The sequence below is a fragment of the Aythya marila genome (assembly GCF_965140915.1).
Source record: "Aythya marila genome assembly, chromosome: 21".
Lineage (NCBI taxonomy): Eukaryota > Metazoa > Chordata > Aves > Anseriformes > Anatidae > Aythya > Aythya marila.
Window position 1 is genome coordinate 3296271 of NC_139062.1, and position 57954 is coordinate 3354224.

Below are 57954 nucleotides of genomic sequence, written 5' to 3' on the forward strand. Positions count from 1 at the left end.
ACAGCAGAGAACAAGCTCACACACCCCTTCTTTGTCACAATTAGCACAATTAGGGAATTCCTCTCATTGGCAGTCTCAGGAAAGGTCAGGGTCCATGGGCTCAGGCTACTCCCACTGCAGTCAGTGGCTATGATGGTGCAACAGCAGAATGTAAATAAGTTTAATTAGCAATTAATAGAGGACACTCCACCATGCTTGTAAAATGACAAGATGTCACGCCAGGTCAGGATGAACAGAGTAGTCTAAAAGGCCCCCACATGACTTTAACAAAAAAACGAGAAGTTAAAGTCTTCAGAAGGTCCCTGACAATAGAAATAATTTTTTAAGGGTCAAATGCTCCAGCACAGGAACCTTCTGAAAAGTCAATGCCCATCTTAAGCTCCCACGCTGGAGTAATACCATTGGTTTCTTTGTACTCCCCAAATCATACGCAAACACGCACATCTAGCCACTACTACAATTTATTTGAAAAACTCAGTACTATACTTCATATATAATACAAATATTTATATACATTGTATATGCACTTCAAAATAGGAAGCCACTAAGTACACCATATGTATAACATATAATGAAACATATGTTTAAAAACATGTTTTTAGATAACCAGCTGTATTCTTGAATACATTTCCGTGCTGCATATTTTGCCATATGCTTTGGCACTATGTATATAAAATATGAGTTATATACTAAGGAGTATTTGAAGTGAAAACACTTCTGAATGATATAACTTTCAAGTTAAATCAAACTTTTTTTCTCAAACTTTTACACAGAGATATTTAAATTACATCACAAGCTATTCAAAATAACTCTTGCCTCTCAGACTTTGGGCTTTGAATTTGTTATCTAAAATTTGAACATTCTTTAAAAAGACACATCAATTAACTCATAAAAAAAAACATTACAGAAGTAAAATTAATTTCATACAGCATGCAGGCAAACAACCAGGTGTATTTTAACTGTGAACAGATCACACGAAGAAAACTTCTTCAGTTCTGAAGGCAGATTCAAGTGACAGTACACAGAAGTGAGCATCCATGTGAACGGTATCTATCCACTGTTTCATGATCTTCACACATCTTTGCCAAAATACAACACTTGAAGGCCCATATGGTCACACGGTGTTAAAAGTTCAGCTTGCCTCTTATCAACAGAAAACATCTAGGGAGTTGTCACCACAAATTATCATTCATCAGCAGAAAAAAAACCTCTAAATGTCCATTTACATGCTACTAAACCTAGGACATAAAAAGGTTTTCCCCAAATCCAGACCACCTGGAAACAAACTTGCTTGTGTGTTTCTTCCTTTATCCACAGCATTACTTTGAAGCAAGCAATCAACTCCCACAGAAGTGGTTTAAACTACACTATTTTACTCTTCAAGCTTGACTGAAGCAGCCTTGCTGGGGATAGACACACCAGGATATTCAGCACAACAGAACATCCACCAAGAAGCAGCACAGAGCTTGTATGTACAAAGCTTACAGATCAAACAGTTTTATACAGCAACTAAGTCTACAGTGCAGACAAGTTGTACTGTACTTCCCCCCTGCTCTGAATTACAGTTTTCACTAATCACGTTCTAATCAGAAATTACCATTCCCTTTGCAGTGAGTACACGGATTCTACTTTCCACACAGATGAAGATCTCACAGAGATTTCCAAACACTTGGAGATCTGGAGCTACTCAGTGACGGTGAATCATTCCATTTGTTGGCCTGTGGGGATCCTGCTCAATGTTAACATGACATTTTCTCAGTGGGTCTGCCCGAAAGAAAGGCAGAAAGGAAAAGAGTGGCACTGAATAGCCATCTCTTAATCATTGCTTAAAAGCCAGCACCAGAATTAGCAGCTGTGACAACTGTCTCTGGAGGCACAGTTGATGTATGCCACTTATTTTGACTAATTAAAAAAAAAAAAAAAAAAGGAAAAACAAAATGGAAGCACAAAGGAAACTGGCTAGGTCCATGCATGGAGATTCTCCACCTAAAAGGAACAGAGCTCCTTTGGGAGCTCAACTGAAACCCTGTACATGGCTCCACTGAGAGAAGAGACGTGTCCTGCTCAGCACCTCAAAATTGTAGGGCAAGATATAAACCTAGTTATAAATCAGGTCTTTTATTTTTTCCCTGTACGTCAGTTTGCTCAACAATTAGCTCTTACAGCTTTGTAAACGCTTTCTGCAGCCCAAAGGCAAGTGGCTAGGAATGCAGAGGACTGTATCAACTCAGGTCCAGTACCAGGGATGCTGTGCACAAGATCTGCCTAATAGGAAGAGTCACAATTTGAGAGCAGCTACTCCCATGGGTCCTAATGCCAAAGGGATGACTCAATGAGTCCCAAAGGACTGGAAGTGCAATTAAACAATTACAGACATCCACACAGATAGCCGCTGAAAGTTGTGTCACATTAGTCATTAGGATTGATCGGCTCAGAAACGCAGGAAACAGTAACACAACGTGAAGTCAGTTTTTGATGAGACTGGAATTGGAGTCAATTTGTTCTTCCTGGACGGGAACTCGACAGCTCGTTTCTTCTGAAAGACACACGCACACACAATAATGTACAGAGCAGAAGGCAAAGGAAACCAAGGGATTTTCCTAGGTTCATGGACAACTAGGCACCTATGAGTGACTTTTGGTCACTGCTTGACCTTCCAGCCAAGTACTAGGATAGACCAAGCATCAGAAACAGTGAAAATAGACTATACCACTGCTCCCTGAGTGGAACAGGAGGCAGCTGTTGCCTGAATCAGAGCCAAGCTACCACTTAATTCCAAACAGAGAGCACAGTTCTTCTCAGTCAGGCGTTTCCTGTGTTTGCAGAAGACACTTCAAGACATTTCACTTCTATGTGGGCAAAAAAGTTCACACAATATACTCTTAAAGATTCTTGCTTTTAGATCCTCTCTGTACTGAATAGAATTCTATGCACAAATTCATTGCCTTTTTTTTTTTCAGGGATTAAGGGGGGAAAGAAGATAAGAGAGAAAAATGAGAGCAAAAGAAGAATACAAACCAAGTCAATTAGTTAATGATACACTGGTATATGCTCTAATGATTCAAATCAAGAGCTGCACAGGAATAATTTCACATCATTTCCAGCAGCACATTCTAGAAACTCAATCCTTCTACACAGCAACAGGCAGGGGAATCTCTGCTCTATAACACTGCAACCCTGACATACTATGACCTCCAGTGCACCAGGAATAAGAAGAGGAGTGAACGTGAGCTGAGTAGCACAACGTCATCTGTGGTTAATACCAGGTAGATTTCATTATAATGGAAACGAAGTGCAACTAAGTGGCCAAGTGACCCTGACTAATTCTCTTTCCTATATATTTTTCTCCCTAATGAGATACTCACTCTGATGGTTGCTCCTATAAGGCCTCTTCTTGGTCGTTTTTTTGGCTGCTTGGATAATCAACAGGAAGATGGACATTCCAGACACCATAAGCAGTATTAGACAAATAAGGATAAGTGATAGAGATCCTGGTAAAAAAAAAAAAAAGTAGAAAAAGAATATACTAACAAAGATTTATGATTCTAGCTGGAATTTCCATGGGAAAGACTCATTACATTTGTTTCAAATGAAAATTACCAACTAGCTCTCAAATAGAGAGACTAGACTTGGTCATTCTCCCTCCTTACCCCAGTTAGTCTCTGCGGGGCTGTTTGCATCTGAGCAAATAATGGAAGGGATCACACTGGATTTGGAGGGTGAGAGCACTGTAGGTGATGTATTATTCCTGTGGCTGGTAGTAGAAAGATCCAAAGCAGATGTTGCACTCGGAGGAAGAGTTGGCTGTGTCACATGGCTGCTGCAAACAGCATCATTTGTTTTTGTTCCTGCGCGAAGAGTCGTTTTCCCAACAGTGCTGCAGCTACGGATGTAAAATAAGTTCGTGTAATTCTTCAAATAGTTGCAGTAATGACTTTATTAGCCACCTCCATGGAACAAGAGAGTGAACACTGATCCCTCTGTTCTATCAATACAGACTCAGGCTTCACCTTTCCTAGGTTCTACAGATACATAAAGAACAATTAAGCTAATCCAAGTTATTACCAGAAAAACTGAAGCTCTATTTTTGTTAGCATCTGTGCATATAGTAGCCTTGAAGCACAGATGCATTTGGCAAGGGAACTTTTTGCCACAGACATCTCCAGACCTTTTAAAAAAAAAAAAAAAAAAAAGCTGAGAATACTGCTGTTGCCATATGTGAAGCTAGAAAGGACAGAAAGCAGACAGATGTCTCAAATCAGTGCACAGAAACTGTGCTGGTGACTTGGGAGTCATCAGCAATGTGGTTTCACTGAATTTACTGCTCGTTTATTCTAAACATCGTAACTTGGGCATCAGTGGCTACAAAGGTAAACCCAAAACATTGCTCTGAATGCGTTGGGCTCAGTGATACATACTTGGTCCAAGGTTGACAGTTCCCATTTCCCCCTGTGGAATAAAACCCTTCAGGACATGGTAAACACACTGGAAAAAAAAAAGCAGAAATTGAGTTCAATTAGCAACGTAACTGTATAGTAGCTCAGCAGTAGTTATGCCAACAGCTTCTAAAACAGACCCAACAAAATGCACACAGCCTACAGAAACCATAGGCTTTGTCGAGTCAGAAGTAGCATGGCATGCCCAGTGGTTCATTTTAGTCTGCAGCTAGCAAGGTTTCCTGTCTTCTCTACAGGCTAATTATGCATATTAATGAGAGCATTAAGAGTTCTGACAGCTCAAATTATGCAATAGATGTTTGCACAACTGCTATAAACACTTGCTTGGAAATACCAACGAGATAAACGACAACAGCTTTTGTACTAGAAATAGCAACTGGCTCATCTGAACCAGAAGCAATAGATTGGAAAATAATGTGGCCCTAACTTACCACTCCCCAAGGGATATCTGACATCTGGCATGTAACCGGCTATACACCTGCAAATTCTGTCAGAAGTCTTCTCACACTTCTTCACTTCCATGCTCCCCTTTGCTAGGGACGATAAAGGGAGACAAGAAATTAGACAAGGGAGAGAAAAGAGATTAGAAAGCACAGATTAATCTCTCAGTGCCTATCAACTGTGCGTAGAAACACACTGCAAAGTTTAGCAGTAATTCTTGAAACACCAATTTTCGGGCAGCGTAAGCCCACTTCCCTTTGAAGGCTCTATCGTTGGTATCAACCAGGAGATACCAGCTATGGAAACGATAACCCAGAAAGTCTTTGGGCTCAGTTTTCTCAGGAGATAGGCTGCATGACATCAGCGTTTGAGGAAAACACACACAGACCAGTTCCCTCCCAGCTTCCTATCGAGGACTGACTGTTGTACAACCAACTTACTCGTTTTGCAGATGGTACAGCTCTTGCAGAAGTTGTGGCTGTAGTCAGTACTGAAGTATTCGTTTTGACAGGGGGCACAGACCGTGTCTGTTGTTGCTGTGCAGCGACTTCTCATCCTTTCACCTAAAAAAGGCCACGCAGGAGGAGCAATTGATCGTTATCAGAAGGAAATCCTCTTCACTTTTACACACTAGAACAAGTGCCCAGAAAAATCTCAGTTCCACTTACAACTCTGCAACATTCAGCAGCTTTAGATATTTCAGAATTCCTAAGAAATTTGTCCCATAGCATCCCTGCAAATTAAGCAGGCCATAAAGGCCTGCTGGCTTGCTAAGAGTCGAGGTCCCTGATGCATTCCCAGTATCCCGGTGTGTTCCATGCATCACTTCTCCAGGCTGCTACTTCACATGGTTTAGATACCAGGGTTTGCAGCCAATGTCAATAAGGAAAAAAAATCAGTTTTTATCATGGTAGTAGGTCTGTTATCTATGTAACACAGTGGCTTTGTGACAGATCTTGCCTTCCCGTATGAGATATGTCATGCAGTTCAAGTCAAAGTAATCCGGAACAGAGAATATGATGACAGACTGGTTAGGTTTCAAGGCAATTCACTAGTGAAGCATTCGAGAACATACATTTGTAGTATCTTCCTGTTGGTATCCTCAAAGCCCATAAGGCATGAATGAATGAGTTAGAATGAATGAATCAGTTAGAGCCAGGCTCTGAGTGTCTGCATCCAGATACCAACCTGTATGACACACAGCATGCTCACGGAAGAACTGACGTATGCACTGGGACCTGTGAGCAAAACTACTTGTCCAAATTGAAACAGCAAACTAACAACCAGCCTCTGAAAAGGAGTCGGAGACGTTCCTTCCATCTCACTGGCTTCTTTCCATACAGCACAGGCTGCAGGAACAGCTTTAATGACTAGGGTTTTACAGCTGAAGCTAAATATTATCCTTAATTAGTCCTTATTCTCCCATAATGCTTTCATTTTAGTCCTGCACTCTCCATTTCATAGGTGAACAACAAGCACCAAGCCTCTTGCTCACTCTGATTTTTCCTCTGTATTTTACTGAGTGCTGTCAGTGGCAAGATCAGGAGATTCTGAGCTACCACAATATATATAATTCGTTTCTCCATTTTCACTACCTACACGATGAGGAAGAAATGCAGGAATTTCCCCACGATCAGTGGATTAGCTAACAAAGCAAAAAAACTGGTAAGAGCTCTTTCAGAATAAGTAGTAACCAAATTTAAATATATAGGATTATCTGTGTCTGCATACAAGCATGCGTTTCCTTAACCTGAGTTGAGAAATATTCAAATTTCAACAGTTTTGAGAATAAAACTCTTAGATTTCAGGTTGAATGGGGATGATTTCTTCCAATCAGCATCTTTGAAGATAATTATGCTATGTTCAATTTCTTCGGCATCAATTTTATGTAGTAGAGAATTATGAAAAGAGAAAGCAACCATTGTGGAAGAAACACACAGAGCCTCATGCGAGATTTAAAGTTGAAACTGCACTTACAGATGGGATCTGAACACCTTCTAGGGGTGTGAACGCACACTTTGAATTCAGTTAATATTGATTGCCCCTTGAACAGCAAAATTATCTATTCATTGTGGTTACACTGCATCACAACCTTTATTTTAATGAAACCCAACTATTGCGGTGTTTGAGGCTTGCTAGTTTGCATTTGTGCTTCTCAGCATCGTTTTCAGTGATACTTGGATGTGGAAAAAATGCACGAAATCTAAAATCTATACTCTTTTTATAAAAAGGAGAAAAATACAGTTCTCGTCAAGTCATGCTTTGCTAATCTAGATCTGTGAATCAGACTTGCTTCCCTTCACAGGGGAAAAATAAGTAAATGTGGAATTTCTTCACAGCCCAACAGAAGTTGTGTGCATAGTATCTGTAACTCAAATTTTAATTATTTCTCTCTTAAAAACATCCTAAAAACTTAAGACACCAAGTCTTAAGTAGTGTAAGCCTTGCTAAAAAAAAAAAAAAAAAAAAAAGGCTTACAAAATATCTATAGCAATTACTTGAAATTTTCTGTTATTACACAAGATTTCTGGGTTGAATGTCTTTTTAATAGGTAAAAAGTAACACAAATGATACCCTCTTTTCTCAGATACCGCTCCCACAATACAAGTGTACCAGGCTGACACAGTAGGAAACTCAGCCACGCAAAAGAATTGTCTCTCAAAGAAGAGAATCCCTAAATTTAGTATGTTACAGAAATAATCTGTCAGTCTAGAATGATAACAAGTGCTCACCAAATGCTTTTTTTTTTTTTTCCCCCATGTTATGCTTCCTAATCAGAATACTTTCATCAAGCTCTTTCCCACCCCTTCTGGATTATTAACTGATAGATATTATAACACACAAGTACAACAAATATATAGGGAAAAAATCACTTACCAGGAGCACAGTACTTGCAGCATTTTTTGCCAAAGGGATATTGATGCTCTTTGCACTGCAACCCCAAGCAAGGGGGAAAAACGACTGCCAGCAGCAAGAACAAAACGCTAGAATAACGCAAGGAAAAAGCTACAGCCACCATAATGCAGCCCCACTGTCCCCACCAAATTCTGACTGCAGCAAACTCTTGGAAGAGATGACAGCAAACTGCTGGTGACCAGAACAAATTCATATGTCGGTTGCTGGGAATTTCCCAGCAAGTGTTCCACGCCCCCAGACTTCTTCCCACCCCTTGGCAAGCTTTTTTTTTTTTTTTTTTTTTTGCAGTTTGTAATCGAAATACTCAGAAAGGCAGCATGCTGAATAGGATTATGAAAAGACTTAGCCTTAAAAGAGAGCACACCTCTGGCTTGGTACGTACCTCTCAGCGGTGTCACGTACGTGGCTTGGATGTCAGGAGAACTGGGTGATCCTCGTTCTCCTAAGGAGGAAAATTAAAGCAATGCCGAGGTAACAGCTGAAAACCCTTACAGATCTGAGCCATATGTGAAATGAAACATAGCCCACACAGCCTTACTCCCTAAAAGGTGAGGTGCTGATAGATTCTGGTCCCTTGGTCTCACTGGGATGGTAAAGCTGTGATTTTTATTGCTGCATAAAAACAACCAGCTAGTTTTGATGCCCGTTTTATTGCACAGAAGCAAAATCCCTGAATGCAACTCCCTCCTGCTGTACAAACCAGCAGTAACACAGCAGGGTTGGGGCGCAGCACAGCAGTCCAACCCTCACCTGACCCAAGCACGTGGAATAGACCAAAATAGACCAGAATAGACCAAAAATAGACCACGCTAGAATTAATAGGTTTAGCTATCCAGATTCGCTACTGGAATTTTACTAATCTGACGTTATTGACCCAGGATCCAAACTGAAAAATCTTCCAGTGCCAAGAAATTTCAGCGATCTTTATTGTAGAAGCCCAAATAAAAGACGCCCTACAGTAATCAGATGGTTTATTCAAATTAAACACATCCAGACTTACCAGGCAAAGTGGATCTGCTGGCAATTTACATGTAAACGTAAAGATTTCATTGGAACAGAAGCACACTTGGACGCCCGATTAGCCTGCAGTACCTGGAAGGACTGCACAGCAATACAGCTGGCATGTTTTAGCCAGACTGCTGCTTTTCATTTCTTTCTTCAGTTCCTCTGAGACTGTTTATGAGTGGGAGAGAAGATCGAAAAGTAAGGCAGAACACTAACTGGTTTTCTACTTCTCCTATTTTCCAAGTATTTTGGAAAACAATCACTACGGGGAAGAAATCAAACCTTAAAGCCATTCCTTCCAAAAGGGAGCAGAGCCGACAGCACACAAACCAGACCAGATAAACTTCACCACCTTCACGCTCAGAATCTGCATGCAGGAAATATCCAAATCTCTTCCAAGTGCAGGATCACACTCAATGAGATTTAAGTGGCTTTATGCTTCATGACTCCGTTATTCCCTCAACAGCATCGAGCCAGACTTTTAAAAAATATTCTTTCACAAACAGCAGCAGACTTTACTTGTTCAGTAAGTCAATTATTATTCAGTAGGAAACTGAAAACAAACCCTCATTATATTCAGAAGCAAGGTATAGTTTAAAATTTGCTACATACATTTAAACTGAAAACTCTCCAAATGCTAGAGCAGCAATGACGAAGCACTGAGATTCTTTTTAAGGATGTTTTTTTTTTTTTTTTTTTTTTAAGGATGCTTTAATACAAATGAAATACTCGTTAATGAAAGCAGTCAGTGCACAAACTTTCAGTTCAACTTTTACGTAGAGCATCCTCAAGCATTACCAGGCTTGGTTTTGCCAGTCCTTTATGTGGCCAGTATTATGCAAGTAAATAAAACATGGCATAACCACAGTGCTCTCTCCCTGGCATTTACTACAGCCCTCGGCTGGGTTTTTGGCAATGCCAGTTAGCCTCTCCCAGGCAGTTTGACATTGCCACGGGGACTCAGTGGCAGCAGGAAAAGTTTCAGAGTGGTGAGCTGAGCCATGCTATGGGTCTAAAATAAGACCTTGTCCTGCTTTTATTGAACATTTTTGGACAGATTTGGTTCTGAACTTCCCCAGACTCTGCAATCAAGTACATGTGGAAGACAGCGGGGACTGACCAACGTGTCCGACTTCCTAGGTCAGTCTCCGTAAGCTCCTTTCAACACAAGATTATCACCTGAATTTAGCCATTTCTTACACTTCTTTCAAATCATATTTTGATGTCTTTCATCTGAAGAGTTCGATTTCTTTCCCCATTCACTAAGAAACCTAAAATCAGCAACATTTCCAAAGCACAAAGAAAATTATTTATATGTATATCAAAAGACTCTGATACAAGCCATTTAACAACAAAAAAGTAAAAAGTCAAAGTGAATACTGGAACCGAAAGACAGCCATACTTATATTTACATTATATTAAGAGAATAAATTTAATCAAACATAATATCTATCTTGGATTTTTCAGGCAAGCCCTCAAAAAGAGGGGTTATTACAGTAAAGACAGAACTAGAGAAAAAAAGTTTTTTTTTTTTTCTGTTTAGACAGTGAATATGACCTTTGCGTTGCTTGATGCTTTCAGATACTACCCAAAAATAGACTGATCAAAAAGCTTCTCAAATGCTGACTGCACGTTGCTCTAACAAAGGCAATTCAAAAAGCGAAGCCTGTATTTCCCCCTGCCTTACCATTCAGCATCAATGAAGAATTTTTTGAAAGAAAATCTGCACAGAAACAAGTAACTATACCAGTTTCAACAGTAAACTGTAGTTAAGTAGGAATCATACATCTAGGTGAACCCCATTGTTCTGTGCAGCATCTGAAGTCTACAGAGAAACCTTCCCCATTGTCTCATTGTGAAATCTTATTTTTTTTTTTTTTTTCCTTTTTTAAGACCTAAGCAGTCTCAAGTCTTCCACATTCACAGTGCAGTTACAAATCCTGTCACCAGCTTTCTTTTTAAAGTAGATGTGGACGAGTTTCTCTGTAGTATTTAAAATAAGTTCTTCCCCACAGCTCTTAAAAAACGTTCAATGATGGAAGGAGAACTTGTATTATTTTCCCAGCAACGCATAGCTGGGTTGAGATGCCTTACGAATAAAAATGAAAGATTAGCCAAATTATCACAGCTGAATTAGGAATCTCAGGAACATGACTATCATCTTTTTTCTCCTGACTCTTAAATACATGTAACAGTTACTGGAGATAGGTAAGAGAACAGCACTTATTGGATATAGCAAGTTAATTACAGTGTTAAGCGAAGTAAAATCCAGTAAGAACTGAATTCCTGAGACAAACAATGACAAAAACCAAGGAACCCACTGATACTGAACACAAGCCATTAAATGTATATTGACTACACAAAGCAGTGGGACAGTAGAAGAACTAAGCATGACTGGAAAAAACAACACACACAGCAAGAACAGTCCAGGCAGCAGCAACCTGATCCAATTTACTGATTTTCGTAACTAAAACATTCTGAAATGAATATGACCATAAACAAAATACAAATGTAAAATTTGTTGAGCAAAACAAAAGTATTTCCAATCAGTCTATGTATGGATATCCTCATGGGGCCAGAACACACGTATCTGAACCTCAATCCCCTTTACAAAAGCCAACATCTTTCAGTGTTACTTGTGATTTCCATGGATCAGCAGCTATGAGGGCAACAAGAAAAGTTAAATATTTAAGATACCTCCACCAAATACAATTAGCAAAAAGCAGCTGAAACTTCAGCTGGATTAACTGTACAAAACAGGGTGAACCAACATAGTCCAGTACCTGCCTCATTATTTAATCAACTTTTTTTCTTTTGAAACATACTGAAGGCAAAGCTGTAGATCTTCTATATGGACGGAAGTTTTTTTTTTTAGTCTAGTACAACACACTGTACGCATATAACACAGATAGCAGCAAGGAAATTTTCTGTCCGTTTGTGAGTGTTGGTTTTTGTTCCTTTATTTTTATTTTGAAAGCAGGAAAGTGCTTCAGAACTCTGGAAAAGCGAGCAGGGTCAGAACTCCTCATGGACGTTACGTGCATAGTCCATAAGTTTGCTGCCTGTGAAGTATTCACTGTATTTTAGGATCTCCTCCAGCTCTAAGTGGTGGTTTTGATTTTCATCTGCTACTGCTATCATTTGCTTTGCTTCATTTAGGGCATTGTATTCATTCATAGGATCCATATATTCCTAGGACAAGAAAATCAGTCATTTTCAGTAACCAAGAAAACATTTCCACACACCAGGATTATCAACCTTGGCTTCTTGTAAACTTCAACAAAAACTTCAACAATTGTGAGAACAACATAAAACACCCTAAAGCAAATGTAAGTCATAAAAAAGAGCATTAGAACATCTTTGTTTCAGACTTACATTCACCTCCTGGCTATTTTTCCATTCACTGCTTCCTTGTCCATTCTAAGAAATACAAATTTTCTCAGTTCATGCCAGTACCCACAAACATTTTTGACATTTTGGTTGCAAAATAAACCCACCATCAAATCCAGTAATTTGTGAAGAAATATAAATTCAGAATTAAAATCAGTACAGTGTCTTTCTGTATCTCCTACATTTATTGTTTTTGGACATAACCTTTTTGGAGGATATTCAATTGATAACTTTCTTGTTCCATTTTAAACTACCCAGGTTGAAGTCTCAAAAATTAAGCATTAAATCCTTCCTTCCGCAAACAAAAGCCTGAAAAGGGTACAATCTACAAACCACACTTAAAAAAAAGTTACAAAAAACACTCGGAAAGATAGAGCTCTCTGCTATTTTCTAAGCTACTGGGGCCCCAAGGTTTGTTCATTTTGCCTGTTTGACTTTTTTTTTTTTTAAATGAATACACAGTTTGCCAATTACTTGTTTTGTACGTGGAAGTATGACTCATTGTCCCATTCACCACAAATTTCATTAGGTGCACTGACTTGCTTTCATGCACTACATATCCATGCAAGTGTCTGTGTGACAAAAAACCCTAACAGCATACCTAAGAATAATAGCTACGCTAGGAAAACTCCCCCTTCTCCGAGAAAGAGCAGTACAACAGCCTACTCCAAGCACTGATGCACAATACTATAATCCAAAACAGTACACACATCCTGTACTGTTCATTCAAATATTTCTGAGCTTCATAATCTCTAAAGCGGTCTCAGTCTTGTATTTAAAAACCACCTATTGACTTCAAGAACTCGAACTGTTTGATGGAGACTCACCTCCAGCTCCTCCATTGTGACAATACCATCATGGTTTGCATCAATGACCTCCTCAAACTCCTTTCTTCTGTCTTTTACCCAATCATCATCAATGTCTTGAGCTTGCTGGTTCTCTACAGTACCAACAGGCAATGAAATGAACTCTGAAAGGGTAAGCTTCTTATCTCCGTCTTGATCTACAACAGAAGTACATGGAAACTGAAAAGTATTTGCTTAATGTCCATAAAAATGAGATATTCCTTCACGTCAGAGTTGTCTACTGGGCCTGAAAGATACACCAGCTGACAGGCTGGGCATTTATTTTATTGATGTTGCTGTGTTATTTTTTTCCACCCTGTATCTGCTGCAACTGAAAGTTTCTGACAGCTGTGTGCAGTCTCTTCTTATATCAGCATATCAAGTAAATTAATATTCATAAACGACCGTGCACTGGAATTGTTTTGTCTGTGCACACAACACTTAAACATCACTGGAAACTCTTCATATTTATTAAGCCAACTACTAGCAAAGTTGAAGTTCACTTTTTTCTTTTTTTTTTTTTTTTTTTTTTTTGAGGTGTTCTAGCAGTTCCAAATATGCATAACTATTCACTCACCAGGAAAAAAAAAAACATTTGTTGACAGTACTCAGGAATATTTAAAAAAATATTTTTTTCTTAGAAACCTCAACGATTTCCGTTTTCCTAAGTGTATGTCAATTCTTACATGGTTGCTACACTGCAGAAGTACAAAGCAATTAGTGCCTCATTAAACATTCATATAAATATATTTTAGAGTATTTTAATATTCAACCCTTTTCTACTATTGCTAAGAGACCCTATGATGCAGCAGCACTTGAGTGTGAAGCTGGGGCAGCTGATCAGCTCTGTAAGAAGTACTCAGAATACCTTCATAACATATAATGCTGTGCTGTTCCTTAACAGACTAAATTTAGTCTTGAACAACGCACAGACAACCTCATTGATATACCAATATTTGTGCTAACAGCATGTTTTTCTTAACACGTCATATTGGAATGTGTAAAACAGCAAACAAGACATGCCAGAATTTCAGATAGAGCCACGGCAGTACAATAATCTCACATTCACCCAACAAAACAGTTTGCAAGTAAACAACTCTGAAGAAAACATCTTTTAAAATGGCATACCCAGATCTCGGATGATTTCTTTGACCATGAACTTCAGCATTCCCCTACTATGCTCTGGGTGAAGAAAGGACAAGAATTCTTCTTCATTCAACAACATATCAGGAGGTGGGTTGTCAGCTTGGTACCACCGATCCTTCAGGTTATCTAAAACTTCCTGTGCTAGAAATTTAAGATTAAAACCGTTATGTTTAAGGTGGACAGTTTTAAAAATATACCTACCCCTAGTCAATTGTTTAAACAAGGATGACCTAAGAACCAGTTATTATACAGTTAACCTTCTAGGGAAAGAGGGTGCTAAAGGGAAACAAAACACAATTAGTTTGGAAAAGTTAGTGCTGCAACACTAGGAAAGATCCTTTAACCAAATCACTGAGCTGAAATTAGGAGATGAAAATATTTAGCTACACCTGGATCAAAATTTCAATGTAAGAAGTGACTAGGGACACTGTAAGAGGACTTCTGCACTGTCCTTGCTCCTCCTTTTTTCTTTTACCCTGTCAAAGGCTCAGAATCCAAAATAATCTCCCCCCCAGAAAGCCTATATCCTTTGGCTCAGAAGCAGCATCCAGTATTTCAGCCTGAAAAATTGAATTTTTGCAACTATGAGAGACATAAGAAGGTAGTGCTACAAAAGAAAACTCGGAAACGTTAAGTACACACCAAGAAATGTATTTTAGTTTCCAGTCACTTCAGGATATGAATACTTATTACTCCTTTTAGTTATCTTGTCTGTCCCGAAAACTGATTGCATTTCGATACAGACCTAAACCATACATGTTTTAATTGTTACTATGATAAAGAAATATTTGTGCTACAAAAAAGAAATGGAAGTCTAAGCACACGTATGAACAAACAGCAGCAGCAGAAATCACTTTACATTTCCACCTATTTCATCTTACATCATGTCAACAAGCACTTTCTAAGTGAGTTTTTTCCTAAGCTCAACCGAGAATCATAATTTGAAGATGAGTTTCCGCTAAAACTATGCCACTGACTTGTTGAAAAACCACCCTACAACACACAGCATGAACAGGACATGCAACCAGTGGTCCTGAACATAACCAAACAGGAAAAAAATACCTGTACAGAGCATTCTTTTTCTGGTGTAGGCATTTTCTAAATGACAAACTGGAAGAAAAATACAAGTCTGTGGCACACCCCATCTGCAAAATACACTACTAAACATGAATATGAAGTATTTGCATTTCACAAATTTTAAAAACGCTCTGAAAGACTACAGTCATTGCACAATGAAGTGTCTTGAATATCTCCAGCATGCTTTTGGTTGCATAAGAAAAAGCAGCAGCAATGGCTGTACCTCAATTTTTGAAATTGTAGCTGCAATTAAGATTTAAGTCTTCATTGAATGTTTTTCTTTTTTTGGTGAAGAATAAAGAAATCCTTCTGAGTCTTAATATGAACCTGAAGGTACATTTGTGAATGTTTTAATTCTTTAAAACACCAGTTAGAATAATCAAATCATGGTGTAGCCAATCCCAAATATTATAAAACAAAAGACAGCCTCCCTTTTGCTGCTTTTCTTTTTAGTCCTAAACAAAGCTCAAGTATCAGTCATCAGTTCAAAACTGGGTTATCTGCCTAAGGTAAATATAAAGTTGTGTCCCCAAGTTTTGGCTTGGCTTTCAAACTGTAGCATGCTAGAGAACATTACCTGCTTCTCCCTAAAACTCAGAACGTCTTACATTCCACACGTTCAGTTATTTTCTATTATGCAGCCAATTAAACAAAAACCAAAAAGCTTTTGCACAACAGTGGCGTATGAAAATGAGTTTTGCCTGTCATCCTCAGGAAGCGGTAGATAACTCATTTGGTTTTCCCAAACAAGGCTTGTTACCTAGGTAGAGGAGTTATGCACATGCTTTCCTTATTCAGCAAATCTTTTATCTGATGAGCATTCCTGTAAACTGTAGTTAACCACACAGCCATAAAACATGCTGCACAGGTGTTTTCCCCGCCATAAAATTCAAAAGGCCCATTTGCATTGTAGTTGCTTTTTGATGAATGGAAAATATAACATAACCCATTTTTAAATGACTAATTCCTGCAAGGAAAGACTAAGGCTTCATGTTCTACTTAACAGTAAGCCTAAGTACTTTTAGATGGGTAATGGGGGGAAGATTACTCTGTTAAGCGTTACCGTGTTCATAACAAGTCAAATTTAAATGAAAGTTTCAAAAGTAATAAGGAAGAAATGATTAATCTCACTAACCTAAAGATTCTCTCAATAGAGAACTTAGATGAAACACGAAACAATTGTTAGGCAACCTGCTATTCTCTAGCATTCTTCGCAGTGCCTGAGCACACACCTATTTAACCACAACACGGTTTGATAGTACACACACCCCTCCTCAATCTCAGAAATCAAGTACACCCAGCTTCCTCTCATTCAGAGCAACCGGGGACCTGGTACCCCAGTTAACAAGAGAATGGGCCACAGATAACATAGGTTAACACATCTTAGCAGAGCATTAAACACAAGTCAGAGTAACAAAAAGGGAATGAAGATTTTTAGTATAAATACCTCTATCCAGAGTGTTGGAACTGCAGAATTGAGTTAAAATTGAGTATTTCTGTCTTATGACTTACACGTTCTATATTTGCATAGAGGCAGCAGAACAGCTAAAACATTCATCTCGCATTAAGAACAGTTTTAATATTCAGAATTTAGGAAAGTAAAAGAAAAACATAATTCACCAACAACTGTCTCCACTTACTTTCTTCATCTATTTTCAGCTCTTCGTTGTTTCTGATCTTCTCTGCAATCTCTTTTTCATTAAATCCCTTACTTGCCAAGAATTTGATTTTGTATTCATCCCAGGACACATGGCCTGTAAGAGAGAACCTTACCTCAGACACAACATTATAGTTAAATGGTAAACTTTTGGTCTCATCTCTTAAAATGGCACGTGCTAAAGTCTTTTGGTTCAGCACTATAACCACTACACTAAGCTTTATGAACGGCAACATGACAGCTGTCACCCAATTCACTTTCATGTTTCCTTATAGCAGATAAGCCTTGTGAAAATAACCTATTTATGTCACGATCCTCACCTCATCCCTGGCAGAGCCAATTAGGATTTCCTGTGAATTCAAGAGAAATAAGATCGCAGTCAGAGAACTACGGTGTTGACAAACACATTACTTCTTTGCTCTATTGTCTTCTGTACGGATCAAAACCCTTGAGAGGTGAAGGATTACATGCAGTCCAAAGCAACTAGGATTTTAGCACAGCACATCAAACAAGCAGTCTGTCAGTTTGCCAGCTAGCAGCTGAATTGGATGTCATCAGGAGATGGAGGAAACATTCTGTCTTACCATCACCATCAGGGTCCACAGCCCGGAAATGCATTTTATTCTCCTCCACAGCTTCCTGGAAATGTTCATCCGTCTTTTCCATGATCCAGCGCTGCATCTCTTTAGCACCTATCTTTTTATCATTATTTATATCCACCCTATGGAGGAATAGAAGACAAGGATGGTTTTTTGTTTGTTTGATTTGGGGGAGCATTTGTAGATTCTAAACAAATCATTCAACAATAACAAACCTAGGTGGCTTTAAAAAGTAGTATATTTATAAGCACGTCTGAGAAGTTGTAGAGTCTTTGAACTATAAACAAGCAGCAAGTTAACAAATGGTTTCATAATTAAACACAGATGACTGTATAGACTCTGGACTTAAGCATGCATGGTAGAAAGTTTCCTTGTTTTTCACACCCATCTGTCTCAAATCAGGAACATCGAGGTAACTACCTAGTTCAAAAACATTCAGCCCTACTTCACTTTGCTGTAAGTTAACTCATTTTGGTATTCTATTCATGAACACATTTTTAAAGTAGAGAAAACTACAAAGACATTGCTCATTGCATACTAGCTCACTTCCTAATGGGTCAGAACTGTCAACGGCCAGCTGCAGCTGACTGTCACTACTTGGACAAATTTCTTCCCTAACATTCTCCCAAACCAGTAAGTCCCTCTCAATTTACGTTTTTCCCTTGATTTTTCAAGATCTCTGATGTTTACTGATAAGCTGCCTCTCTGTGTATGCCTAGCTCACATTACAATTGTTGCAAACATCAAAAACAATGAAAATATAAGGTGAATATCCTCAGCGCAAGGACTTTCAAACTACTTAATACTATTACTTGTAAGCAAGGGAGGGGAGCGGAAATCAAGCTTCCTCTACGATCCCTTGATCTCTGGTAATACACTACAGGTGATAGATTTTAATTCTTAAAAGAGCACATTTAGTTGTTCCCATTATTTTTACAGTGACTAGGCTATGTTTTATCAAAATATATGCCTGCACACAGTGCTTTTGAGCTACGCTTACATACTTGTTGGGAAACACTTTTATACTTTGTCTCACTGGCTAAATTGTCAGCAGATGTCCAATCTCCACTGCTCTCATTCACACCTACTACCAATACTGCTTTATCAAGACAGACAGACTGCCAAACAAGCATTTCCATTAATGCTTATTTCATATAAAGAATATAAAAGTCACAATTGAAAAAATACAAACAACAAAAAATAGTAATAACCTGCCACCCTAAGAGTTTTTTAACATATATTTACTAAAGATACAACAAGATTTAAAAATGAAAAGACAGCAGTAACATGTAATAGGCAAGATTATATTTAAAAACACACCACCAAGCATTCTTGTTCAATTTAAAAAAACAACCTGACTTTATCTGTTTGAATCAGTCTTAGCACTACTGAAGTGTTGTCATTGAAAGTCAAGTTATTAAATGTGATTTGCATTTAAATGTCAGCTAAATGTTAAAAGCTGAAGACAAATAACAACCCTAGCGTTTGATCGTCTAAAATACAGAACTATAAGTGCAGTGCTGGTGTTTTTAAAAAACTGTAACCACATCTTTCTACATATATATGCATGCACTGACTCAGCGTTAACAACTTCTCAGTAAACAACAGCAAGACCAGTAAAACGGTCACATTCCACTCCTGCCACCTTGCACTTAGCAGGTAAATAGATGGGGGTTTTGAAATGCAGTAGGTACTACCAAAAAGGAGAAAACAAAAGCCTTTTTCCTCCCGTCAACATTTTACATTCTAATTTCTTTAGATGTAAGCTATCAAACTGACTACTCCCAAACTGTACTTTCCATTTAAATCGCATTGTAACAAAGGAGGTAACAAACATCCCATTCATTGCTCCTCTAGGTCATGAATGTACACCTGTGTTCTGCTACCATAGTTCACAAGAAGTCTCCAGTGACTCAGATTTTCAAGAACAAACAGCCATCCCTTACGGCGAGGTAAAATCTATTCAGTGCCCACAAACAGCACTGCTGCCTTTGAGAGGAGCATTTACAGTCGTGTGAAATATGAGGTATGGTCCTGTAGCAAGCTTACATCTAAGGGAATAAAAAAAAGACTGTCCATGTTTCCTCAGGTAACCATCTCACTCAGAACAGGCTACTGAAAACATTTCCACTTATAATGAAGAGCTTAGATAATTGTGTTGCCAAACAACCAAATGCCACTAATTCATGGAGAACCAATTCAATATCAAGCTGATGGAAACCACTTCTCTGAAGCAGACATGCCTGCGCACTCCAAAGATATTAGTAAATATTAGTATGTTCTTATGGAGTCCTTAAAAAATTGCCAAAGAACAAGAACTGGCAAGAAATGATTTACGCTAAAACAATCTGAATCCAAGCAAGATTATCAGCACAGATAACTTTGCTCAAATCTTCCTCAGTAATCTGTGTCGAGAAGTTTTGTGACAACTTCAACACATCATGATACTGCAGCTCCAAAAATAATATTGATTGTACTTTTTCTAGCATTATCCAGTTCTCAGCTAGAGCGTGCCATCTCTAATTGGTAGAGACTTAGGTCTGTAGCATACTATTTCCTGACTTGACAGAAAAAGTCCCTATACAGCAGGGACTACTGTTAGCACAACTCTCAATTCAGAAATGAAGACTACATAAGGAAACTTACCTTGTTCATCTGTCTCTTCCCAAAGAAAATAACAGATAAACTGCATCCCAAATAGTTTATACAGTGTGATAACTACCATTAATCTTAATATATTTCAGTAATATGTGTATCAGAAATAACAGATTCTAATAATTCTAAATTAAAGGTTAACATATCTGTGACTATTCAAACTATTTTTTATTATTATCTATTCACAGGCTAAATGGTGACTTGTTTCTTACCCTAAGGTGTTGTGAGTATTCCACTTGATAGGATAATTGTAAAACTTTCCTTAACAAAAGCCCTGTGATAATGGCTGTATTGAAGATAGATGTTAAGCCTGGAAGAACAGCTTTTAAACATTTCAACCCTGTTTCTCAACCACAAGCCACTAAAAATCAGACTTCTGTGGCCATCTTTCAAAAGGCCTGAAAGTGTTACCAATAAACAGCTGGCCACTCGGATTTTTCAGATTCATGTTTTCAGGTACCTGAATGACAACACTGCAATGTTGCTTGATGTACTGTGCGCGCGCCTGTAAGGTGGCAGTGTTCTTACCTAAAGGACTACAGATAAAAGATTTCCTTGATCACTGAGTACTTACAACTTCAGAGTTGGTTTCTGATTCATTCAAGAAAAGCAGATACAGAAAATAATTTTTAAAACCAGAATTCAAAGCAAGGCATTACTTAAATCATAGGAGATACACAGAAGTTATCGGATGAGTTTTTGATTGTATGCATTAGGAAAATATAAATCAAAGTACTCACATTACTCTCTCTTAACTGAACAACATAAATCCAAGATCTATCCTGGAGATTCCAGAACAAGAAAGCTTAAAACATCCCTTTCTCCCCTTTTTTATTCTACCTGCTTATTGTCCAACATCAGCCGGCATTAGCACCATCTTTCCATCACAGATGGGAGGCAGACCAGTAGAAATGAGAGCTCTGTTAAGCTGTGAGATGAACCTGAAACTAAGAAAGGGGGCATGGGGAAGAGGGATATGGTTTTGGCAAGATCTGTTCTGTATGTGCGCTATGAACACAAGCAAAATGTCACAGCTGTGAATTTCAAGAGAGCTATACTTAGAGGCATTGTGGGTTTCAGAAGGAGTTTTGCTTTAGCAAAAGGATAAATCCATTAATTTTAAACAAGGAAAATTAAATTAGAAAATATCTGTGCATGGTATAGTTGACTGAAGGTGTAGCTAAGGCTCTGATCCGACAAATTCACAGTAAGGCACTTGGCTAACACAAAGATTTTTGTTCTTAAACCACAACTAGGGCTGCCTGTAAGTCACTGAAAACATCAGCAAAATGCAAATCCTAGAAGGGTACTCAACTCTCAAACTCACAAAGAGAACTCAATCACCACAAACATCCTGACAGAAAGCCACATACGTCACATTACTGAACAGAACTGATGAATCTATCAGTCTGAATTGAAGTACTTAGTACAGAAGAGACGTGACTCAATTTACCAGACAACTTTCCCTTAAACCTCACCAAGACTGAGTTCTAGTACCAGTGCCGTCGATTTAGTGAAATCAACATCACCATAACTACAGTCAATTGCTTTCAACATCCTTCCTCCTCCTTCCCTCCCATCAACACCCACCTACACATGCCAAACTACAGCACAGAAGAGAATCATCTATAGATGCACAGCTAATTTAACCCCCTCCTTTTAAAAATCCCAGTTCGGATACGGATGAAAGAGAAGCATGTCACTTCACACCTTCTCACAGATTTGCTTTGCCCGAAGGTACCTGACCACTTACCCTTGGCTAAGGCTAGAAAGATGCACCCAGGATTTCTGCACCATGCCCCAGTTTCACGGGATGAAGTGGAAATACGGACTGACTTTCAGCAGACAAGCAAGGCCAGTAAAGGGCAACGAAAGAAACTGAAATACAGAATTCTGAAACGCCACTTGCTCTTTCAGTCACACGTAAGAGCTAGAAAAACATCATTCAGGAAGCTTTTCCTCCACGTTTCACCTTTATTTTCACTAACTCCTTAGACAAGGGGTTATGCTTTGAACTGAGTACTTTATAGCATCCTGACACGCCACAGAACCTCAGCTTTCATTAACAAAAAACAGTGCAGGCTTTTTTTATGCCTTGAAAGAAAATACTTCCGTAGCATCTGGACACCTGTGAGATACTAGCTTTTGTCAGAAGCTCGTAGTATTTCTCTCTTCACTCAGCCTTTAAGAGAATGTCCAGGAAACAAGCAAGCTCCTCGGAATGCATTTAGGCTTTTCTAATGGGATCATCTAATAGAATGCAATTTTAAATATCTGACTGAAGTTGATCTCTAATCCGATTGCTTTAAGCTGCCTAAATCAACCTCTTTCATAACAAACAGGCAGCAACGAACAGTTTGTGATTGTGCACAAGATAGATTAACCACCAAATCAATGTTTCCACTGAACATGTATACAGCAATAAAGAAAATGTAATCTTCTCACCACAATCTTCATATTTACATTTAGATGGATTAACTCGCAACAAACTGCTTTGGTAGACAATTAAGGCCAGTACAGAGTGACTACAGGAACTGAAACAGAATTGTAAACTGCCACTTGTTCCTTCAGTCCCACGTAAGAGCTACTTGTGCATCCTACCAGTGAAGTCAGTGGTCTGAATATCGACGCAGTAAGTAATAGTACTCTAAATGTAGAAGGCATTCTGGTTGTCCTGTTGGCTTTAGTTGTCTTTAATCAAGAGAAATACAAAAAAAAAATTAAAAAAATCTGTGTTATTATTGGTACCTTTTCCCCTGCTAATGAAAAGTCAGCAAAAAAAAAAAAAAAAAGCTTTGCTAAGCCTTCTCACTTCATCTCACGTAAACGCACGTCCCCACACCACCAGTAACAGCACCAGTGCAAGCGAAGCTGTTCTCATCAAATTAATCCTCAATGGCAAAAATGCAAATAAAGCCAACTCCGCCATCTAGTGTCTACCAGTACACCTTGGTTTTGGTTTCTGTTACGTTTACTGACGTCCAATTAATTACCTACTGAAATTGCGTTAGCTGACACAAACCTTTCCTAACACAAGTGTTTTATAAAAGGAAAAGTTTTAATGCCTAAAATATTTTTACACCAAATAAACAGCTATATGGAGTTTTCAAAAATGCTACAAAAAATTGAACCTTTCTATTCTCACATCAACTTCTGAGTTCTTGATATACGCAGTTAGACAATTATTTTTAACCCTGTGTATTTCCAGACACTCAAATTTTAAATACTTAGCACCCAGCAGAATGTTTTATGAACAGAAAGCAATTGTTAGTTTGTTTATTGCCATCTTACACCTTTGTCTCTCTGTCTCTTTTCCCCTTTTGGCTTCCCCACTGCACCTTTTTCAGTGTTTTCTCCTCTGCAGTAATTTGCAGAAGCCACAAGAGAAATAAAAACAAAATCCAAAGGGAATATAAGCCCAAATGAGAAAAAAGAAACTTCGAATGGCAACTGACCCCAAACTTACAGCAAAACAATAAAGCTTCGTGATGGAACAAAATCCTACTTTTCCAGTTAATTGCGTAGGCATCCTACCAGTGAGGAAACCCTAATCTACTAATTCTAATCTAAACTACAAACATGATTTCACTGTTCACAGGTTCACTGAGGTGGGAACCTAGGTGTGGTGGTTTATGGTTTCACCCTGCTGGGCAGTTGAACTTCACCAGAACTGCTCTCTCACTCCCCCTCTTCTCAAAAGAAGTGGGGAGGAGAAGAAAATATGCTGGAAAAAAAAAAAAAGGCTCAGAGGTTGAGATAAGGACACATGGGGTCCCTCCCACAGGATGCCATCCTTCCCAAACTGCTCCTGTGGGGGCTCTCCATGGGCCACAGCCTCCTCCATGCCACATCCACCTCCTCCACAGGCTGCAGTGTGGAGATCTGCTCCATGGGGGACCCATGGGTGCAGGGGGACAGCCTGCTCCACCAGGGGCCTCTCCACAGGCCGCAGGGGAACTGCTGCTGCATGCCTGGAGCACCTCCTGCTGCACTCACCTTGGGGTAAATCTGCTCTCCCAGAGGCACAACAGTTGCTCATGGCTCATCTCTGGCCAGCAGCAGGTCCCTTTTGCAGCCAGCTCCTCTCTGACACGGAGCAGAGCCCAGCAGCTGCCCACAGAGACCACCCCTGCAGCCCCCCACTACCAAAAACCTTGCCACATAAACCCAATACACTAGAAAAAAAAGTAACGTTACTTTTTCTGACAATCCTGAATACTGACTGCAACTCTCAACATGTTCTTGCTTCTAAAAATACTTGAGACAGGCATGTTACGATCTTAATAAGGCAAGCACACAACCCACAGAACGATGCTTCCCCCATTACCATTTTTTTTTTAGTATGAAATAAAAAATTTACTAATTTTACTCCAAAGATCAGAAAAAGGCTGCACTTTTCTTGGCAGCGTGCACAACTTACTTTGAAAAGATGGCCATGAGCTTCTTCCTGTTTTTTCTGGGTTCTGAATCTTCCTCAAACTCTTCCATCTCTTTTCCCAGAAAAACTTCCTGATGAAATTCTTTGTTAAGATGTCCATCCATCTCCATTTTGACCCCGTTCAAGTGATCGGGGGGCAAGATCTCATTCTCATCTTTACTGTCAGCTGCCTTTTCTTTGAGGGCTGAGTTGTTTGCAGGCCTTGCATAAACATCCATTAGAAGAAACACAAACAGAAGGGACAGATACAGAGATCCCAAACTGCAGAGGAAGGCCTGTCTTGACATCATTTTTTCCTTTTTTACTCCAGATACTGGCCAATTAGATTATTGTGAATGGATTAAATGACCTACAAACAGAAAGGGAAGAGCATAAACAAATGCAGAACTGTAAAGTGTTACATCATTAATAAAGTCTCCTAAAATTCTGATGAAGCTACGTAAACACAGGTATTCACAGAGAAAGAATAAAAATTCACATTAAAATGTATACAACAAGAAATTGATCTTGTCTTTTTTTTTTTTTTTTTTTTTTACTTTGCACAGCTTTAACCTCTATTAGAAGACTTTAGAAGGTAACATCCTGTAAGCAGCCTAGCTCTGCTCTAAAAACCATTTTTAGGCGTTGGCACAGGTGGTGACCGGAGGCCTAAAACCCAAGCACTTAGCAAGGGGCCAGCTCAGAGCACGAACCACCCACCTGTCTGTGTGGGGAGCCACAGCCCGACTGTGGCAACACCCCTACCACTGTCAAGCGACAGAAACAGGCACAGCAAACCTTTAGAAAGGCTGAACGACATAAAGCCGTTTGGGGGGAGAAATGACCGAGGGGTGACAACTCCACTGCATGAAGACTGGATGATTTTAGAGGTCCTTTCTAACCCTTCTATGATTCTAAGGGTAGCTGGGAACAGGGAGCAGCTGGAAAAACACTACGGGGGCAGGAAAAGCACAACCGGGGCCCCCTTTTCACGACCTGCTTGCTGCTGGGGGGCGAACCTCCCCCACCTCCAAGCTCCCAGGCCTCAGGGGAAGGCAGAAGAACCCCGGCCCGGCGTTGGGGAGCACAAAACCCCCACAGAGCTGCGGGACAGGAGGGCGCCGAGCACCCCCCCACACCTCACGAGGTCCCCTCACGACTGGGCCGGGGCTGTAGGGAGACCCCCGGCGGCCTCACCACCCTCATCCCGCGGAGCCCAGCCCGCAGCCCCGGTACCTGTGCGGGCTGCGGTTGCTCCTCATTCCCGACCTGGCTCCCTCCGGCCCCGGCCCGGCTCCTCGGGGCCCTCCCCAGCTCCCTGCGGCCCCCCCCGGGCCCGCTCCCACCCCGCGGCCCCTGGCGGAGAGAGGCGAGCGGGCCGGACGAGCGCCGCGGCGGAAGTGCGTCATGCGCACGGCGTGCGTGGCGAAGGCGGAGCGGCCATCTTGGAGTAGGGCAGGAAGAAACCCTCGCCCCCCCCGCCGCCATTTCCCTTTAGAGCCAAGCCCCCCCCCGCTGCTGAACATTAATGTGGGGCAGCGAGCGTAGCTCCTCATTCACTTCTATTCCCCTTAATTAATAATTAGTAATTAATAATAGATTTTCCCCTCCAAGCGTGAATGATTTTTTTTTAAACACTAATTCCTTGCCAGCTGCTTTATCCTGGCCACTGCAACACCCCTAGCTTTGTTCTCGTAGTTCACCTTTTGTTCAGGAAGCGTTAAAACAATGCCTTTTGTACCGACTTCCCGGCGCCGCCTGCCCCGGCCCTGACCACCTCAGCGCCTCCTGCCTCTCCGTGCCCGCACCCAAAATGGCGGCGCCCCGGCCTCGCCTGCCCTGCTGCAAGATGGCGGCCGCAAGATGGCGTCCGCGGGAAGATGGCGGTCGCAAGATGGCGGCCGCCGGGCGCCGTGAGGCGGCGTAGGCGCGGCTCCGCCTCCCGCCCCGGCCTCCACACGGCAGGCGGCGAGCGGAGCGGAGCGGAGGGTGCTGCCCACACCGGGGGCTCAGCAGGTAGGCAGGGCCGGGGCAGCTCCTCCCCGGAGGAGAGAAGGGGAAGAAGCCAAAAAAAATAATAATAATAAAGAGGCAGGAAGGAGCCATGAAGCCACCTCCGAGGGCAGGCGAGGCGCGCTGAGGGCTCCCGGAGGAAAGCTGTCCTCTCCCAGACAAGAGACGGGGACGGAGGAGGGCTGCAGCCGGGGTCTGCTCGCCCCAGCGCCATGAAGCTGCTGCGCCTGCTGTGCCGCCACAAGACGGCCCTGGGCCTGGGCGGCCTCTCGCTCTTCGCCGTGGTCCTGCTCTACCTGGCCAAGTGCACCTCTGAGGGGCTGCGGCCGCTGCCAGCCCCCCGGGGGCTCCCCCACAACCAGCCTCCGCCGCCTCGGGGTGTGAGGGGGGCACAGCCGCCAGCAGCCCCGCCGCCACCACCGCCATCCCCTCAGGAGACGGCGTTTTTGGCCGTGCTTATCACCAGCGGGCCCAAGTACACCGAGCGCCGCAGCATCATCCGCAGCACGTGGCTGTCAGCAGCTGGCCGCCCTCCTCACGACGACGTCTGGAGCCGCTTCGTCATCGGCACTGGCGGGCTCGGGGCCGAGGAGCTTCGTAGCCTGGAGCTGGAGCAAAGCCGTCACAAGGACCTCCTGCTTCTGCCGGAGCTGCGGGATTCCTACGAGAACCTGACTGCTAAAGTCCTGGCCATGTACGTCTGGCTGGATCTGCACCTTGATTTCCAGTTTGCCCTGAAGGCCGACGACGATACCTTTGTACGCTTGGATGTACTCGTGGAAGAGCTGAGAGCCAAGGAGCCGCGCCGCCTCTACTGGGGCTTCTTTTCTGGCCGGGGTCGAGTGAAATCTGGTGGCAAGTGGAAAGAGAGCGCCTGGGTGCTCTGTGACTACTATCTACCATATGCCCTGGGTGGTGGTTATGTGCTTTCTGCAGACCTGGTGCACTATTTGCGTCTCAGTAGAGACTACCTGAACATGTGGCAGAGCGAAGATGTCTCCCTGGGGGTTTGGCTGGCTCCCATTGATGTGAAGAGAGTGCACGACCCTCGTTTTGACACTGAGTATAAGTCACGGGGTTGCAACAATAAGTACATAGTAACGCATAAGCAAAGCATCGAGGACATGCTGGAAAAGCACCAAACCCTGGCTAAAGAAGGGAAGCTCTGTAAGGAGGAGGTTAAGCTCAGGCTTTCCTACATGTATGACTGGGGAGTGCCACCTTCACAGTGTTGCCAAAGGAAGGATGGCATCCCATGAAAAGTCTGAGGAAATAAAAAGCAGATTGCTAATGGACTCTGAGCTTGGTTACCATTACGTGGGGAGAACCGGAGAACCCCAGTAACTAGGGCTTAAAAATTATTGAAAAGATTTTGCACGATTCATTATGTCACTATCAATGAAACCCTGAAATTCCGAGAGCTACTGATGTGGCATGATGTAAAAATGTTTGTAAAACAGAAATGGCAAAAACATGGAAAGGCTTGTATTACAGGATTGAAGGCAAATAATAGATTGCAAAATATGGATAATACAGAAAATTGGGGGTAACTAACTTGGATCAAAAGCTGCTGGAAGATTTTTACATTCGAACGTATATTTGCTAAAGATCATGACAGGCCTGCACATTATCTGTAAGATTGTGAAACTAACATCTGCTATTTATTTCTTGGCAAGAAACAAGTGCCAGTTTGGCAAGGTTTGAAGATTCTAATGGGGCCGCAAATCAGTTGCTGTTGCCAGTGGGAACAGGTGGCTGGTTATTGACAAGCATTGAAGTAAAGAGAACAATTTTGCATGAGATATTCACAGTAGGGGAGGGAGAAAGTCAGGTCTTTGGAGAGTGCTCTGATTTACAAGAATGGAATTGTTAGACTGTAACTTCTCTCTAAGCTTTCTGTTGCTTTAAGGACATCATGTACATAAATTATCTGGCAGCTACAGAGTAAGTCTGTATTTAAAAAGGTGGATGAGTTATGGTTTTTGGCAGATAAGAGCAAATCATTTTTGGCCAAATAGTTACACTACAAAGCTAGCCTTCAGTTGTTAGGCATAGGTGTTGTTCTTAGCTTTTTGTCCAGACACATTGTGTGTGAAGAAACATTCCTCCCAACAGTAAATAATCCTATAGACTACTACACAGTCAGATGTCATAGGCTTCAGATTTACATTTTGATTACTTTTCTAAAATGTAAATTAGCAGGATTCGATTGGTGGAGAGTATTTAAAATTCAAGCAAGATTGCCCAAAAATGTCTAGCACAGATAAGAAAGTAAACTCAATATGTGGTCAAGAGAGAAGTAGGTCACCCTGATTATCATTTAAAGGAAGGGTGATTTTACCCCCCCCATCCCTCCCCCCAAATTTAAGACAAGTCTTGTGTTCAAAGACAACCTTTTCTCCTGTTTTAAGAGCTGCATGGCACTCTAAGGAGAGTGATTTCCCAGCAGTGACATTCTCTCCTTTTCCCCAGTAGTACCTCATAGTAGAGCAAAGAATATTACAGAAGGTCTAAGTAATTGCTCAAATGATATGTCAGTAAATGGGATTATTCCCTTCAGTTCTGTCTACACTACAAGTAATTCTAGTGCTGACAGAATTGTCATCATCAGGTACGGTATTGAACAGTAAATGCAGACAGGATGTTTTTGGCTGTAGAACAGATCACTCATACAATTTCATTATCTTATTTACCCTCAAACTTTTAGGTGAGCCTGTAATTCAAACACTTGCATGGCAGATACTCTAATACACAGATTTTTTTTTCCAGTATTAGTACAGAGCTACTAAGTGCCAATACCCTTTGTCAGCTACAAATCTTTCCCAGTACAACCAGAGATTTTACTTTTATGCCTGGACGTATGTTCTTAATGATCAGTTTTACTGTTTGTTGCACACTGCACTTTCATACAACTTCTACCATTCCCTCATCTGCCTTGGCAGGAGCCTCTTCTCACCTGCAGGAAGGCACAAATGGAAAAAAAAAAATGGTGCCAGTATCTCTAGTTTTGCTTTCTAAATGAGCAAGTTAGTAGTTCATACCAAAGGAATCAAGTATGTTATTTTGTTCTTCTCTTCTTTTGATTGAATTATTGAGGATTAAGAAGAGTCTTTTGCCAAGGATGATAATTCTCCATTTTGAAAACCTGAATCCTTGACTTCATTCTAAAACAAATTACGGTACTGAAAATAAGTTATTTTAGCATGTGTCCATTCTAATGCATGTCCATGTATTGGCAGATAGGCAGATGTGCTTTTCAGCAAGGTGTATCATTCCGAAACAAGGATTTCATACTTGCAAGATTACAGGAGATTTAAATTGGTTTTTGCTTTTTAAAAATATCTACTTGTTAGTTGGGGTAAACTAGTATTGTGTGTATATATGTGATTAAATGCTTGTAATGTGAGTATTTATAAATATTGAAAATGTATTATGTATAGGAAAAGGTAGTTAAGTGTCATATTTTAAATTTGTTTAAGGAAGTACTTTAACGTCCATGAGAATTGCGTATCAAGCAGTGCTTGAATCTATTGGCATGTGAGCCATTATTTAAAGTACTGGGATCCAAAGTGCAGATGAAAAGTCTGCTGCGTGTCTCTCAGCCTAGCGAGAGTGCTGCTCATCCGTTCCTACCAGTCTCCGTGTTCACAGGAGGTGTTTACATTGCTGGCTGTGACTCCCCTTACCTGCCCCCCAACAATTTCCACAGGGGTCAATTTTTAATGAAGGAGAAGCGCTGGATCTCCATTCGATCTTTGGCCCATGGAGAACATGATGCATACAAACACTTTTGAAATTCTCCTGAGTTGTTTCTTACACAGGTGTCAGGAAGAAGCACCTGGCTCAGTGCATCTCTCAACAGCAGCACAGCCCTTTGCCTGCCGAGGTGCTCTGCCTGCACACTTGCAAGATGAAGCTGAGGAATGATGGTGACCACTCTTACATACTTGATATCACCCCTCTTATATACCTGATATCCGTGTCTAACACAACTTCATTATACCCTTTTCTCTTTAAGGTTGCTCATGTTTTGTTCTAGCTGCAAAACAAAACAACGTGGCAGACTTGGGAGATTCTTGTCTCTTTGGTGTATGGTTTTAGTTTTCTTAGTAGACACCCATACTGCAAATATATTGCATAGATGCTAATCCCAATTAACTGGAAAATTCCACAAAAATAAAATCTCAATTTAAAAACAAGGAAAACCAAACTTATAATACTATTCCTGTAGCTGAACACTTTCTTTCCTGAATGTCTCGCTTTGTTCATGTGAAGTCAGCTCAAATACAGCTCCTACATGTCCTACTTTTGACAAACAGTGGATTTTCTGTAGTTGAAATACCTCATTTTGAGCATTTGTATTCCATATCTGTTAACGGTAGTGTTCTAGGGGGCAGGGATCTCTATTCAGTGTTAGCTTTGTAGATTTTATTAAAAGCCCGGCAGCATGGGAAGGTGATTAAGATTTGCATTTCTATTAATTTCTGTTCAGCTCCAGCATCAGAGTTGAAGTATGTTCTCGGTATCGCTGTATGCTTGACAAACTGTCACCAAATACTGCTCTGTATTTAATTTAGATCACACTGCCTGCAAGACTCCGATCTGTTGCTACACGTACCTGTGCAAGAAATGCTTTTACCCTGGAACTGGACCTGCTTTATGCCAACATAATATGCCAGTTACAACTTTCTAATACAGACTATTTAGGTAATGTCTCATAAAACACAGAAATGTGTCAGTCTGTCACTTATAAGCTATGTGAAGCTGAAGGATACTACATAAGTGTGCCTTTATGAAACAGAATAAACATGGGATACTGTGCCGAGTATATTTTAAACAATTGAATGAAAATGCACTTTTTTTTTGCAGCTACATAACTTTGCCATTTGGGGGTAGGGTGTGGCACTGTTTATTTGCTCAGCATTTATATAGGGAGTAAACTGCTAGAAACCTGAAGCTGTCTGTGACAATGAAAACATTTGGTAATTGTGTAAGTATATTGTATAGGTATTTATGTCTTTCCACATATGCCATTATTGGCCAAAGGATCTGTGTGCTGATTTTTAATAAAAAAAGACTTTTTGCTGTAGAGGTGATTGCTTGTTCTGTTTAAGATAAGTGTGCTTTTATTATGCCACTGTGTGAAAGACACTAAGCAAACTTTATAAATACAATGCTCTCTTCATTCTAGTTGTACATTGGTGGTAATACACTGGACATGACAAACTGCAGTGCAGTCAGAAAAAGGTTTTTCCAGCTAAGAATGGCTTGATCCTATTCTTAGCTAAGAAATCGTCCAAGCAGTTAGGCATCAGGAAACACCACTGCCTGTGGTCCTGTTTTATGTTAAATAAACAATAAACAAAGCCACAAGCCCAAACAAAACTAGCAACACTAATAAACAACTGAAAAGTATTTTCAATATAAGATTTGTTCAAGTAATTTCAACACTTCAAGCAGTTTAAGTAGCACTAACTTCTGATCAATTAGCTAGTCCATTTGAATGTATTCCCACTTTTTTCTGCCAAAGCCTTGGAAGCAGACTTTGGGCTCTAGCCCAGAGAAACACCTGGTTTTAGCTAAGTAAACCGACCTAGCTGAGCTCAGAAGGACAAGATGACTGAGTAAGATGTATTTTAATCAGGAGTGTCCTGGTTCTCACTAGGAGTTCTTCAGTTTACTATTTTTTTTTTTTTGAGGTATTTGCAATCAAGTACATTCTGAGCAGACAGTAATTTTCCATTTGAGACTATAATCTTAAGAGATGACACCCTGTAGCATGTTACAATACAAAGAAAAGTTGCTTTCTGGCTATATGCAAGACAGTGAAAAAGCTGAAGGATTTAATGTAGTTGATACTGGCACGTGCAACTAAAGAAACAACTCAAATTCATTGGTTCTGCTCTAACTATGGGAGGGATACTGGTCTAGTATCTAGTAGATTCCCTTCTCTGCATGCTGGCAATTATTTCAGACAAGTCAATGGGAGAGCTGCTTCATTCTGGCTTGTCGTACACCTTGGCTTCCCCTTTTTTCTGGGCTAGCACAGTAAAATTGTCCCATCCTGCATCGAATCAGATGCAGCAACATTTCAAAGGCCCTGACCCCAGTAATGCTGCTTTCTCCTCCCAATTTAATCTGTGCGCAGCTTTGAATTCACAAGACAAACTAGGGTTTAATCTAAATTTGGACAAAAAGCAATTTACGTATCAGCAAGAAGGGATAATGAAACTTGACTTAGTATTGCACACTGCTCAGACCCAGCAAACCACTGCAGCCACAAAGTGCCCAAAATGACTCTCAGCTGAAACTAAAATAAATAAATCATGGAAAAAATCTTATTCCTCTACCTCAGAGGTTTCTCAATCACAAAAAGAAAGAAAACAGAGCACAGTACTGATAGAGACATTCCTAATGGAAGTCAAGTTGTGTTCAGCCCTGCGGTGCCAGCATGCTCTGTGGAAAAGGCAGCACAACGCCCTTCATCCTTGCTTCACCACTGCGCTGAGAAGCACGGAAAACATACTTCAGAAACACAACAGAGAGCTCATGTCACCAGTAGCCCTGCTGCTGCTTCTCAGGTAGCAAACACAGCCACATCAGTGCAAGAAGAGGGAAGCCAGCTTTTGATCTCAACTCAGGGTCAGGGCACATATGTTTGTTCTCCTCCTCTGCGCTATTTATTCAGCCCACTTGGTGCCTGGAGTCATAGAAAATGAATGATCCTTGATTATCAGTCTCTAACAATTCCTAAAAGTTACTGAGGAAACCAAGATCAAGTGGATTGAACCGTTAATTTCTTAAAAAACTAAGTCTGCTGGGAGGCACCATGAATTACGTAGTATTTGCTCTACTCAGGACCTAGCCACTCTGCCTTTAAAGCATTGTCTCTGGGACACAGCAAGATCTCATAGCTCAAAGTCTTGTTTCAAACTCAGTCATCCAATTCCAAAGAAAGCTAGCTCAGAAATTATTCCAAGGCCAAACAACCTAAAGTAAATAAAGGCACAACTGCAAAGCCTTAAAGCTAAGATGAGGAGTTACTTTGCTGCATGATGTTAGATGTTTCAGTTCCAACACAAGCGATCAAATTGCTGTTGAAGTGAACATAAGGAAGAGAAAACTGACAAATAATGCAAGTCAAGGGAACTAATTCAAAACAGACTGCCCAGGTCATCAACCAAACAAGATATATGTTAGGATTTCTGCCAATAACCAAGAAAGTTGCCTAAATATAGAATATATGGATTCCAGAAAAACACAGAGACAATCAGAGTCCAAGGACACACAGGGTTTCATTTCCACAAGGAAAACAAGCCAGCCCAGGGGTGAGGTGACTCGTCCCAGACCACACAAGAGGCCTGCAACAGATTAGGAACTAGAAACTGGTCGCTGGGGCTGTCGGCCTCGTGGTTTGTCCTGAATGCTGCTGCCTTTGCCTTACTGAAGGGAAGGCTGACCAAATCTTACACACAAGAAGCTAGTCATAAGTTCTTCCTTTCTAAAGGAAACTTGCCAGAACCCTACAAATGCATCAGATGTCCATCGTGCTTGTGCCAGCAGAGCCAAGCCATTTAACCCTGGCTTGTTTTTGTGGTCAAGCTTGGTTTCCATCAATGACTTCCCCTGTGGATATCTAGGCACACACAGCAGATTACTAATGAGTTGCAGTGGGGGCTGTCAGCCCCTACACCTAAAAAATTAGCCCTTCAGTTGGCTTTTTGTCAAGTGCTGGGGTTGTTCACCCCAAAGCAGATGCTCACGTAGCAGGATAGAAGCAAACAAGATAGGCTGAGTTTGCCATGGCAGCTGAAGCTCTGCAGTTAATGCACAACACCAAACATTCAAAACACGATTTCAGAGAAGTACACAAGATTTTTCTCACAACATAGGACTCCAGAATAGGTAAACAACACACTATGGCTCCTCTGAATCCAAGCCCACCCTCTTTCACTAGAGCAACATTACTCTCTAGAGGGTTGCTTCCTAAAGACCATCAGCCCACCCACCACAACAATCCTTTCTATTTTTCTACCTTACCTTTTTTCAGCAGGCCTTGCAAATCAGAAGCCATTTAACCCCATGCTGTCCCCACAAGATGATGCCTATTATCACCACTAAATAAATAAACAAAGAAAAAACAAAAGAAACAAAACAACACCAGCAAAAACCCACAGGCCTCTTCTGGTTGCTTTTAAAAAGGCTGGTTGGCCCTCACATTATTTCTGACAGCTGGGAAGCAATTAACGAGCTACAGATGAGGATTAGACCCAACTATTTTAAAGGGACATCCCCAGGTGGATATTGTCCATTTTTCTCTGACATAATTGAATGTGTATTCTGATTGCTTTTAAATACATTTTCACTAAACCTAAGGTATTTCACAAATATGTAATGGACCTGCTTCTTTTTGCATTTTTGCCACGCACAAAAAAAAAAAAAAAAAAAAGCTTTCCCATCTTTTGTAACTTAAAATAATTGTCAAATTTGTTATTGAGTCAGAACCTTGAAGAAACATCTATTTGAAATTCCTTGGTTCTGATGCTTACTTGCCCTACACAGTTTAGTCACTAGATGTCACCATGTGCCTTCAGAGCAGAAAATTGGATGGGTTCCTCAGTTAAAAAAAAATAAATAAATAAAACAGAAACAAAGCAGGAGCCTAAGCTGTGTGGAAGGGCAGTTGTTTGTGACTAAAGCCTAGCTATGTTCTCTTGTATCTGCTGTTTAACACAGGCTTAAATGGATGACTGGGGAGAAAAGGAAAAATGCATGCCACTTTAGAAATGGATTTGTAAAAGAATTACTGAAGATGGAGCCAAAATATCATTCCATGAAATTAATGGTCGATAATGCACTCCCAGGTTTTCAAGGCATACCTTTGTCAAAGCCCACAAAGCCTCCTAAAATGGAGAAAACAAAATAACTAAAAATTATGACCCTGTGACTTACCACATTTTGGTCGATACAACAGTGAAGTTTAGGTACTTTTTGGGAGGTACAATGGCTTGGGTTTATGAAAAGATAACGGTGCCTCTTCCTTGGATGATTTTTTGTTGTGTGTCTGTGTAATTTTGTAGTTAACTGGCCAAAAATTCAACATCAAAGGATTTTGTCATTGTTGGAGAGAGGGTTGGCAGGTAGAAGAGAAAGAGCTTTTTAATCAGGTGGGCACTTTTTATATAAAAAGCCAAGGCAACCCAAACCCCCCAGCACATCCCCCTCCCATTTCAATCCTGTTTTCCTGTGTCTTCATCAAGAAATACATTTTGTGGGTTTCATCAGCTAAGAATGCAATTGATTTGAGATGTCAGATTTCATTTTGTTAAAGGAAGCCCTCCTCCAAGATATTCAAAGAAGAATTCAGTTGCAAAAATGCATGACTTGTTCCTGAACTTTTGTTTTGATTAAAGGCTATGTAGAAATGAGACATTAAAAATTATCAATGCACTGATTGAATCTAGGAGCTTCTCAGGTGAGTCTTTGCTGGAATAAGGAAATAATTACTCATTATATTTAATTAAAACATTCACCTGGCAGTTGGTGCTGAAATACAGGGAGTGTTAAAAGAATTAGGGAAAAGTGGGGTTAAGGAATGAGTTCCCAATACCTAAGTGTTATTGCAGGGGAAATAAATATTTGTTCTGAGGCAGATTCCAAATTCCTCATTAGTTCTGAGCAGCACCCACTCAGTAAAGCGATGCCCCGCTTGTAGGGAAGTACTGACACAATTGGGTCCCATCTCCTGGTGTGCCCATGCTCCTGCTTAGACATATCAGCTCCAGTGTCTGGAGCATGAGGACACAAAAGCCAAGTGAAGCCATGGTGGGATTCTCCCCTGGCATAGCCTGGTGTTGGACCATCCAGGGTTTCAGAGCCCAGAAATCCTTATTTATATCTTGGGGGGTATGGAGCAGTTCAGTTCCAGAACTGTTGTGGAGCTCTTGTAGCCTTATGCTTTTATACCCAAGTCAGAAACATTGCTTAAAATTCAAACTTCACCCATACTTTCCACATCCTCTCTTAGCTCTCCCTCTTTTATTTATTTATTTATTTTTTTTAGATATTGGTTTCAATGAAAACATGGAAAAAAAAATGTGGAAAAATCTAGACACTGATTCATGTTTTGATGAAAACTCAGAAAGCCACAAGCCCGCACATCCACCCCCTGCTGCCCACTGTGTGCTGATCACTCCTGATTTCTGGAGACGCCGAGGCGATCGCCTCTGCCCAGCGGGGCAGCGTGCTCTCGCAAGCTGGCAGCGAGGCTGATGGACACCTCCTCATTTCTGGCCCCAAGCCCCACCTTCTGCTGGTCCCTGCAATTCCCCACTTGGCTTGACAGCCAAGACCCAGGGAATGTGAGTCCTGTTACAGCATCTGTTTATTTTCCAGGCAGCAGGCTGATGCGCGGTACTGAAATCTGAAGTGCTGGGTAAGTGGAGGAGCCCCGCACAAAGTCCCTCCAGTGCAAAGTGCACCGTACCTAAACAACAGCAGGAGCTGGAAAATTAATAGCATCGCCTTTTTTAAATAAAGGGGAAGGGTGTTGTTGTTGCTCGTGATCAATTGATTTGGGATGGTGCCAAATGGCTCCAGTTGGCTTTGAAGCATTGTAGCACAAGACGCTGCAAAAACATTTATCCAGAACAGATCCTAGCCACAAGAGTTACAAATATTTACTTTATATATTTACTTTAGGGAAAGACTCAAGCCAGAGATAGTAGATCTTGATTGCAAACATACCAGCAATTGAGGTGCTAAGAATTGGAGGTTTGGGTCTAATCTTTCTGATTTTATCTTGTCTAATAAATTTGTCTTTCTTTCCATGCCTTGACCTCAATAAAACAAATGTTCTGTGCACTGGAAAACACCCATACAACTGTGTCATGCTGAGCTCCAGGCCCAAATCCCTGGCTCTGCTAAGATCAGGGAGGCCAGGAGCTAAACCAGACTTAAATTAATTTCTGTCTCTTTTGTAGTTCCTCAGATATTTACACTCTGTACACTCACGTGCAGTTTTTTCAGCTCTCTCTGCCCTAATCTGCTGCTAGGCTCAGAGAGTTCCTTATCAAGTAGCTTCTCTCTGAACGGTGCAGCGTGACCCTTCCTAAAAACAAATCTGGCTGATCTTGGCTGTAAAGTAGTTGAAATCTTCTGCCATGCAGGGCATTTCCCAGTTCTGGGGTGCCATGCACAAGAAGTTAAGGAAGTTACACAAATTCTGGTTTTCCTTACCCTTCTTAACCCCTGGTTTCATAAGGACTCCTGGCTGGTAGGGTGGTTGATTGGCTTTTATCTTTCTCTTTCTGACTTGCCTGCTGGCATACTATTCTACAGAGCTTTTCAGGGCAGTGGGTGCAAGAGGACAGCAGGCTCTCCACCCCATCAGGTTTACATGGTCAGGGTAGCCAGCTCCTTAACCCAGATGCAGTCACTCCTGGAGCTCTTCTTCTGCAAGCACAAAGTCAGGTCTACTCCTGTGTGATGGGGCAGTGAGATATTGGGTTGGACTTTGTTTAATGCAGCCTGCTGTGCTGGTCACTTTATTATTTCGAAGGAGGACTGCCTACTCATTATAGTCAGGACTCACGGAGCCGACCACCAGATTAGTCTGTAACCAAGGGCAGGCCTGCCAAACCATGGTCTGCGAGGCACTGAGCTCTCGATGAGCTGTGCATCTATTATTCCACCAGAACCCAGTGGAAATAGTTCTTAAAATGAAAGTAATAACCACCCTGTGCCTCAGTTTCTGTGCCACAGATTATCTCTTCCATAATCTCTTCCAAGGGCATTGTGAAGCAAAGCTATCAAAGACCTTCAGCACCCAGGCATGGCAGGATCTGGGGAAGTATGTGATTATCTTACACTTTATAAAAGGCCAATCTGGCTCCTGAAAAGCTTCAGCAAAGCAAAACCCATAGCTGGAAGGTTTATGAGGACAGGGAAAGGGGTAAGAAAACAATAACCAAGATCTAATTTCTTAGGAGTAACGGATAGTCCCGGGAGGATACAATTGAAGTCTGTAATAGCTGCAGATAAGATCAGACTGAGTTACTATTTTCAGCCAATCTCAGACATCAGGACTGGAGGCACCGAAATAAATTCTAAAACCTGAGACAAATGAAATGCAGTCATCAAGAAGCTGCAGGGTCTCAAAGAGCAAGAGACAGCGAGAAATACATAAATATTGCAACTGGGTGGAACTAGCCACTAGGCAGGGCTGTCCTGTCCCAGTTGTCCTAAGTGCTGGGGTCACTAAAGAAGACATAGATGCTTGTCTGGGGAAGGACTGAGATGAAAAGGAGGAGCCTGAAGGGGTAAAATGACCTTGATTTTAATTCCAGCTGTGACAGGAGGAACGTTATCCTCATTACAGCGCACCACCAACAGATCTCTGTTCCATTTGCTTTTGGAAACGAGCAGGGCACAACAAAAGAGACGAATTTAGCCCAGGGGTTGTACTTCTGCCCAAGAAGTGGGCAATGCCTGTGTAAAGAAAGTTTCTCCCAGCTAGGTACCTGGTCACCAGACTGTGGTCATAGGTGGGCTACACCAAAGGGCAGTGAGACAAGAAGGGGTGAAGTTTGCATCTCAGCAGAGGGATAGCAGGGTGGAGAGCGAGGGAGAAGAATCCCAGGGCCATCCAAGGACACCAGGACACACTCCCTGCACTGCCACGGCAGTGGGGCACGCTTTCAGCTGCCTCTTTGCAAACGCAAGGCACAGAGAAGCACATGGTCAGGGCCCCAGGGCATTAAGCTTGTTTAGGCTGGGGAAGAAAGGTTTGGGAGGCCTAATAGCGAGCTTCCAATACCCATGAGAGGTCATCAGAAAGATAGAGCCAGGCCCTTCACACTGCTACACAGCAGGAGGTTGAGAGATAATGAGCATAAATTGAAATAAAAGTGGTTCAAACAGGATTTAGAGATTATTTTTTCCATCATGCCAACAGTCAAGTACTAGAACAGCTTGACCAGAGAGTTCGTGCAGTCTCTATCTATGAAGGCTTCCAAAACCCAAGCAATAAAGCTGTGAGTAGCCTGGTCTGCCCTCAAAGCTGGCTCTGCTTTGAGCAGTAGGATGGACTAGAGATCTCCTGAGGGCTCCTCCAACCCATCCTAGGACTGACAGCAAGTCTGCCTCCACTCATCCTTGGCATGCAGAGAGATCAGCCTTGGCCAGGGCACATGACAAATGAGAGATTACATCACCAGGCAGGGGAATGCTTGGGAGACATCCCATCACTTGCTTTACATCAGTTCCACATTGGCTTGTGCCGAGAGTACCCCACCCAGTCCATGTGGATCTGTTCACTCCCTACCTCTGACAGCTTGTTTATTCAAAAGCATTTGGCTCGCAATGCCTTGCAGATGAAATAAGAGATCAAAGGCCTTAATTTCCTTTCCTCCCACTGCATTCCCCTTCCACATTCAGGGTAGGGTTCACATTGACCAAGGAGCTCTTCATGGCCTGGGGAGAACCCCCAGGCAAAAGAACAGGCATAAGCCAGAAGCAGGTTGGAGGTAGCTGCGGATTCCTCAGGTGTGTGAGGCTGAGCGGGCAGCAGTTGGATGTAGGATTACTCAGAGATGAAGGGGAAAAAAAAAAAATAAAAAAAAAAAATCAGAGGCATTACAAAACAGATTCAAAGCTATCTAGAAGGTTCTGTCCCAACAGATGGGCTTACAAGAGACGTTAGGTCGGTTCTTCTATGAGGACTGGGAGCTGAAAGGAGCCACTTCATTTAGTTCAGATGCTGACTGGGACTCCCATTCCCAGAGAACTTCCCAGAGTTTACTACCCTGGCTGTATCTCTATCAGAAAGCTTGATGTGATGGAGCGACTTCAGAAGGGAGCTGAGGGATGGGAAGCCCCCGATGACAGCCCTACAGCATCCCTTAGACCCACGCACCTTCTGCCTTGACACAAGCTGACTGTCCGGGAGCACCTTGTAGCCACGAGGCTGAACTCAGGGTCAGAATCCCAGCCACAAAAGGTCACAGACCATACGGGACAGGCTGATCTTGGCTTCAGGAGCAAAATCAAGGAGCAGAGCCACATTTCTCTGGTCCTACTCAGGCTCCGAGGCTGCTGTGGCATCTCTGCAGCAGCACCGGGCTCTTGAAGTGTCCCCACGTACCCGTTCCTTGAATTGTTCTTCCCTCTCCTGACTGCAAACAACCTGTGATTCACTGATTTCTTTCTAAGCAAACACGCAACCCCTTCCATGCAATCAGAGTTTGTTTACTTCCCGGCTTCCCCTTTCATGTGAGGCCTATGGCTTTCCATTTCTCTTCAGGCATCGAACACTAATTTCACTTGGCTTTTGTCAGAGAAATGGGCTGGAACAGAGAGTCATAAACAACTAGATCAGTAACACTTATGTTTATTTAAAAGGCAGTTATGTGTTGGCTTTTTTTTTTTTTTTTTGACTGTCATCTTTTAACTCTTCAAATCCAACATCTTTCTGTAGCTGCGTAGTTTCCCTCTCTGGCTTCACAGAGCAAGAAGAAGAAAACAAGCTAAATATAAAGAATTTAGGATAAAATGATCATTTTGTAATCATTGATCCCTGGAAGTCAATCCTGTATTCCACCAGCATTGTGTACTTACTGAGTGCACACACCTGCATTTGGAGGCTCATGCCCTTATACTGCAAATGAAGTTAGGTAACCAGGCTAGAAAGAAGAAAATAAGAAGAAATTTGTTACTTCTTTTACTCCACAAATCTAGAACAAACCAGTAAAATGGGCTTGGGCAAACGACATTTTTACATAGCTGCATGGGCAGCAGTCACAAAGTGCAGCTAGCAGCACGTGTTTAGCAGGGACACAAACCAGCCAGACACCCACCTGGACTCACAGTCTAACCTGGAGGCATGGTTTTAATACTGTGATCCTCCCTTGAACATTTCATGACTACAAAGACTTTCCTCTTCTCATTTCCACCTTCACAAAGCAGGTGGAAATGCAAGCTAAATGCCTGTGTTTGGAGGCTCGTGTAGATGCTGAAGCGATGCAGACTTCTGCTGGGTGAATCTCTCTCCTTTAGGCCCGCTGTCTTCTCATTTCTTCACTCTGCTGTTTGAGAGTCCAACAAATGCCATTAGTTTCAGTACCTGTTGCTCCACATGCCCCTCTCAGGTGGGGGATTAGGGCCGTTGACTCTATTTTCCCTTGGCTGCCTAACAAAGCCAATATGTTGCTTCTGCCCAGCCCCAAATCAGCTCTGAAACTCCCCATGGTGATGGCTGCAGCACCCCACTGGTGCACACCTCCTCTTTCCAAAGCTTTCAGATTTGCACAGAGCATTTTCTTGTCCTTGGGGAATGTTGGAAAGAAAACAGTGTTGTCGATAACTGTGAATTGCGCTAATTGGGATATTTAATACTTACTTGCAATTGCACTGGTGCTGAAACCATCATACCCTGGCTATAAAAGACCCTAGTGTCAGAAATACAGTAGAGTTTTTCATGCCAACTGCTGTTCTGGGCTATGGCTCCAGTCTGGCTGCATTGCTCGGTTAAATATGTTATTAGAAAATTAAACCGACAAAGACAAAGTTACAGCAATGTTCAGTCTGAGCCCAACCCACAGAGCTGGGACATCCATCACAGAGCAGGGCATTGCATCCTAGGTCAGCCTAGGCCTGATCCTGCAGCGTCTCTGAGGCTTAACATCTCTGCACCCTGTGACCCATCACTCTTGTTCGCAGGGGATCGAGCACCTTGAGTCCTGCTGGCTCAGGGCACAGGCAGAGGAGATGATGCTGTTTGCTTTCCCTCCTCTGCCCCTGTTCCCAGCAATGAACCGGGACACAGCACCCTTTAACAAAGCTCTTGCTACGTGCCCTTTTCTCCACGTAGGGCCAGCAGGGGCCCCTTGCAAGAAAGCTGACATAATCTGCTCCTTAGAGCCCATCCAAAACAGGACAGCTTTGCCAAGGCCACCAGCAAGCAAGAAAATTTCCCAGTCGTGAAGCAGTTCTTGGACTGGGCACATTTGCTGTTTGCAGGCTGGCCTGAACCCACTCGCTCAGTTCCCAGTGGCTGCCCAGTGCTCTTGTACTGGCCCAGCATGGATCTGAACTCACTGCTTCTTGGTGCCAGAGGCTTCACAGACCATGAGATCGTGGGCCATTTAGGCAAACTCATGCCATGCTTGCTTCACTCACTGCAACCAACACATGGGGCTCTCCCAGCCAAGCCAAAGCCCACTGGAGATGCATGAAATTTCTTAATCAGGAATAAAAGAAGAGAAAACTTGTCACTCCGTATGCTGGACAAAAATTGATTTTGCAAGTGTGAGCGTACTTGGTCCAGTGGGCTATCTTCAATGAGAAATAATTTGTTAGCAAAGGGAGTTTGGGTGCTGGGAGAGTGGATCAATATTTGATTTAGTATTTCCTCTGTCAAGAGGCCAAAGTGATTGATCCACTTTGCAGCCTGACTGATTGTTTAGAAACCCCACTATATTAAATGAAACCAATTGATTTTTTTTTCTCCTGTGTACTTCTTACTTGGAGGAGCTGTAAAACAACAGAAAGAGAGCAGGGAAGAGTATCGTCTTGCAGCCATCAAACCTACCGGGCTTTCTCCCTCTCAGATTCTGCAGTGCCATTCAGCCAAGCTTTCTGCAGAGGTGGAGCCAGGGGCCAAGCCAAAATGGCAAATGGTAATCCAAGCCCCTTCCAAAGGGGTTTATGGGCAAGACAACGTAAGGCAGTGTCCTCTGTCTGGTATGGCACTGCTAGCGGGCGCCGTGGTAATGCTCTGATTTATACATTCATTTCCTACTCTCATCTGTGGTTTCGAGTCCCCAGCTCTGTAGCAGCATGTTCTGCACAAGAACATGGGCTCGCAGAGGAAGGATGGAATAACAGAGACACGAGACACTTTTTTAAAAAACCCACAAAAGGAAAACAAACAAACAAAAGCAAACAAGCACACCAACCACACACAACCCGAGAACAACCAATTTTTCTGCCACGTTGGAGCTGCAAGAGTTATAGTCTAGGAGAGGACAAGATAAGATCTGCCCACCCACAGCAGAACCCACGGTGTTGATGAAGAGAAGGGATGGAGGCAGAAGGGATGGAGCCAGAAAGCAGAGAGCAGGACCAGGTTATTTCTTCCAAGGTGGGGATGGAGCAAGAGTGCAGTAAAGCTGCAAGGGCTCAGCAAATTTAAGGCAAATTCTGCAAATGGCCTGCTTACCTCTGCTGAATGGACTCCAGATGGGGAAATCAAATATTTTTCCCTCTTTGGGCAGACTGCTGTCATTCCTACTCACAGCTTCTATCAGCACAACATTTCCCTCTTAAGGAACAGCTTTTCTGCCCACACTGAGCCACCTTGGAGGGCTGCAACCCTTTCCCAAGAACACACAGCTTGGTTCATTGTCTCAATATCCTGACATTCTCTGACTTGCTCATCTCCCTGGGGTTGTTTTTCTGCTTGCCCGGTGATTCTGACCCCAGCCCACCCTGCCTTTGCACTGAACTGCAGGCCTTTGCTGGCAAAACATTGTCCGCACCGAGCGAGGCCGATTGGTATCTGCTGAAGTTGCCTGTTGTGAATTCATCCCATTGCTTTAGAAATCAGGATGAAAATCTCTTTCTTTAAAGTGCAAAATGTTAATTTATTTGCAAAATAGCGTGTTTTGGTGTTTCAGTTTGAAGCAGCATTCCATTCAGGAGTCTATCTACTGAATCTTAATTAAAAGATGGGGAAGAACCCTAACCTAAAACAGCATGTTTAATTTTCTCCTGTTGCTTTGGCTCAACTCAAAGTAAATATTCTTTCCTAAATTCTCAGTGAGCCAGGAAACAGAAAAAGCAATTTTTCATGCAGTTTTACTCTACATCCCTCTCAAACTGTAGAACTGCTCTGCACTTCAAGCACCAGCCTAACTGAGCCGTGATCTGCCAGAACTCATCCCTGCAGTGAGCACAGAAATTAACTCTTCTCATTTCAGAACATCAGAGACAAAGAGGAATGTGAGTGCTGCACATGGAACGAGAACAACCCAAGGCCTTGAAGAGAAAGAGGACCCCCGAAAGTCTTGCAGGACATCCCCAGCAGGCAGCAGTGCAGGCTTCTCACGTAAGAGGGCACTGGCGTGTTTTTAATTGGGAGCAAGTTCCCTCATCTCAGCCTGCTGAAGTTCCAGCTCATAAGCAAATGCGAGGGAATAAAGAATACTGAAGCTTAGATCTGGCCACAGTACATAAATTCTGTTTGCAAAGACACCCCCTGATGAGCCTCCAGAAGACAGGGGCAAAAAGGCATTTCAGAAAGGAGGGATTGTGATAAACACTGAGGAGCCGAGTCAAATTCTGATTTCAGGCTCTGCCATGTATACCTATACCAGCATCCATGGTGTTACTTCAGATCTCACTCCAGGGTTGCTGAGAACTGGATGTAGGTCGTGGAACTGAGCAGAAATTGGCTGCAAAAATGCTCCTCTTGACCAAGAGCCAGACTGATTCTGAGGTTGGATTCAAAGTTTGGGGTCATGTTCAAACACACTCTGGAGTCCAAGTCCAGAGATACCTAAGGCTTACTGGCTTCATATGGAAGGAGAATTCCCAACAGCATTCTCAGATGGTGAGATTTTTGCCAGGCACTGGAGCTGGTGACCGTCCTTGGCCTCCAGGTGCAGCTATCACAGGGATCCCCTCGTGCTCCCAGCTTGCTTCCAGTAGTCTCCATTTTTCAGGGTTATGCACAGAAGGGAAGTGTTCCTGGCTGAAAACAAGCAGACCCCAAACCACTTGGGCAACACAAGCGATCCAGAAACAGCTTCATTAGCTCTGACTAATAGGGAACACCCCGAGCAGGACGGGTCGCCCAGAACAGTGCCAGCTCCAGACTGCTCTGGGTGTAACTGCTGTGAATGACAAAACCAAACCCATGGGAATCTGGGGAGTGGATTTTAAGGAATTAAAGCTCCCCCCAAAAACTCTGGATGGCATTTATATGATAAGCAGTGCGCATCCTTTTCCAGCATACGTGCCAAAAAGTATTAGCAGCAGTGATAATAGCATCAGGCACATCACTCTCCAGGTGGAAAAAATGCCTCCCTTGGAAGGGAGCCTGCTCAAGGTGGAACCAAAATTTAGTTATCAACCCTCTTTTCAGGATTTAATTGCTGCCTTCACCTCTCCCTGAGATTCTGAAGGCAAGGGAGTACTAACAGCTCAGAGCCCATGGTGCCTGTTGCAACAGTAAGAGTTTTTCCTCTGTTTCAGCTCTTACTTAAAGTCCCCACTGTTTTCCACCCACGAATCAGCCAGTTGTGCTTCCCATGGCTGCAGTCCCCACAGGCGATGGCATTCTGCTGGTGGTGCAGGCACCAGCTTCCCTCTGACCAGGCTGCTGTCAGCCTCAGGCAAAATTCCTCTTGCTTTCAAAGGCAGCACAGAGTATGCTTGGAATAAAAGATAAATCCAGAATTTGAAAAGTAATTGGCATGTTTCAGAATTCTAATTTAATTTATTTTATTTTTAAAGACTATTAATCAATAAAAGAGATGTTATTGATATTACTTTGGCATTTAAGAATATGTTTGATAACTCACGTGAGCATCACTGGAAGGGGGTGTTAGCCATGCACCTTCCCCTTGAAATGTTATCATCTATCACTGAGGCTCCTGGCATGGCACAGAAGAACATCAGGGGCACAGCTGTCAACAAGATGTCCTTCTGTGTCTTACAGCTCCCAAGACAAGCTGCAAAAAATGATGCTGAAGAGCATAGGGTCATGCAAGAAAGCTGGGGGGTGAAGACTAGAGGGAAGAAAGCCTAAGCAACATCCTCAGCTCAGGCTCCCACACCAAATAGAACAACACCTCCACGTCTGTCTCAGTCCTCCCTTCTCTCAGCATTGCCTCTTTCCCCCTGGTTTCCAATGCCGAGTTGCAGGACTTGTTGCAGCAATGGCCACAAAGAGGTTAACTAAGCACAGAGAGGCCAGTACATGGATCTATCCACATATCCTTGCCGAGGAGATCCGGATTACCATCCCTGTATAAATAAAGCATAGCGAGGGTGGGTGGTCAGCTCCCATCCAGTCTGTTTTAAAGCATCAGTTTTCTGAGCCTGGAAAACCTCCAGCCATGTTGGCCTGATCAGAGAACTGCAAACTGCGCTAACACACAACCCTGCCACCCCACGGCCCCACTTCCAACAGACCCAAGACCTTTCTCTCTGCATTATTTCTCACCTGCTTCTGGAAGGCCAGAATCAAAGGAGCTGATCGTTAACAGATCTGGCCATTTGTTAATTGATCGAAAGCCCGGTAATGGAAGGTGGCACCTAAACAACCACTAAGATGTAAGCATCTCTGCTAAGCAGGGTTTTAAAGGAGTATTTGAAAAAAGCCAGCCAAGCTTTTCTTTTTTCAGCAGCAGTTTAGCTCTTCAGTCTGAACAGACTTCAAACAAATGAGCAAACCTTCAGGTTCAAAAAACAGCCCAGAAATTCATAACAAGTCACTTCAAGCTAGGAAGAAATCTACTCCCCAAAAGAGACAGCTGTTCAGTGTGAGAAGCCATAAACAGGAAGGGTTGGATGCAATTTTTAATTGCTATTACGAGGTAGCAGACAGGCAGGGGCCAAAGCCCTGGGCTGTCCAAGTACAGTCAGGTGTGTATGAAGCCCCCACTGCCCCATGCACACTTACCCACGCTGTTTGAAGGCACTGATGGAAGCCAAGCTCTGCTCTCCATCTATTGGTAATAGCTCTCACAAAAACCCAGAGAAGTTGGGCACTGTCAACACTGATTCAAAATATGAATCTACTTGCACACTGAAACAAGACTTTAAGAAGGCTATAAGTAATACATCACCTGGCAAGGCTAAGCCTAGGAGAGAAATCACTTTACCTCTTGCTGACATACAGCCATATGGATGTAATAAAAATAAATTAATTAATTTAAAAAGAAAGGAAAAAAAAGGAATCCAGCAGGAATACAGAGTGTAAAATAAACCATAATGTACCCAGGACAACAAGACCAACACCTGAGTTCAACATCATTTATCTACTTACATAAGTCCTCATCTCCTTTGCCTTCTACCTAAACCTTGACTTTCCCCATCCACTCCAATTTATTTTTTATCTGTTCAAAAAAGCCAGCAAATTTGTTAAACAACATTCTTTGCTGTTCACTCAGAGCTTTTCAAACGTTCTCTCGCTCCAGATGTTAGCACCGCCATCACTTTATAAAGCTCTAGCTGGAAACTCAGGGAGATGAAGAAAAATGATGCCTGGATAGATGTTCATCTCCTGCAATGTTAGCACATTTCATAGACGTGTCTCACTGCTGCCAGTGAATTTATTGTCCCTTATACCTTCTCTTTGCACTATACCATAGCACTCTGAGCAAAAAGATGATAATCCAGACCTCATGGAGAATACCTTCTGGTACTGGATTACCTCCTGATCATGCAATGTTTCCCTTAGGGTCCATGTCTAAAGTACTATGTCCACCCTGGATGATATCACATTTTCAGGACCCTGTAGCATACACTGCAGTGCGATAGACTTAGAAATGTTGCTTTAACTCTTAGTAGAAAAAGAGATTGCCTGGGTTAGCTGAAACCCCAGGATTCTCCTAGGACAGTATACGAAGTTGTTTTCTGCCATCTGGTGTCCAGAGACTAAAGGCAGATGTTACCACTAATCAGAGCCTTCCAGATGGTCACCAGCCTCAGGATGTTTGTCTTACACAACTCTGTAGCCAAGAACCAAAGAGCTCTCCTCATAGCCAAAATTCAACAATATTACCGAGGGAAATACCATCTGTGTGCTCTCACAGGGATTGAGTTAGACCTAACTCATCTGGAAAGAGCACTGTTTGGCATTTGGGAAGCTTCTTATCCTATCGAAGATCTCAAAGTGCTTTGATAACATTAATCAAGCCTCATTAAGCCTCATATGCACATCTGTGAGGCAAGTAAGTATTTCTTCTGCTTCAGTCACAGAAGAAAACACCAAGGCATTGCAGAACAAAGTGACTCGCCCTGGGCATGGTTGTTGGATCTTATGCTATTAGCATGAATGTTGTCATATATTATTGATGCAACTTCATAATTCTGGGGTCTCAACTCTTAATTTTTGAAGGCTTACAGTATGCAATGGGGCAAATCTGTTGTGAGGCCAGGAAAATGAATGAGGAACCCAGTGTTTGATTTTTCTTTTTAAAGTAACTTCTTAATAATCTCATCATAAAGACCTGAAATAAGCATCTTAATTGTGTAGCAAGCCATCCTCTCCAACATATCTCCACTGCCTACCTATTTTGTGTGTCTGGTCTGTTTGCTAGCCAAGCAATACCTGCTTTCAAATAAAAAGAGATTCAAAGTAAAGGTTTGACCAATGTTCCTGAGGGGTGTTCCCAAGGAAATCACCAGTGTAGGATCGATCCCATCACAGTTTTTTTCAAACAAGGCAAGGCTGGAGTTTGGATAGCAAGCATGTACTTACTAGGGGATGCAGGCACTATGCTTATGGGAAATACTTTGTTGCCTTTTTAAAAATTTTTGAATCCACTTTATGCATCTTCATTATTTTCTTTGTAACTCGGATGATCTAAAAATTGCCTAAGACTCCACTGTTTACTTTCGAAACAATAGAAAATGACTGGCTCTCAGTCACATGTATCCCAATATTTTTTTCTTAAGCGTAATTAGAGTTCCTTCCATGGCTAATTAAATTCTCCAGTGAAGGAAAACAAATTTCCTGGAATGAATATCATCTTGATTCACTTTGGGCAAAGCCAGGCTTACGTGCTTCTCCCACTCTGTTCTCTGAGGGTGTTGGCTGCATTTCTGAAATCCTCTTGTCAACACATGACAAAGCAGGGAAATAGTCAAGTACTGGGGTCTGCATACTCTTTTGCCACATATTACAAGAAAATGTGTCTACCTTATTCCTCTTCACTGCTTTATGTGATTTTATAGACTATTATTGTCCCCCTCGTTAATCTTTGTTTTATTTTCCGAGCAGAATAGTCATAATCTATTCAACCCTTCTTTAAACACCCCTTGGTCTTTGCTGGACCTTTTCTAGTTCTACTCTACACTTTTAAGCATGATATTCTGGTTGGATACTACAGTTACTTCAGTACATTACAGTATACATGGTAGAAATAGAAGTCCTTTTCTTATTTATAGAACTCGAGACATCAGTTCACTGCATGGTTTGTCCTGTTACTCAGTCATTTCTGCAAAATTTTGTCTTCCCATTAGAAAGCAGTCTATGGCAATAAACACTGAGTGAAATAAGAAGTCATAAATACCTTTCCAATAACAGTGAAGTTCTGCCACATTTCCCTTCCAAAGAAAGTACCCGAGTACCTGTCAGAAGCGCTCACATGGTGCATGGGCGCACTGCAGGTGATTTTTACTGCTGATATGGCCACATATATGGGAGAAATTCCTACAACTTAGACAGTAGTCACAGTCCATTAATGAATTGTTTTTAGTGCCCAAATTCCCCACAATAACAGCTCAAGAAATTGGCACTCTCTACCTTTAAATGCAGTTTTAAGTCCACAAGGATGGAGGGATGAAGCCTTTTGCATGATCCCACTCATTTGAACTTGAGAGCAAGTTGCTTATAACTTGCTGAAGACCACCAAAATCAGTTTACAAGCCATTTTTGGTTTGAAGAGAGCAAGATCCCTCCCAGTGCTGACAAAATCCATACCTGGCAAAATCACCTCCTTTCCTATGCTTATTCCCCACTTGTCATCTCTCCTGTGAGTCTGTATTTTGTACTGTAAGCTCCCCAGGGCAAGGCAGGCCTATACTCTGCATTTGGCAGTCAAGTGAGGTTAAAGTCAGCCCAAAGCAGACAATAAATCATTATCGTGGTTAGACTGTGAGCAGATGCCCTTGGAGGCCATCCATTTGAAGGCAAATTCCTTCCCTCTCTGACGTTTGCTTTCCTGTTTATTCCTTTCAGAGTCTCCATAAATGGTGCTCAGTTCTCCATCATCTTGTGACACTGAACTCCTTGTGTCCAACTGGCCTCCAATCATCTCCTGATGGTAAACACCACCAAGCTCCTTCATGTGCTGGAAAACTTCATTCCTACGACAAACTTGCAGCTCTCTGTTCTATCACCCAGTTTTCGTTGGCCTGTCAGAAGGCTGATCTGGCCCAAGCCCTGAAAAATAAGACAGAAACAAGGTGTCATGTCACAGCTGATCTGAAGCAAGTTATTCTAGGAAGCAGCGTCCAAGGTCATAAAGGGCACGACATGGTGCCTGCTGGGCAGTTTGTCACCATGGGTGCGTGAACTCAGCTGTGACAGCACGTAACTATTTTACCTGGATGTTCAGGCCATGGTCAGCTAGATGATGGTTGCATTTCTGTGCAATGAAATATCATTCCTCTTCCAAGCTGCAGTGACTGGCGGTGGGTGCACTCCAGGCTGATCTGCTCCACAAAATGGTGGAGGTGTACCTATCTTGCTCAAAGGTTAGGAAATTTGAAGGATCAAATGCTTTTTTGGGGGAGGTCCAGCCTCTGAGTGTGCCTACAGCTATTTCCTAGATCCACAGGATGGACCGAAGTCACCTTTTTACTTTTCAAATCACAGTTTTCTTTGCAATAAGAAGTCTAGGTGCACCTACAAATTTAATTGCTATGTCCCAGACAAAGATGGTGGCAACTTCATACTCCTCTCTCATATCATTATCTCCTCTGAATGTCCTGCTTCCAGGACCTGTTTTGTGCTAATTCAGATGTCTCTGTGGTGCATTTTCCCTGTGCAGAATAGAAAAACTGTGAGTTTTTACCAGTTTTACCACCACTCTTTGCCTGGACCCCTCCAGCTGTGACAGTCAGGTGTACAGCCCGTGTTAGCAACCTCCTGCCTGAGAAGTACTCACATCCTGGCAGTGGCTCAGCTACTAATTATATAGTTCCTACACTTCCCGCAAAGTTATCTTAAATCACAAGACTTTTAGGACTTAAACATTCTGGCTTCATTTTATATAGCTTCTGAGATTGGAAGTTCACAGTTTCAACCAACTGCATGGAACATATTTATGTTTTAAATGAACATTGAATGTCCCACATCATCACATGGTTCCGGAATTTGGAATTTCTTGAAAACCCAGATCCTTATGACATTAGAGTTGTTAGCACTATGTTAACTCCACACATCAATTCTGCTTTGAAGATGGAACTGTTTTCTAGGCCTTGTGCCCAATCTTAGTGTATTGTGGACAATTCTTAATACACTGCACGAGCAAATTTAAGTTTTAGGGCTAAACCCCTTGCTCTTGAAAACCTTCCCTTACAAACTCAGCACTGGTTATTCCCAGCTCTTTGCTAAAATGGCATAAAACAAGTAGATGGCTTTTGCCTAGGTGTCAGGCAAATATAGAACAGAAATGCTGTGTTAGAAGCGAAATGGACATGATCTCATCTTGTGAGAACTGTGGTTCCTGAATTACTGTTGTTTGCTTAGTAATGTGTGAGTTGTTATGTGTGAAATTGCAGGTCTACCAAGTCAATTAGCTTCATTATGCCATGAAATATTGGAGAAGTTGACAGTAGAAGGCTGATTTCATACATCGCCTGATGTTGCCAAGAAGTTAGCTTGTGTGCCTGCTCAAACACAGGATGCAGAAAGGCTGAGGATCAGAAGACAGCAACTCTACTGACGGCCGTCTCAATGACATCATTTGACCCACTCAATAGCTTGGCTTCCCCCTCTGCAAAACCGGGGGACCAACCTCGCTGCAATGGGGTAAGAACTCACATCTGTGGAATATTTTGGAAAGGAAAGTGTCACAGAAGTAGACTGCTTGTTTTTTTGTGTGTTTCTGGAGGTAGCTGGTGATTTTCCTAGCAGAAGCGTGTGTGCTGTGGAACTGCTTTGCATACTTAGAACTCTCAAATTTCACTGGGCAAGGGTGTGACTTGGATAATACCTGGGCAGGGGAAAAGAAGTGTGCTTTTATATGCCATGGATGCTGCTGGAAAAAGGACTGGGCTGGCTTTCTCTCCTACTATGTAAAAGCAGGGAGTGTGCTGAAGGGATTAGCTGCAGGATTTAACCTCTACACTGGCATTAGTGCCTTACCTACATGGTTTTAGGGGCAGTGCAGCATGACCTGCAGCCCCATTCCTGCAGCACAAACATGTTGTATTTGTTCCTGTGCGAGCCTTAGAGTCCACAGCTCTTGCTTCATCTTGTACCTTCCTCAAAAATGGCATTAGCTGAGATTAGCCATGAAGTAGCACAACCCCAGTGACTCCAGCAGCCCCACACTGTGCTGTATTGTTCTAAGCCTTAATTCTCTGGCTGACATGCCCCCTAAGACAGACTGACACGAGACTTCAGTTTCCATAGGTCTGCTGCTCTCCCCCTTTGCCTGGCTGTCCCCCCATTGCCTCCTGCCTCACAGACAAAATGACATAGTGCGTGTTGATCTTTCTCAGCTCTCTCAGAGAACCAGTTATAAAGAACCTACAGACTGCCAAGAATAATCTAACAGGAAAGCGTAGTCTTCTTGGACTGGGTTTGCCACCCATGTCGGGACGCGTGGAGCCAGGAGAGGTAAGGAGAGAGCAAAACTGAAGGCTGTGAGGATACGCAAAGCAGTTTTGTATCTCTGGGATTGTCCTGGGAAAGGAAGATGTGGTCTTGGTTTCTTCTACCAAAAAACCTGTGTAAAGCTCCTTCATAATAAGACCTCAGCAACTTGCTCACCTCCCGAGGCAAGTTGCTGGATTCCCTTATCTGCTGCCTCCAGCTTGGCTCAGCTGGCTGGGACGGCTCTCCTAGCATCCCAAATCCCCACAAAGGTTGGGGGGAAGCAGCACGTCTGGCTATGGGTGTTTCAGGCACACAAACTGTGTCGTTTACCCAAACACACGCTGGAGAAATGAATAAACAACCAGTTTTATGCTCTGTTTGGGGATCCTGGCACAGCAACAGCTGGCCTGGCAGACCCCAGGTCCCTCAGCAGCACAGCCACAGCGGTGCCACCGCTGGGCACAGCTCCCCCATTTCAGCACCACCCGCTTCTGAGGTCTAGAGTTGAAGTTTGCCTTCAGTAAAGTCCTGGGCTGTTGTTGCTTCCAGTGAAAGATGCTGTCTCTGATAAAAAATGCATTTACAAGAGGATGCAATGCAGCAGCAACAGTTAAAGTAAACCTTGACAGACATCTGGCTTACTCCTGGAAAAATCCAGCTTTGCAGTGGTTGCAAGCATGGCCTAGTAGTGTAGTCTCTGTGCTACTAGTCTTTGTGGCATGATCTGGACATAGCATGTATAGGACTTCCTCTCAGCCAGTTTATTCTCAACTGCAGAGACCCACTTTTAGAGCTAGCAGCCCACTGAGCTGCTGTGGATTGGAAAACACCACAATAATGTCTTCTAAATCTAATCCTTTGACTTTGATTAGAGCAAACAAGCCAGGGCATTTTACTGAGAGTGAAAAGTCTTGCATTGTGTTCTGTGTCTCGGTGCTCTCCAGCCTCTCTGTAGCTCCTGCTCCTGCCCTGCTGTTGGCCCAAACCCACAGAAAGGCACCGGGGATTAAAGGCAGGCGAGTAAACATTAGTCATCCTGAGCAGACAGCAAGGCGATGAACTCTGCTGCTCAGGGCTTCCAGCCACCACAGGAGGTGGTGGGGAAACAAAATCCAGCTGACAAGGACAGTAGCTGCTGTGCCACCACAGCACCTTCTGTAGAGAGACCCCATTTTTCCTCCAGCAGCCCTGGGGCAGCCAGATGGGCAGCAGACCTGCTGGCCCCACACCAGAGTAACCTGGCAAGGGTTCCTCTTCCAAATTTTCCAGGAACTCCCCCTGTACTCCTGAAAGTGCAAGCAGTCTGGGCATGGTATTCCCAGGGCAGGTAACAATTTAAGTGTTGGCACTCCCCAGAACCTACCAAGGGCACCCATGGTATCCTGAGCAAGAGTTTTCCTGCAGCCTGTGTAGGGATTAGACCCAGCTTTACTGAGAGCAGGGATGCTGGCAGAACATGCACAAGAAGCAGGAATAACACGCCTCCCTGTTAACTTCAGCACAAAACAGCAATCCTGACAGCATTCCTAGTGCTTTTCCATTCTGTGACCATGACTCATTCAGGTTGGAGACTTTCAAGACCAAGTCCACCCATGATCACTGAGTCCAACAATACCCGTGCAGTGACTGCCCCGTGACAGGACTCCTCTCTCACCAGCACGAAGGCAGCAATCCTATCAGAAAGGGAGTCAAGCAGTTCTGCCAGAAAACACACGTCAGGGAGGCTGGCTTTAGCACAACCAGGTCGTTTCTCTCCCACCTCCCCTGCCAGAAGACAAGGATGAGGCACTCTTGGGTGAAGTATGAGCAATGCAGTGCAAGGCGAAGTGGGGATTGTACTCAAGATAACAGAGGGGGAAAGCCCTTTTCCCCTGCTGCCTGCTTCCCCTTTCAGCAGCTTTGGCAAGCTCTGTACAGTCAGCTCCAACCGAGGCCCTGACTGAAACAGAAAGAAATACAACTTAAGCAATTTTCCAAACTGCAACATACAAATAAACACATTAGCCATCTTTTCCTCAGCAACCACAGAACATCCTCCCAAAAGCAACACAGCAAGTCACTTATTAGAGATTTAATGAGCTGTGGAAAAATAACACTATTCATTCTCAGCTACTTATTCTCTGTCCTTTCTGAAGTCATAACTCAGGCCACCACAGAACCACACAAGCAGCATGCAAAATCATGGGCAGAGGCACAAGCACACTTCAGCACACAAGCTTCCAAAATAGCATTTGCTGGCTTGTAGCTTTGGCTCTGACCTGGTTTGACTCCAGCCCTAGCTCTGTTAGCCCTAAATCCAACTTGGGTTGAGTTCATGAAAGCTGGAAATTACTACCAGAAGAATGGTGGGAAGAGTTATCCCCTCTAGCAGTTGATTAGCTATACTCTAGCCTTACTTTAAAAGAACTGCAGACACTCCTACAGTATTATTTTTCCCTAGGATCTCAAAGCACATTATGAAGTGAGGGTTATTCATATCTCAAAAATTAGAAAACCATGTCCTTCTTGTGGCAGGTCACAGCTCCAGCATAGTATAACCAAGGAAAAATATAACCCCTGTCCCATGTAACAGGACAGAGACTGCCATCAAAATTGCATCTACCCCATGTCACAAGTCGTTTCCATCAAGACCCAGCGTGGAGATGTCTGAGAAGCATCCAGCACAACAGGATCTGCTTTGGATCCACTGGGCTCTGCTACAGACACAAAATGTTTTATTTTTCCCTTCTTTTGCATTAATTACGCATACATCAATGAAATTCCCCAAACAATTAACTCTTCTTTACCTTCCTTTAAGGCTCCATCCTGCAAGATGAGGAGTCCTGAGCCAATAACACACCTGGGCACATAGCTGGACCTAAGCAAAGGGCCAATTCTCAGCTATGGCCAGGAATTTCAGATACATCACAAAGACAAATGTTCTCCTCACATTGAGCATTTCTTTGTTGTGAACAGAGCTCTAGGAATGCAGGACATTTTTCTATACTTTGGATCTTTGAATATAAACCAAATCAAAGGCTTCCAAGCAGAGATGGCCTCTTTGTTTTATAAACCAACTTACTTCTGGAATTTGTGCTCTTCAGAATTAAGCACTTGCTAACATTCATAAATATCTCAGAGTTCAGAGCATTGATTATGAAAAACAGTGGGGAAAAAAAAAAAAAAACACCTCTGAAAATTCAACTGACCAAGAGATCTTGTCTGCACGGGGTGCATCAGCAATGTTGTTGGAAGGCACAAAGCAGCACACATGGACCAATTCCTCCTGACCTTATCAAACACTAATCACAGCAGAGCTAGTCAGCACAGAGTACAGCCATGGAGGCCATAGATTACACACACAATACATTTCCTACTATAGTACATCACTACATTTGCCTATTGTCCCCATTATTATTTTTTTTTTCCAGGCCTTTTACACATTCCAGTGCAACTTTTCCGTGGGACTGCTTGGTCAGGGCATCTTGGTACAGGGCCCTCCTTTTCCAATGCCCAAACCTTCAAGATGTGTGGGATTTCATCCCCAGATTTGTTTAGCAAGATCCACCAGTCAGTCTCCCTTGCCAATCATGAAATATTTCTGGAAAATGAAAGCTGTGACACGCTCATTCCAACACTTGGAGGACAGTGCCAAGTGGATTCTTTCCAAAAACACTACAGAGCTTGTGAGTGGCTCTCTTCTCACAGATCTGAAAACCTCATATTCCAACAAATCCGTTTCCTTGAAGAAATCCCAATCAAGGCCATCAACAGAGAACATGCATTTCATTTACTGCTGGGAACGTGAATAGAGGAACTCGGACTGAACACTAAATTGACTGTGCACATGTCAGTGCATGGGCTGGAAAGCGTTGGAACTGCCCATCAGGATCCATAAGCCCTCAAATGCTGCTAGCTAAATTTGACAGTCTTTCAGCCTGAGTGACAGCCTGTTCCTGAAGCAGAAGGCTGTATATATTCAACATGCAATCAGGAATGACTACAAAGTGGTTAGAGCATCCAGCAGAACAAAAGCAGAAAGGTCTTCTGTGGTCATTCGGTAATATCAAAAGAGAGGGAGATGAGTGGAAATTAACCTTAAAGTTCAGTTAAGGATGGTACTGCTCACAGAATCCACAACCAGAAGCCATTAATTAAACCATCAGTTTCACATCAGTTAACTCACGCTACCAGAACAGAAACACATCCCAAAGAATTGCCCAGTAATGGACTTAAACACTGTAGCCTGCAGTTTTGCCTTTGCAGCACGTGTGTCTACATGTATTACACTAAGTGACATAGTCTTCCCACCAAACAGGAGCTAGAGGCTGCAACAAATTGCTTTTGAATCAAGATTGTGAAAATCTCCTTATCTATTACTTTTATAGGTTGGTGAGCTGTTTTTTTGTGTAAAGCAGAAGTTGGCCCTGTGTGTTTTGCTGGACCAAAAACCTCTGGAGACCCTTCCAACCTCTTTGTGACTCTGCAATGACCCCGTCCATCACAGACCATGGTCTGCACTCTGCCCTGACCAGCACAAGTTCCATCACTCTCATCCTTTCTGGCTAGGCAAGGATTGAGACCAGACTCCAGGAGCTAAGCCACAAAATCCATTTCAGAAGAGGGGCAATCAGAGCCTGAGCACACCCAAAGCAGGGAGCTGGTTGCAGGCCTGTCAACCTGCCTAGTAACCCCCAGACAAAAGAAATACCTATGAGGAAATATTTATTTTACTGCACATTCCAGACTATCAGATTTCTGGCAGTTTGACTTCAGCACTCGAGGAATCAAGAGCCA

At 42.5% G+C, this 57954-nt stretch overlaps 3 protein-coding genes across 5 annotated transcripts; 1 reads left to right on the top strand and 2 right to left on the bottom strand.

Moving 5' to 3' along the window:
* Positions 1 to 465: 465 nt before the first annotated feature.
* Positions 466 to 9362, bottom strand: TNFRSF4 (TNF receptor superfamily member 4). Of its 2 annotated transcripts, none has more exons than XM_082776793.1 (7): positions 8197 to 9362; positions 5339 to 5461; positions 4889 to 4990; positions 4419 to 4485; positions 3651 to 3883; positions 3366 to 3491; positions 466 to 2536 (listed from the first exon to the last, which is right to left on the bottom strand). In XM_082776793.1, exons 2-7 carry the CDS (start codon positions 5451 to 5453, stop codon positions 2466 to 2468), a joined length of 714 nt encoding a protein of 237 aa, XP_082632919.1. In that variant the 5' UTR covers positions 5454 to 5461; positions 8197 to 9362; the 3' UTR covers positions 466 to 2465. The 2 variants fall into 2 exon arrangements, with proteins under 2 accessions (XP_082632919.1, XP_082632918.1); XM_082776792.1 differs by lacking the exon at positions 8197 to 9362 and adding an exon at positions 7776 to 8074.
* Positions 9363 to 11239: 1877 nt separating this feature from the next.
* Positions 11240 to 26376, bottom strand: SDF4 (stromal cell derived factor 4). 2 transcript variants are annotated; one of them, XM_082776790.1, is made up of 7 exons: positions 26309 to 26376; positions 24609 to 24975; positions 17519 to 17655; positions 16918 to 17031; positions 14183 to 14341; positions 13037 to 13212; positions 11240 to 12011 (listed from the first exon to the last, which is right to left on the bottom strand). In XM_082776790.1, the coding sequence occupies exons 2-7, from the start codon at positions 24914 to 24916 to the stop codon at positions 11835 to 11837; spliced, it is 1071 nt and encodes a 356-aa protein (XP_082632916.1). In that variant the 5' UTR covers positions 24917 to 24975; positions 26309 to 26376; the 3' UTR covers positions 11240 to 11834. The 2 variants fall into 2 exon arrangements, with proteins under 2 accessions (XP_082632916.1, XP_082632915.1); XM_082776789.1 differs by lacking the exon at positions 26309 to 26376 and adding an exon at positions 25842 to 25978.
* A 60-nt stretch (positions 26377 to 26436) lies between these two features.
* B3GALT6 (beta-1,3-galactosyltransferase 6) lies at positions 26437 to 31666 on the top strand. The gene has a single exon (XM_082776791.1). It carries the CDS (start codon positions 26831 to 26833, stop codon positions 27875 to 27877), a length of 1047 nt encoding a protein of 348 aa, XP_082632917.1. The 5' UTR covers positions 26437 to 26830; the 3' UTR covers positions 27878 to 31666.
* Positions 31667 to 57954: the final 26288 nt, after the last annotated feature.

Excerpts from the sequence above, each read along its gene's own strand:
- TNFRSF4 (XM_082776792.1), bottom strand. The coding sequence starts at position 8,007 with ATGAATTTGTTCTGGTCACCAGCAGTTTGCTGTCATCTCTTCCAAGAG. Across the intron at positions 4,991-5,338 it reads CTGTACCATCTGCAAAACGA|CAAAGGGGAGCATGGAAGTG; the intron begins GTAAGTTGGTTG and ends TATCGTCCCTAG. Across the intron at positions 3,492-3,650 it reads CCCCGCAGAGACTAACTGGG|GATCTCTATCACTTATCCTT; the intron begins GTAAGGAGGGAG and ends TTTTTTTACCAG.
- SDF4 (XM_082776790.1), bottom strand. The coding sequence starts at position 24,916 with ATGATGTCAAGACAGGCCTTCCTCTGCAGTTTGGGATCTCTGTATCTG. Across the intron at positions 17,656-24,608 it reads CTCATGGCCATCTTTTCAAA|GGTGGATATAAATAATGATA; the intron begins GTAAGTTGTGCA and ends ATTCCTCCATAG. Across the intron at positions 13,213-14,182 it reads AGAAATCATCCGAGATCTGG|ATCAAGACGGAGATAAGAAG; the intron begins GTATGCCATTTT and ends CTTCTGTTGTAG.
- B3GALT6 (XM_082776791.1), top strand. The coding sequence starts at position 26,831 with ATGAAGCTGCTGCGCCTGCTGTGCCGCCACAAGACGGCCCTGGGCCTG.